The sequence below is a fragment of the Caloenas nicobarica genome, chromosome 1, assembly GCF_036013445.1.
Source record: "Caloenas nicobarica isolate bCalNic1 chromosome 1, bCalNic1.hap1, whole genome shotgun sequence".
NCBI classification, from domain to species: Eukaryota; Metazoa; Chordata; class Aves; order Columbiformes; family Columbidae; genus Caloenas; species Caloenas nicobarica.
In genome coordinates, this window is record NC_088245.1 from 178335496 (window position 1) to 178407584 (window position 72089).

A 72089-nucleotide genomic window follows, 5' to 3' on the forward strand; every position below is an offset into this window, starting at 1 on the left:
TTTCTCCTGGTTAGTTAGGAAGCATCTCACTGGGTGAAGTGAGGCTCCCCACGCTTATGCATCTAATTCCTGAGAATTTCTCAGGCAGCCGTGCAATGTGCCTAAAAGCTACATTTTGCTATCACGAATTCCTCTGGAGATCTTAACCTTAATGCCTGCAGGCACCTCCTTCATGATACGTCTTTGCGGAAGACTCTCTGGGTGTCAGCTGAATTTGCTCCCAGACAGCCTGACAAACCACAGCCTCAGAGAGAAGCTCCATCCTGTGCCTCTCCTCGAGTCTGCAGTATCAAGTTCATAACAAGTGTTCCCAGAATAAAAATTATTCTTATTACATGATGCTTATTATAGACTGAAAACTAAAATGAAAATACCAAATTTTAGCAAAGAGGAGTACAAGTCATGGCCTGCTTCAGTTTGGGAGTACACAAACTATCCATCTGCAGCGGACAAATTGCAAATTTCTGATGCAGTGTCGACTGATATAATTAAGCAGATTTTGTAGGGCTTTCCACCATTTCAGTCACAGCTGAACTTTACTGAATTTTCTTAAGTATTCAAAAAAATTACTGAAAGCCTAAATGAATGCAAAAAAGCACAAGCATTCCTTATCAGATGATTACTAACACCATGACAGATATATTAAGCAAAGATAATTACTGCTGCTAATCCAAGAGACAGGATTTTTTTTTCTGCATGTTTGTACATACCATGATTACCATGTATAAGAAAGAGGATACAAGGGAATAACAGATTTCTTCCCCTTGGGAACATTCGTGAGTCATATTTTAAAAAAAAAAAAAAAAAAAAGAGGTGTTTTTTTTTTTTTACACATGTACATAAAAACACCACTTAGTATATAAATTCAGTCTGCCCAGCATTAACTTACCTCTGTTACTTAAAAACACTTCAACAGAAGCCCCGCAAGTACATGTTGTAGGAGTGCAACTGTAAGACTCTCCTATCACTCATATAAAAATAAGTCATTAATTAAAATGGCAGTGATCACGAAAGAGGAAAATCAAATCTATGAACAAATTACTATTGACATAAACTGTCTTAATATAGCCTTATTTATGCAGAAAGTCTACCTACTTACCATAGCAAATTGAGAATTCTGAGTTGGCACAAACATTCAAAATAAAGCAGAGTGAACATCTAATTAATGTTTAATTGTAGCTACCAGGTACTGTCCATTGTTCCCAAGTCTCTGGGCACATCAGCCTCCATTAAGCCTCTGTTTTTCTTACCCAGACATAAAAGTTCCAAAGTCTTACAAAAGGCTTTTTTTTTTTAAGAACACAAAAGAAGTCAAGCTCAAAGAAAAAGAAAAACCTTCTTTGTTCTGCTAATTCACAATTCAAGGACTTCCCAGATGTTTGGTTTTATCTTGTCTTTGGAGTGGAGCTGTGCTTTTAAATTTTTAAGTTCTCTTCCACAGGATTATTCTGTTCCTTCACTAAGAATTTCAAACTGAATTTTAACCTTTTATATTTATTTGTAGAACATGATGTACTTGTTAACTCTAATTAAAGCAACTTTATACTGCAATATTTTATTTTGCTGCTTTTAAAAGTTCTGTTCTTTTAGCTGTAATTCTATTTCAGAATCCAGCTCTCTGACAGAAGTAATGTTATCAACTTCCATCATTCAAAATTAATGATTTGGAAAACTCAGACCTCAGATCCCCTAAAAAAAAATACACCAGACTTAAAATGTACCAAAAAAAAAAAAGTTTACTTTATAACTGTCCTTAAGTTTCCAGTGTGTTTATATTTTGGATGTTTCTCTGCAACTATAAGGAATACCAAAAATTGCATAAATTTCCTTTATAGAATATAAACTGAGAACATTATAACTCCAGAAGCTAGACCTTCATAACAAACCAAATATCATTAAACAATAAATTAAGCAAGTAAGACCATTTCAAAAAATATTAAATTTCACTGACCTTTTTAGTTTTTTATTGTAATTGTTTACAAATATTTTATAATACAGAATTTGAAAATAATTTCTGTTTAATAAATTATAAAATACATTTAGGTTGTTTTTATTTAATTAGTTAACTAATTATAATTAATAACATCAATGATTGAGTCAAAACTCTTGAGACTAGCAGTAAAAAGAAACTCATCAGACAAAAGTAGAATTCAAGGTTCTATTCCTGGCAAGATCTTGGCTGTCTAATATTAATGCTTCCCAGGTGCACAAAGTCCTATTTCTTATAAATGTCTAGATACAGCTGAGCTGCTGAACAGTTATTTCAGGACTGTACTTTAGGAGGATTCAAAAACTGCATTCTTCTTCCAGCCTGGTCATGCAGAGCAGGTATCCTCTGCACAGATTTGCAGTTAGCACCATAATAAGGACATGGTGGCCATCACTTCATTTCAAAACAGTGCCAAGAGTGCACACACCGGATGAAAGAGGTAAAAGTTTTAAGCACCTTCTCTTTGAGAAGATTCATATCCATAGCTCCATTCTATCAGAAGGAAAGATCAACACATAAGCCCATGAGCTATTCTGAGTTAGGATGTTTTCCATACCCTTCTCATTATGTTCCACCCAGGTACAGCTGCTGGTTGATTTCTAGGGTGTTTGTCCAAAATGACCTCATGTTCCCCACAGTCATATGAATGGCTGCACCAGGTAGATCAAAACTCTATCTAGCAGAGGAGCCTGCTTTCCGTGGTAGCCACAAACTGATGCCCTGGGAAAAGTAACAATAAAAACATATAATACTTCTTTCTAATGCTCCAATTATTTTTGACATTATAAAATGAACATAGGCATTTATCATCTTTTAGATCATGATCAGTACATTCATTCTTGTGGCTCTCTTTAAGAAAAACTACATAATTTAAAAAAAATACGTCTTACAGAACTAAGCCATTGAGACATTTGAAAATAAAACCCCAAGGGCTCAGTGGGCCCTTCTGTACATTTCCACACAGCAATGCAAAATGATTGAAGAATGGAAGCAAGCAGTAGCTGTTGCTCTCATTAAATGAGCAGCCCAGTGTACATTAATAATTACTGGTCCATTTCCTATTTTACCTACAGCAGGTAAATTATGAGAAAGGCGGATTCATAGAATGCCTCCTCTTTAATCAAGAATAATATGATTTGTTGACAGTGTTTATTATTATCAAAACCACCTTCATTGAACAACTGCAGCACTAGTAACAAATTATATTTATATTGGTATTGATCATATTTATTATTAAACATGACATCAGTAATATTATTAGTGTTAATCAGAGCTATTGTTATACATTTACAGGGTGCTTTACAAACACATACTTATATACCTTGGACCAGATTTATTTCTTCCATAAATCCAGTAATACTCAACATAATCGTTCCATATCTACTCCAAAGAACTCACCATCAGATGAAGCAAGACAAAAACTAGGCACAGACTGATGATTCAGACAAATGGTGATCTGAGGAATTAATGTTGAGAATTGGAAATTAGGGAGAAGTCCTGAAAAAATTGTGAGATTTAACAGAGAGCTGGAGAGAGGAGAAAAAAAAAAAAAAAGAAAAAAGAAATAGTAAAAGCAAAAATACCAAAACAGGAAGAAAAGGAGAAAAAAAAAAAAAAAAGATTATGCAAGTGATAATTTGCCATGCCAGCTAGCCAGAAGCTACTTACTGTCACTGTCAGTGTAAACAGCCCCAGCAAATGGTGGGTAATTTTAGTTCATTCATTCCTTGTTGTATTATTTACTATAAGCTGAATACATACACACAGAAAAGTTATTGACATCTAGTAGGTTGGAATTGCTGATTAATTGTCCTGTATCTTGTATGTATATCTGACCTTTCAGATGCTTCATATGACCCTTCATGCTGCATGTAACCCTGCAGCACGAACTGTGTGGCCATACACAACGGGTAGTCAATTCATTGAGCTAACATCTGGCTAAGATACCACCTACTGATTTCTGTACTATGAACAGGTTCTTAAATTGTTTGTATAACCAAGGAACAAACATAGCATTTGTTCAAATAAAACATTTGGGTTTTTTTTCCATTCAGAGCATGTTTTAGAATATAGTACTCCCTATCCAATTTTATATTTCTGCCCTATAGAATCACATAAGTATATTGGAAAGGATCTTCTAGAGGCCATCCTCCTCCTGCTCAAAGTAGGGCAACTTAAGCAGGTGGCTCAGGGCCATGTTCAGTGAGGTTTTGAGTATCTCCGTAGATGGAGAATCCACAACCCCTCTGTGCAACCTGCCCTGGTGTTTGACCACCTTCACAATAAGAAATTTTACTTCTTTCTAGTAAGATTTTTCTGTGTTACAGTTTGTGTCCATTTGCCCTTGTCCTTCTGCTGTGCATCTCTGAGAAGAGCCTGACTCCATATTCTCTGTTCCTCCCTATTAGGAAGTTATAGGTAACAATAAGGTCTTCCCTTGCCCTGTTCTTCTCAAGGCTAAATAGGTCCAGCTCTCAGTTCCTCCTTGTACTTCAAGTGCTGCAGTCATAGAATCACAGATTCATAGAATAGTTTGGGTTGAAAGAGACCTTTTCAGGTCATGTAGTTGGTGACCTCAGTACGTCAATGTCTTTCTCGTACCGGAAAGCCCAAAATTGGACACCATACTGAAATGTAGTTTCACGAGTGTTGAATAGATGAAAATAATCGCTTGCCTTGACCTGCTGCCTACTCTTGCTGCCTGATATGATGTTGTCCTTCTTTGCTGCAAGGGCACACTGCTGACTTATCTTAAACTTCCTGTCTCTTGGGATCCTCAGGTCCCTTTTTACAAAATAGTTTTATTCCCTAGCTACTCAGGTACAGGACTTCACTTGCCTTGCTTGACCTTCATAAAGTTCCCATTGGCTCTTTCCTCTAGCATGTAGGGATCCCTCATCCAGACCATAAGGAAAATTTTGAACAGAAATAAGCCTGGGAAAAATTCCTTCCAAAACAGTCTCAATACACCTTTTCACTTTATTTGGATCCATTACAAATTACACTTCTATTAAACTTTTCTAATCTATTTTGCATGCATCCAGCATGTATGCCAAGAGCACATTTCCCTATGAGAATGTAATGACAGACTCTAGTTCAAAACAGAAGCTGTCCTTTCCCTTTCCCATGTGCACAACACCCATTGCATTACTTTGGAATATTAGTTTGATTTGGAAATATTAACTTTTGACAGATTTCTCCCAGTGTTACTTATCCTTTTAGTTGTGTTCCAGATGTCTTGAAATAATTGATGATTTGTTACAGAATTTTCAACAGCGCAAGTTTAACTGGTATGCTTGTCATTCTTAGCTTCCTTTTTTTGAGCACTGACACTACCTTTACCCCATTTCCTTTCTTTCTCCACAATTTCTCAGGTATCAATGATTTTGAAATTGCTCCAGTGAAAATTTATTTTGGGATAGGGTGCATTCTTAAATGGGTTCTTTATTCAGTGCTTTACAGCTGGTTATGCTTTAATATTATATGTATCAACAATATTCTCTGTTCAGGAAACTTTATACATTTTTCTTCATGTCATATTAATAGCATTACTTTGTTCCAATTTTTATCAATGAAAGCTAGAACCAGACCATCATGGTAAATCAAGAATATTTCTGTTGAAGACAGTGAAATTATACTGACCTGAATAATTGGACTCCTAGACTTTATTTCAATTTTGCAAGCTGACTCTTATCATATGTAGAAAGACATTTCAATGTAAAGCAACCAAAAATGATTTTATTACAGCAGCTTAATTACCTCTATTTAAAAACTGAGTCATGCATAAAAAACATAGTTGATTTACATTTTCTAAAAACTGAAAGTACATTCTATAACAAAAATAAACTTTTCAATTTTTAGGCCTCCTACACAATGTTTAGATAAATTGGTCTCTCAACAGTTAGCAAATGTCTGAGAGAAAATACAAAACAAGTAATCATCCAAACTCAGCACAGAATTGAGTAAGTATTTCTAGGCAGTCAATTCATAGTGTTTTGAATTGAAAACTACACTGTCAGGAGTAGAGTTCATAAGCAGGAAATAAGAAGTATTTCTAAAGTACAGTTTTCATGTCATTAAAAAAAACAGTGGGGTTTTAAGCATGTTTGAGGTAATATGTCAGCTTGTTTTTCGTTTCATTTTAGCACTGTAGTTAGAAATGAAACATCAAAAATAATAAATGACATCATTAGGTCACTGCAGACTGCCATCATTGCCAAGAACTTTCATACCTGTATAAATATAAGTCAAGAAAAACAACAAATTTAGGTGTCTTCAGAACTAAGTCACAAGCAGAAAAAAAAAATCTATCATAGGAAAAAAAAATCCAAGTCTACACTTCACCTTGCACAATACCAAAATTCCCAGGTCTGTCTGAGACCTCTCTCATTTGCTCTGCTCACAAAATTCAAGATTCTAGTTCAACTTCTTGCAAATTATTGAACAGGAAGTGGCATCTACATAGGACAGTAATACCACCTCTCCAGTCTGGTTGTAGAAAAATGGACCAGAAATTATAATATGAGCTCGAACCAATAGACTTCCATGGCACAAATGAAGGCATGGATTTATTCACAGGGAAATCACAGATATGGGTGACTATTTACAATGTACTGAGTAGCATGACCCCTATTATGGGCTTTGGAAGCAAATGGTTTAGCATTTACAATTCACTTAAGGAGATACTTGAATTTAAGAAGCACCACTTAAAGACATGGAAAATCTTGCAGGTGAAGTATCCAGATATAGAATCATAGAATAGTTTGCGTTGGAAGGGACCTTCAAAGATTATCTAGTCCAACCGCTCTTGCAACAAGCAGGAACATCTTCAACTAGATCAGGTTGCTCAGAGCCCCATCCAGCCTGACCGTGAATGTTTCCCGGGATGGGGCATCTAACACTTCTCTGGGCAACCTGTTCCAGTGTTTCATCACCCTCATTGTAAAAAATTTCTTCTTTATATGCAGTCCAAGTCTCCCCTCTTTTAGTTTAAAACTCTTACCCCTTGTCCTATCACTATAGGCTCTGCTAAAAAGTCTGTCCTCATCTTTCTTCTAAGCCCCTTTAAGTACTGAAATCCTGCAATAAGTTCTCCCTGGAGCCTTTTCTTCTCCAGGCTGAACAACCCCAATTCTCTCAGCCTCTCCTAATAGCAGAGGTGTTCCAGCCCTCTGATGATGTTTGTGGCCCTCCGATCATGTTTGTGGCCCTCCTCTGGACCCTCTCCAACAGGTTCATGTCTTTCCTACACTGAGGAACCCAGAGCTGGACACAGTACTCCAGGTGGAACCTCAGTAGAGCAGACAGGCAGAGTCACCTCCCTTGACCTGCTGGCCACGCTTATTTTAATGCAGCCCAGAATACGGTTGGCCTATCTGGGCTGCAAGCATGCATTGCCAGCTCATGTTCAGCTTTTAATGTGTCTGTATCCCCAAGTCCTTCTCCACAGAGACTATCACAATTCCTTCATCCTCCAGCCTGTATTAATAGCAGCAGTTGCCCCAGCCTAGGTAGGACCTTGCACTTGGACTTGTTGAATCTCATGAGGTTCACAGGGGCCCATGTCTCAAGCTCGTCCAGGTCTCAATCAGGTCCCAAGTTCTATATGCAGCAGGGTATGTCCAAAAATACAAATGCATGCTTAGAAATTTTAGAAGCCAAATACTGATTTCAGAAGGTACTCTGAACTCCGTAAGCTTTAAGCTTTTATCTATTTGTAAGGTCACCCAGCCCTGACACTGCAAAGATCAATAGATCTTGACTGAGTTATAAATTCACATAAGTTGTGTACTTACGAGCTATGTAGCTCTTTTATGAGGAGTTAACATGACCTATTGCAACTCGTGAACCAGCAGTATAGTGGAACTAATAATAAATGTGCTTCCAGCTCAGTTTTTTTTCCTTTCTCATTGATATGTATTTATTGTAAAAACTCTTGAAATTCTCTAGCTGGGAACTAATTCCATTCCCCCTCTGCTCCATCAAAATCCCTAGCCTATATCTACACTCTTCAACTTTTTTAACTCTCACACAGCATTTTTGCCTAAACTGTAACAGTATCATAGCTGAAGATTCAACTGAGAGTCAGAGAAAAGCATATCAATTCCTTTGGCAAGCAAAAATAGTTCCTAGAGTGATGTGTATGTCACAAAAGGATGCAAAACTGTATAGCGCTTAAACCTCCCCAGCATCTAAATGCTAAATGTGTTAATGATATCTCCCTTGACTATATGAGATTTTAGATGTATAGCTCACATATAGACATCTTCACTGCAGAGACCTTATAATCAGGAATCTTAACCTGGAACTGAACCCCGTATTTTGTCTTCTCTAGCAAATGTCTTCAAAAAAGAATCAAGCTCCATTTGTTAGCTATCTACTACATTAAAATGCTATAGTATGGAAGCCAATTTACATTGAAGCAACAGATTAGAGCAGGCTTCACCTCACTTAAAATTAAGTTTATACTATTTAGGTGTCAACAGATGAGCTGTTCACCCTAGGCTTACTTGGTATTCTTGTAGAACCATTCCCTTGGTCAGTTTTAGACAGCCACTTTAGGATGAGATGAACTGCGCCCTGGAAATATTTACTTTTTCACATTAACTGTAAGACGGTTAACGTAAATAAGACAGGATACCTAGCTCAAATCTGGCTACCTATAACTACAGTCTGTCAATCACAACTACGAAATGGCAGAGCCATGTTGTAAACATTTCCTCTGTTCTCTAAGAAGCAATGAAGCTTTGAGAGAAAGGTCACATAAAGTTCCTGTGTCTTCTTTTTTAAAACTCACAGAGTTAATTGTAGCATCGTTGTCTGATTCATACTGGCAATCAGCTAATCTGCAGCTCTCTGAGGATTTAACCTAGGAGATAAAATAAGATCAAGTCTTTAATTCCCTAACAGTCCTTAAGTACAGACCAAGTGGAGTAGTACTGTGAAATGTTGAATAGGACATGGTTAGACATGCTTTGTGCCCTTGATGAGACCTTTCAACCACAGTCCTTTAGTTCAGTAGTAAAGCACTTTGAAGCTAAAAACCTTCATTTTAAACTATCACAGCATAAATTCGACTAGGGAAGGGCTATACTCTCACAGATAAGATATAAACTAGAAAGAAAACACAGCAAACTCCCCGTCAAGAAATCTTACCAAGGAAATTCAGCAACCTGGAGTTGCAGAGGAGCCTTACAGAAGCTTACTCCAAATTGCCCTTTGTGAGAGCTGTCACTGTCTGCTGTCAGCTCTAAGCCTCATATAACTGCTTGTGCTAGTCCTGGGAAAAAAAAAATAGGCAAACAGAAAGCAACATTACTTCCAAGTCTCACAACTACTTTATTTTAGACAATCACAGAGAAAAAAATATGTCTCCTTAAAGGCTGAATTGCGGAGTGAATTGCAGGTGTCAGGCAGGCACAGTTTCATCAGGGGGAGACCAGAAAGATATCTGGAAAGCTGATCAGCTACTTGCCTGGAAGTGGAGAAGCTGTTGGACCCTCCTTTGTGGTGTGCCTGCCTTGCAGTGGGCACAGTCAGTAACAGGCATCAAAGACAAACTTCACAGCATCCTGACTCTGCTCCTGGGCTGAGCCCCAAATGGGCCTCATAGTGAAGCCTGGAGGCAATTCTGGCAACAAGCTGAAAATTATCCCAACAGGCTGCCACCAGCTGAGTATTGCCAACCTACGCAGCATGCCTGTTACTTTTTCTTCTCCATTTTTGACATGCACTTTATGCTGAGTACTGCGGAAAGGAACAGGCTTATTCAGCAGCGTCTGGGTTGCAGCCAGAGTTTTTGTAGGGAAGCGAAATGGAGGAAGCATGATGGAAAAACTGCCACAATTCACCATTTATAGTGGACAGGCATGACAGTGCTAAATGCACATTTAATGTCTTATACTCAAAAGGCAAAAGAAGATATATGGATTCCCCATGCACACATGATCAAATCCTACTTTGCTGTGAACATTATGTCCTTGATATGTCTTTGCCTATTATGTCTTTGTTTTATTTATTTCACATGCTGAGGCATGTACAGCATATTGTTTTAAAAGACTTAATGCGTTGTGGGAGACAGGGGAAAAAAAAAAATTGGACTAAGAGTACATGTTTGGAAAGAGCATGAAGATCTGTGAATAAGTGTTATTTTTACCCACATCTTGTGCCTCCTTTTCAGCCATTGAGTTGTGTGCTGCTTAACAAAATGGCAAGACTCCTGGGACCTGAAGCAGCGTCAGTGGCCACAGATTAGTAAAAAAAAAAAACATATAAAGATGAGAAAAAGAACTACACTTCATATGTTACTCTAGGATCTCAAATAAAGATTTACTCCATGCATATTTTCTCCTCTTTCAAGGCTCTTTGTTTGACCTTTTGCTTTTCATAATAAAAGCAGTAAATTCGATCTGAAAGATTCCTAGGTCACTATCTTACAGATACATGCTCTCCTCAGCTAGTACTATCATATTTACTGAGTTACAGGCTTGAGTTTAGTTCTTGACTGATCCAGTCTTTAACTGTGACTTGATTATTTACTCCATTCTGGAAACAGAATAACTAACTATTTTTGCGAGAATGGCAAACTAATGACGAATGGTTGAAACAACCTCAATTTAAATATATTTTAATTTAAATTTGAAATATTTTTAAATAAGTGTACTCACGTGCATTAGTAGCAGCATATTTCTTAGGTCTGACACAGTAGGTTAATAATGAATTTCCCAATGTTTTCAAGAATTTCAGCTCCTTTCTATTTTACCTAAGCAAGTGATTCAGACATATGATCCCTTGTATATTTCCATTCTAATCTGTGTTTAGTTATGTCTTTGAACTCAGGCATTAGTGTCAGGAAAATATAGCTCTAAGTGACCATACCTCTGAAGCCAAAGACATGTAACATTGCTCATTAATGTCACAGGGCTGTCCACTCATTTTTAGATGATTAAAGTAGAAAGAGAATCAGCTAATACAGAGCTTCTTTTTGAATATCTTGAGATAATAGTCACATGTTTTGAAGTCACAGAGTGGAACATTCTTGTGTCAGTACAAATCACTGTGACTTATATAAGGTTTTGCCTGAGAATAATTATGCACAAAAAATCCTTGTCATAGCCTTCTGGAAAATCTAGTTCAATCTCCTGGAGCACTTTTTCCTCTGTTGTATTTATCACCTTGGTTGGTATGAAATAGTATTTCTCAGGAGTACCCTATAGTTACTATTTGGTCCGCTGACACTTTAGAGTGAGTATAAAAGGATACTGTAGATACTGTAAATAATAAATTAAATTCTGTCTTGAAAAATGCAAAATCACACCCATGAGGGAAAAACAATCCTGAATTGCGTGTAGAGTGGTGCGCTATGAACTACTTAATTACCACTGAGGAAAAAAAATATCTTTGAGCTATAATGGATAATCTAAAAAAACTATCAGTAGCTGTCAGACAGGAAAGCAAAATTCTCAAAATAGTTAGGAAAGAAACAGATTAACACAACTGGGGACAAAATTATTCCACCATGCAGCTCTGTGGTGCATTTGCATTTTGAAAACCATGTGCAGTTCTAGTTCTCACATCTCAAAAAGAAGTAGCCCTAGAAGGTTCATGAAGAAAGGTGGCAAACTTCATCAAAGGTAAGCGTGGTGGGTTGCCCCAGCCAGCAGCTAAGCACTCACCACCTCCCAGTGGGATGAGGGAGAAAATCAGAGGAGCAAAAGCTGAAAACTCATGGGACAAGTTAAAGACAGTATAATAAGTGAAGCAAAACTACACACACAAGCAAAGCAAATAAGGAATTTATCCACAGGCAGGCAGGTGTTCAGCCATCTCGAGGAAAGCAGAACTACACACTTAATGGTTACCTGAGAAGAGAAACACCAAAACTATGAACATCCCCCTTTACTCCTTCTTTCCCCAAACTTTTCTTGCTGAATATGACATCATATGGCATGGGATGTCCCTGTGGTCAGTTGAGGTCTGCTGTCCTGGCTATGTCCCTTTCCAACTTTTTTCCTCCCCCTAGACTACTCACTGGTGGGCAGCTTCAGAAACAGAAAGGCCTTGAAGCTGTGCAAGCACTGCTCAGCAATCACTAAAGCCTTGGTGTGTTATCAACACTGTTTTGATTACAAATCCAAACCACAGCAACATACAGGCTGCTATGAAGAAAATTAACCATCCCAATCAGATCCAATTAAAAAAGAAAAGACTTCTATATAAGAAATGACCAACTAACTAGGCCATCAAGTTTAATGATCAAGTAAATGATTCAAAACAAAATAGGAATCCTTTCACACAGTATATAATTAATATGTGGAATTAGTTGCTACAGGTTGTTGTGGATTCCAAACCTTACTTATATTCACAAAATAATTTTAAAAAACCGTAGAAGAAAAATAAATCCAATAGTAGCTACTAAATGCAAAGGCAACTTGACCAGGTACAGATTTCCCTATATTTGCAGATCTGTGGAGGCAAAAGGAATACACCTCGGGAGAAAAATTCCCAGGTAATATTCATATATGGTTACAGAGGTATCTGCTTTTGACTATGTTTTTATACAAGACTCTTTTCACTTTTGGATACTGAAGAGTTTATTTTCCTTTAAAAATGTGAAGGAAGAATAATTTTTAAAAAGAAGTAGTGAGATATCCATTGTAATTACCATTTAAAACAGATGAGTGTTTGTTTCTCACCTGTTTAGCCCATTAGTCAGCAAACTGACCCAGAAACAAGAGCAAACACATTCATGCCATTCCCCTTCTATCTCATTCCTTTTCCTCACCCTTCTTTCTCTGTGGAAATATCACCTTGCTATCACTTTTATTTTCACATAGTTTCAGAGTTACCTGGAGCTAATAGGAATTATGCTCTTGCAAAGCCTAGATGAGAAAGGGCACATGATCTCCCTTTATAGCAGCATATGAGATTGATGCAGTGGACTGCAAATAACATTGAAAAGTTCAAAGTGAATGAACTGAAAAATATCTTAAATTTCTTTCTGATCTAGTGACTTCAGTATTTATATGTAACAGGGAAAAGCCAAACAATAAAGGTCTTGGTCCCACAGCAGTCAATGCTAATTAATTCATGAAAGTTCAATGACTTATATAAACCATGACATCAAACAGTGACTTCTGACCTTAAAATATTTGAAGTTCATGGTCTTTCTTTTATTTTTATAAATTAAATTGATGTGATAGTTTTATCCCACACTCTGTTTCACCATAGATCTAATTACAGCCACATTGCCTAAATACAGTTAATACACTCCCTATCGACTGAATTTTTAACTGCCTGAAGTCTAGCTATACCGACCTTGTTATTGACGGCACAGATTGAACCCAGGTTACTAGGACAAGTTTGGGCGCTGGCTTATATCAATGCCCTTTGTATAATGCAAACCCTGCAACGAACTAAATCTTTCTTCCATACCCAGATTTCTACTGCTCAGTTTGCTACTTGGAATCCATGACTGAATTAACGTGTGCACTGTGCAGATTATAGGCAGAGCTATGTTCCTGAAGTAAAATAAGAAGCAAACCAATTTGACAGTATGTATGCACCTAGTGCAATCCTATTTCTGCCCAGGCTAAAAATGTTGCTATTGATTTTAATAACAGAAATAGGTCAACAGATTGCTAGTGATCGTTTGACAGATCTTAAGAATACTGTCTTTTGAACACTAGCTCATTGATTCAAACATAGTCTTGAGAAATAATTACCAAAAAAGGGTGCATGTATATTATTTTTTTAAACGAATATATTAACTGCAGTGAATAGGGGCTACCAATGCAATTCCATGCAAAGGAACATTCATATGCCATATATCAACATTTCAAAGCATGCCTCATCTACTAGACTCAGCATACAAGCCAAAAATTAAGCACTTAATTCAGCAGTCTCTCATCTCCAGATCAAGCGTAGAATATATGCTAAATAAAATCCAGCTAATCATAGCTTTGACTGTATTTTCAGTGTAGAAAAAATCCTTTTTCATTGCTGTCAAGGCAGTGCTTTCAAAAACATTAAATACCTTTTAAAATAAATCCACACCCAGTGTTTTAAGGAGTACACAGTCATAATGCAAATAACGTATTGTTTATTTTATAAAACTTAGAGCTTCATGTATATAAATCTGTTTCACCTGTATTTAATTGCTATCTAGGAAAATGCAAAGTAAATCTTATAGAATTTATTCACTCCACCTGATAATTTCCAATTAATATTAATGTTTGGGCATATGGATACACAGAAATAAAGGCCAAAAGGGATCTGTTAGGCCATTTAAACAGACTATCTGCATAAAAATGGTGATTAAACTTCAGCTAGTCCTTTCCATAACTGAACAAAAAGCTTGAATATGACTACAGCATATTTTCTTGAAAAGTCTTGATCTGAAGCTACAAAAATGCTGAAAATCCACTACCTCCTCTGGTAGAATATCAATCTACTCCTTGTTTCACCAGCTTACTAGCAATAATCCATGTTTTACTTAAAATCTGAGTTTGTTTGGCTTTACCTCCAGTAACTGGTTCTGCTGTGTCTTTTTTCACTTGTTTGTGAATTCTTTTATACCAGTCTACTTTCTCTGTCTGTGTGTTTATGCATTATATTCACATTATTTTCTCACCCTCCTTTTTGAAAAGCTACCTAAGACAATTTTCTCAAGTGTTCCACTGATTTGTATTATTTCTGGCTCTCCAACTACTTGCCACTTTTTTTGAACTCTCTAGAATTATTCTGCACCTTTTTGAAAATATGTGCACTAAACCAATCTCACTATTCTAACTAAGGTCTCACTTGTAAGGTGCATATATACACTACATTATAGAAAACAGGGCCAAGAAATGAGCTTGAACACGAATCATCCACTCTGATGGCTAATTCCTTTCCTGCCTTTCCTTTCATCTGCTCCAAACAGCTCTTTTCAGGACAAACCTGCTATAGAGGAGGTCCTAAGCATCACAGATGTGAACTCATTAGTCTACCTGTGACCCCAGGGCACAGGTATCATCACTGTCCCTCTTTTATTTATCTGCCTCAGACAGAGGCATTAAAACCACAGACAGAAGTAAAAATCCCTAACTCATAGCATCCCAGGATTATTGGCTTTTCTCTCCACAGCTTCATAATGAGATCTCAAACTCAGCTTTTTATTTATTATGATTACTAGAAGACCTTTTAAAAGGTTATATTGGAAACCTTTCTAAAGTGCAGTTCCCAGACTTTAGATAAACTCTGAATTTGTCATTTTGAAAGGGCTACCTTTGTACGTGGCTGTACCAAGTTATTTAATGTCGGAGACACCACATATAAGAATCCAAAACTGTCAGATTTCTGTGTTTTGAGCACTATTTTCTACTCTGGTAGCTGATTCTGCAAAACATATCAGTGGGACTTTAATATTTCCTTTCAAATTATTGATGGAAATGTTGAAAACACTGGTTCTGTTATTAGTCAGTGAAGTAATTAAAACAGTTCCTTTCAATGATCTTTTCCCACTGACAACTGTATTTATTAAACCTCAGAATCCACATAAGATGTATTTGGTGGTTCTGAATAATTATGTTCATTTAATCAGCATGCCAATAATATTAAGTTAATAGTTTTACAGAGCTCTAACTATATTCTATCTATGTAGCTACAAATTTCAATCCAATACATCCACCTGCTGGAAAACAAGACCTAGTTTCTATGTCATCATTTGGGGCTGGCATTAACAACTATTTCCCCTCTTGAATGTCTCATTAATTGTTTCAGCAGTTAAATATTTAATTCAATAACTGTCCTATGCAGGTATTTCACATGAAAACAGAGCTCATGATCTTTCTCTCTCCTTTGTAGCTAACAATCCTGACCACTAGATGATTGCTATGCTCTTCATCGTGGGGACATTATCCTTACACAGCTTCAGTGCGATGGGTGAAAAGCATCTATAGCGTCCCACCTGAAAGGTAGAAGGGGTTGATTTGATCCCCTCAGATACCACAGAGAAATGAATCAGTCTCCTGTTCCCTTGGTGTGTGTTCTCATCAGATATTTGTTAGAGCAGCAGAATGGTATTGTTCCTGCCACCAAGAAGGTGGGTTTTTTTAAAGAGCTTTTGTCATCATCGTCATCTACCTGCAGACAAAGGTATCTTCCAGCATTGTTACTGAGAGATGTAGTAGGTGGTGTCTGGGGTTTGTCCCTGTGCTTGTTAGTGTTTAGTGTCTCTCTCAGGACAGCTCTCCCATCAGCAAGCTGACTTCAGGCTACTCCCTTTTCAAGGTGCTGGCTGTGTGGATTACCTTTCAAAGTGCCTCAGATTGTATGCACAGGGAGTCACGGTATCGTGGGAAGCAGGACTTCATAGGACCACGTCCATAACATCCAGGCATTCCAGAGGTAAACTTGAAGACCCACAGTCCTCTGCTGGATCTTGCACAGTGAGCTTTAGCAGTTCTGCACTTTGGAAAAACAGAATGTGCACAATGAAAGCTATGCTTGGACTAGGAAAAATTCAGTCCCAATGGCATTCTGTATCATCCTGACAACTCAGTGCCTTCACTAATATGATCTCTTTCAGCCCTTTCACGTAAAATAAGCTAATTCAGCAAAAGCTCAATTTTAACAGTAAAACTGTTTGTATAATGGAAGCTTTTGCTGTCAACCAAAGATCACATTCATGATGATAATCACTGTGCTGGTAGATGCTTTTATAACAGACACAGAATAAATCACATACACTGTGAAGTGCTTTGACAAGCATGAATAGTCTAGGCCTAAATGTCTGTATTGCTATTGAAAGAGTACTTGTGCTTGAAAGGCATTTAAACATTTTCAAAATTTTTACCTGGTATCTCATCACAGAGCAAACAAAGAAAAACTGACAACATTACATTTTCCTTTTAATAACTTGTTAGAGTACTCCAATTGATTTTTCTTGATTGATTTTCAGCGTTAGCTCAACAGACACTCCTACCTAGGTAAAAAAAGCCAAGGTTTCCTTTATCTACTGGCCCACAGCACTAACTGGTGATTTATAGCTGTGCAAAATTTTAGTAAAAAGACAGTCACAACACTGGCTGTTTGCACCTGCCTTAACTACCACAAATAGCAGCACTAAATGGTAAGGATTAAAGAGTCAGAACCCAAGCATCATGTGCCTTCTGAATGGCAGAATAAACATGCTGAGTCTTGGGTGTTCTCTTAAATTCTCTTAAATTTGGGAAATCCGATTATTCTAATTACTCCAAAACTCTCAGGAGCTACACATCATTAGTCCCACGGAATTTTATGATTTTATGTAACACAGAAATTATTGACTGCTTTTCCCTCAAGGTTGTTCTTCTAACTTCTCCTTTTATTACTATTTGATCCTAGTTATTTAATGGATCTAGTATGTGTTACACATAGAGGAACAGGCCTTTAAGATAAAACTTGCTTTACTGATTCTACAAAAGTAAAGGAGGAAAGAAAGTAACTTATCAGACAGGTCCAATAGACAATATAAACACAAGATCACCTCAAGCCAACACATTCTCTTTACTACTGGAAAAAAGCTATAGGCAAGCATCTGGGAGACATTAAACGATAAACAGTTTATTAGTGTATACTGCTATGTATACATTCCACAGCCTTACCACTTCATGATGTGATCAAACAAAACGTCACAAACACAGCAGAGATGAGCTAGTTTGGTACTTGGCCAAAATAACTCGAAGGAGCCCATAACTACTGTGGAAGTGATGTTAGCAGTCCACAACATGGTATTTTTCTTTGAGCAGTCATCCAAATGTAATAAAAGGGGTGACTGCTTGCAAGTTTTCATCAATACATGAAACACAAATTGGTTTCTGAGAACTTGTTCAAAGCAAGAGACTTATCTTAGCACCAGCTTTGCTGATTATACTCTGCCTATGTAAATGATCATGTCTTTTCAAGCAGGCACTAGTCCAAATCAGTTCTGATCAAACTGTTCTTGTGCAATAGCATCAAATGAATCAAAATCACGCAAAAAATTAATGGTAATGCTTTTTGGTGAGCTGAATTTATGAAATATTTTGCTGATGCACAGTAGAATCACTTTTCAAAAGTAATAGAATAAAGAAGAGTTGAGTGGCAAGTTACCATCTACAAAAATTTTGATTACATGGAGGAAAAATGAGCCAATAGGTAGTCTATTCTGAAAAAACATTGCAATATTTCTGACTAATATCAGTTTTTTTCATAATAACCTTTTCTTCAGTCAAAAACTTTTTGCTTGATCATCTAGATATTTGGGGGAAGAAGGCTGGATTTACTGAAAAATGTCAAGAGTTTGGGGTTTTGTTTGTTTGTTTTCCAAATTATATATTTAAAGATACTGATACAGTGGTTCCAGTCTTTTGCATAGTTACCCAATAACAAAAGTATTCACCCAGTATATGCAAGATCAAGGTTCAGGATCTTTCCTTGCTTCATAACATTTCCACCCCCTCTTCAGATAAAGGTTTTTATTCCTGGGTTTTGGAACATTTTGCAAAGGGTCATGTTCAATTTCTATCATGTACAAAAGGAAATTGTGTCAATAGTAATTACATGTAGCCTGAAGCAGGAAAAGTAATGCAATGCTTGTCCTGATAGGGGAATGTCTAGTCTATAGATTCCTTTGATGTGATATCTCACTTAACATCTTGCCATAGAACTAAATGGAGGAACCTCCACAGAGCAATTCATCCCATCTTAAAGTAGAAATGGGATGCAGTTCATCCTACTAGATTTAACTGTGTATGATGAAAATACAGGATACAGTTCACCTATAATTCATTGTCTAAATATATACGTCAATGTATGAACTAGGAACTTAAGTTTCCATTTAAGTCAGAGGAAGTTATAGCCAATATAGAAAATGAACCCATACTGTGGTTCAGAGCTAGTTAAAGTAGACACAGTTTTATTTTATGATGTTTTAAAATAGGTCCTCAATATAATAAGAAAAAAAGGAATCATTGTATTCTACCAGAAATCTGTTAATCTTTACACTTTAGTAAAAAAAAAGAGAGAATCATAGAACCATAGAATGTCCCAAGTTAGAAGAGACCCACAAGTCCAACTCCTGTCCCTGCACAGGACAACCCCACAGTTCACATCATGTGTCTGAGGGGGTTGTCCAATCTCTTCTTGAACACTGTCAGGCTTGGGGCTGTGACACCTCCCTGGAGAGCCTGTTCCAGTGCTCCAGCACCCTCTGAGGGAAGAACTTCGTCCTAATATCCAACCTAAACCTCCCGTGGCACATCTTCCTGCCATTCCCTCAGGTTCTGTCATTGGTCACTAAAGAGAAGAGTTGGGCACCTACCCTTCCTCCTCCCTTTGTGAGGCAGCTGTAGCCACCATGAGGTCTCCCCTCAGTCTCCTCCAGGCTGAACAAACCAAGTGACTTTAGCTGCTCCTCATACAGCTTCCCCTCCAAACCCTTCACCAACTTCATCGTCCTTGAAGAAATTGTTTGCTTCCAATCAGACTAATTCTTTGATTACAAAACTAAAAATCAATTACTGATCACCCACTGTTCTTGACAGTCATTTATCTTCCAAGATCTACCATTATGGTGTTATTTGCACCAATTCACTCGAAAGATTGCTGTAATTCTGTTTCAAGACCTTCAGCTTTGAATCTATTTGCGAAGGTAATTTGGATTAAATTCTTGTACTTCTTTGATGCTTCATTGCTAATTGCTATGGATTCACTTTTCACAATTCACTCAAAAGAATACAGATGAATATAATCTCAACCTTAGAATGAGAGGGTTTTTTTGTTTTAACTTTCAGTTTCTTCTAGAGATCGTAAACAATGAGACTAATTTGATACAGTGCTTTATATGCTTAGTGGAAGTAAATGACAGCTTGTTAACACATTTAATGTTGGATTTGAGCTGCATTTGTATTAGGATTTTTTTATTAGTTTATTCACTGACATATTAACAAAAAGATGAAAAAAAAAAAGAGCTGAGAGATGAAAAACTGACTTAATTCTATGTTATCTGTCAGCTATTTGGAGGATAAACCAGAGCTTTCTCATGACTATTAAATCAAATAAACAGTCTGTTTAAAAGCAACATTACAGAACAAACCTCAGCAATGATGAGCGACACCTTGATCTTAGTGAGCAAATTTCACCTCAGGTTACTTGTGGTTCTGTTAAAGATAATAACAGCTGAGTCTGATGATATCTTTGAATGTCAGTGCTATCAAAAGGAATCCTTTAACACACTTTGATTATACGGTAGCTGAGCAGTCTGTCGATGATAGGTTTAATGGTGCCTTTTGACAGTCTTATGTAACCACCTCATTTGTTCAGGACATACTCCCAAACTAAAACAATTTATAGAAAGACCTTTCCTCCTTGTTCCAGCTTGTTTACTTTCATTTAATCACAGTTTCCTTCTCTTCAAATTACATTTTTCTGTCTTTAGGATGGTTGTCATTTTTATTAAAACTCAGTAAAAGTCTCAGCTCTTTTATTCACTTCTTACAGATACTGCTTTTGACATCATGTCACTGAGTACATTCAAAGTTCTGTTTTCTGTGTCTTTTAGTAACTTGCTTTCTTTCTAATATTCAAATCCTTACTACTAGCATTCTACAGAATTTAGTTCTCCTTGTAGACTGTTTTCTATTTGTATTATGTCATAAGTTGTTATTGTAGGGCATAGCCCCATGTATTTTGTGATGACACTAATTTGTTGTTCTTTTTATGACTTGTTGACAAATGCTATTTCCACTTTATCATAGATGAATGCAAATAGCTTGGCCTTAATGCTTTGAAATAAAAATCATTACAAGTTAGCCATTCATTTGCCCAGAAAAAATTAGGAAGAAAAAAAAAAAGGAAAGAAAAGAAAATAAAAAAGAAAAAAAAAGATGGTAGCATTTCAAGTTTGAATGCTCATGTAAAACTGAAATATTACATTTATTTTGTTTCTTAGTCAGGCTATGTGGCACATATGCATGGTTTCATTTGCTTCTTTGCCACAGCTTATCTCAGAAGTTTGATTCTTTGTTACACTGACTTGGCCAATCCTTTTATCTTGTATATTGACTAGTAAGTCCTTTCTAGTTTGTCTTCCCCATTCTATCATTCAAAGACAGAAGCTTTTTCCATATGCCACCAAATGAGATTGCTAGGAAATTTCAACACTATGGTGGGGGGGGCGGAAAAAGTTACAAAAATATCTAAATACCTATGTTTAAAACTTCTCTTTGTGAACAGTAGTCCACACAAAGCAGAAGAGTCCAAACATACACTTAAGGATTCAGCCTCTCTTTTTTTCTCTAGACACAGGGACCAAAGCAAACTGACATGTGCTGTGGCCTTCTGCTGCCATTAATCTGGACTTTGTTATCGAAACAAGACCCTTGCCCATGGATGGAAGCTTCAGAGATGGTCTTGAATGCCCACAGCCTGGTATCTCCCATGGTCACAGCTGTGAGAGTCAAAAAGGCCATTTCCAAATGGCCGTGACAGGAACCTTAATGTTCAGGCCCTTCTTCAGGGGCAAGATACATGCCATAATGTCACCCAGCCATTCCTAGCGAGAGCAACACAATTTACGGTTAACTCACACCATGCTCCTGTAACTCACCTCACACACAGGGATCCTGTGTGAAAATCAGCACAGCCATGATGCCTTGTGCCTAAAAGCCACTTAGCTGAGGGTTCTCTGTCCCAGTGTTGTTCAGGTAAGTTGAGGCAGGGCACACTAGACTGCCTAGGCACTGATGAAACATCCCTATAAAAGAAAGGCTACATCAAAAAAATTCTTTCATCCATGTCGTTTTTGAGGACAGCATCCCTATGACAACAACATTTGTCCTTAATCAAGACAGAAACATCACTATTCTCCCTCAAAATGAATGTGCACTGATGTAGTTGTGAGAGCTGAGAAGAGTCTTCAAGAAGCTATAGAAGATGACTGTGAAGCATTCAGTGTTTCAAATACATCTGCACCATATATTGTCCCTTTTCATGACTAGTTAACCTCAAGAACCGATACATTGTAATTTTGCATTTAGAAAATTCAGTGCTTTCTTGTGTTTAAGTGAAATTTGAGTGACGAGTTTCATTCGACAATTTACAGAGAACTTTCCAGCCAAATCCGGTCTACTAATTGTCAGCTATACCAGGGATATTAATAGTGGTCTGGTAAACAATGCGAATAAGGAGGAAGTGAAAAATACACTAGTTTGTGCAGGAATTATGTATCAGCCTCACAGTTGGCACCATTACACCATTCACAAACTTATTGTAAAATAGCTGTCTGTATTTTTAATCATTCAGAAAGCATGAGATGAATCACGGTCTGGCAGGGTTTATCTTCTTCCTTTGGGTGCAGAAGATCAAAGAGTAATGATGCTCCCACCTAGCTGTTAGGTAGTCAAAAGCAGCCGGGATGAGCACGGACTTAGTAAAAGTTACTCTAGATTAAAAAAAAAAAAAGTCAAACCCAGTGTCATTGCTTTTTATCATATTCTGTTCACTTTTCTTTAAAAACCATTGGCTTTACTCCTTTAATTTTACAAATGCTACACTCCAGAAGAGTTCATTATCTGCTGACTATTCTTTTCAGCTGTTTGCGGGAAGATTTATCTCACCTAACCTTTGCTGTCTAGACAGTATAATCTGGTATAAATGATCATTTAAGCAATAGGGAAGAGACAGATATCTTCAGACTATGATTCATCTCCATGATGGGCAGAACAGACACTTAGCTCTGCCCATGTGCTATAGGAAGAACCTTATGTAGATTAATTCATGACTTGCAAATGACTCTATATCTCAGCAATCACATCATGGCTGTACCTTTGTCACCTGTGTCTCTAGCACATAGATACCAGGTATACTTATTACACATTCCTACAAGCAAACCACTTCTGAGGGGGGGAAACGAAGAAACAACTAAACCCCCAAAACCCCAATATTAGATTGCTGTAAAGATATTTTTTTTTCTCACTGATGAGCTTCTTAAACCATTCATATCAATCAATTATTTTAAAATGAAAAAGATTTGAAAAATAAGCCACCACAATCTGCTGTCTGTTACTGTCTGTTTTTAAAAGGATTGGCTTAGATTTTGTGTGACAGAGGGAGCTAAGCATTTTTTCTGCTGAATATAATTGAATAGAAATCATAGCTACATCTGCCTACTGCAAAGTCTCTTTAATACAAAGGAGACAATCCTGTTTAAGATTCACTTTTAAGTATTTTTCAAAAGTATGCCTTTAAATAATGATGGACTCTTTCAGTGGTATGTATTTAAGAACAAATTTGCAAACATGACTGACTGTATCTTTATACAAACATGCTTAAGTGCATCTTAATTTCAAATAGCTTTCACCTGCCAGTGCCAGTTTCCACTTGGAATTCAGTTACTGGAGATTTTCATCTGGTTGTCCACACAACTGAGAGATTTCAGCAACCAATAGATGCTTCTGCAGCTTTCAATGTATAACACTGATTTTGCAGAAGTGACCCTTGCAATTTCTCTGACTTCTAAAAGATTGTTTCTCAGAGTTTTGCAGAATGACAGCCATTCACCAGCGTCCCTCATGCCTCTGGAGATCTCTGTGGTATGATAAATCATGTCAATTTTTAGTGGTATATTACTTTGTATTCTTTTTTTTTATGTGGAGACAACTGATTAAAACTACTGATAGACATAGGGTCAACACCAGATGCAAAAAGACATACAGAATAAAAAGCAGAACTAGCAGCTCCACTTGTAAACTTCTGTAAAACACTTTCCACCTGTTTGTCACACCCTTTTTGACTTAAACAAACAAAAGTTTTCACCTTTTTTTCCACTCAGGGATTTTTTTCTTCCCAAATTCATGAACAAACATTAATGAACAAATCAGTCAAGATTTCCAGTCACAGAATACTTATAGTACTGTAACTGAAAAATATGCTGCAATGACAGATTAGTGTAAATAAACTCACACACATTTATTAAAAAAAAAAATAGTCATTGAATTTTGTATTTTTTTTCCATTCATACAATACAGACCTCTATCTCCGATTTTTGACCCTAAAGCTTAGAGGATTAAAAATAGCAAGGGAAAATGCCTTTATCTTTGTGCCTCTGAGATTCAGTAAAGATAATGGAACTATTTCTTCCACAGAGGTTACTCTCCATAGTTCCGTTCTCACCAATTGTGAGTGCTGCAGTATATTGTATGAGATTTTCAAGGAATTATTCAAAAATCTTATCTAAATACACTAGTCTGTCAGTCCAAAAAGTCTAGAAAATAACTGGTGACTACTGAAAATATTTAGATCAATTATTACAAGCTTTATATCATCCAAATGTTTAAACCCTAAAGCCAGCATCCTGTTTTACTCAAACTTCCACTGAAGCCAGCTAGTTGCACCTAAAGTGCAGTAGAAGGTTTCCATAGAAGTACAATGAAGAGCTGGAACAGAAGAAAAAGATTTACTCATTCACCTGAAATTATTTCTCATGCTATGTGGCAATCAAGTGCTCAGTGATAACTCTTAAAATGTGGAGCAGTCTTGAGGAACAGTTAAAATATTAGTTAGTTGAAAGCTGTTAACATGTTTTCCTGAAAGGCCAAACTTGATAACAAAGGTAAGTTCATAGTAGCTTTAAAACAAGTGATTCTGTGAGAACTAAAATATTAATAGTTAATCCTGGTTTCTGTGTGTGACTGTAGAATATATCAATAGGATCAAAGATCTCAATAGGATCAAATGTTTAAGGGTCGAAATTAAAAAAAAAAAGTATTTTAAGACACCTATCTCTGTCAAATAAATGAATTAACCAGCAGATTCACACAATGAACATGCATACCTACCACAAAACTGAAGCATGAGCTTTATTTCTTAGAAAGAGCAACTTCTCTTAAAATTGTAGAAAACAGGTTTGATAAACCATCAGTTGAACAAAAAATACATACATATATCAGAGTTCAACTACTGCCAAAAAATTTTCTATTTAAAAAAGAAAATAGCAAAACTTTTCTTTCATTCTTCTTTTCCTATAGATGTTGATTACATTGCATAACAGTGTCATGGTTTAACCCCAGCCCACAACTAGGACCACAGCAGCCACTTGCTAACTCCTCCTTACCCCCCAAGTGAGACAGAGCAGAGAACCAAAATGGAAGGGAGAAACTCATGGGTTGAAATAAGAACAGTTTAATAAGACCACAACAACAACAACTAATAATAATGAACACTCCTGGTGATACATGAGCATTTGTCAAAGATCTTTGCAAGAAAAATCTTGTAATGCAGGACATTTTTTTTACCATTTCATAATGAAGTGCAACTTGGCCATCAAAATACTAACATTTAACTTTTGTGTGTGCATTGCAAGGTACTTACTTGCAATAACTGAATTTTTCACCCGCTAGCTAGAAACTGTCAGTCATTTTTATTTCAAAAGATAGGTGATTCACTCAACAAATTATTATTCCTGTCTAGATTATATGAAATATCTTTGAAGGACAATTTTCCTGCCAGACACTTACTGACAAAACACGGTTTTTCAGTTTTTCTAGAACTAGTGCTCTAGTCCCTCTCCAGAAAGCCAGAAACAGCACCTACATTGTCCGACCACCCAGTAAACAATATTTTTTGTACTTCACAAACAATAAGCTAAAGAAGTCCTAAACAAACAAACAAAAATATTTAAATACATATGTTTTATTGAAGGGGGGAATAAAGCACAACGATATGACATTTTGGGAAATAATAATATTCTCTGAAAAGCAAAATACTTTCAGAATACAGGGAGAAAACTCTCAAACAACCCCTTCTCCTTTAGCTGTATGTAACTGCTCTAGTAGTGACCCACTGGTGCATCTCAGGCTCTCAGGATCCTGAATGACACTGTGTTAATGACATTAAACATAATATACTCTGGGTTCATGCTATCAAGTTAAGAGGTCCCACCAGGGTCTGCTCAGTTCAATTGTGTGTTGTAGCACCTGTTCTTCCTCACTGACCAGGCTGAATAACTCACCCGTGTTTGTTGTATATCAGCTGTGACTTCAATTAGCCAGGAAATCCCTCACCATCTCGGCTTTCTGCTAGCTCTTGCTACCAACTACTTTCCTTGCAGCTAGATTGTCTGCATTTCTCCAACATAATTATAAGTCTCGTATTTTCTCCAACTTTTTAACTAATTGGCTTTAACAGAAATGCCTCCAGATGTTTCGAGGCCCATAAATCAACCTGTTTCAGTGTGCCTTTTGGACTGTTCTGGCCTGTTTTCCTAGCAGATCCTCAAAGCCCTTACCGGCTTCCATCCCACTGGAGATCAGGGAAAGATCAGCCTTTCTCCTCAGGCTTCAAGCTGCCAGGTTTACCTAGGATTATTCTTGCACCCTGCGGGAAAAAATAAACACTTCAAAACTGGTACTTTCTATAGAGTGAAATTAAGAGGTATTAGAAGGCGTTCAGCCAATTTCAGCCTTATCAGTTGGCTGGAGATATGAAAGTACCATCCTGATTCACAACTTGGGATGCATCTCACCACGGAAAAGCACTTGGAAGTACAGTTATGATGAAAGCTACCCTGAATTTTAATTTATATCAACTGAGACAAGTAATAGATTCACAAGCTGTGTGCTGTGAGACAAGTCTTTTTAGGTTGCTGCTCTTTTCTCACTGCCATCTTAAGAAAAAGCAGGTGAATTTAAAGACAAGCCAAATTAGTCTTGCAAAAACCAACTAAGGCTATTTAAAGCAATATAAAAAAATGTACACAAAATAAGAAATCAATTTCTTGCATGAAAGACAATTTACCTCACCAAACATGTAACCCAGTGACTGAAGCAATGAAGCCATACACTGTTGCTGAATGATGGCAATGGCAGAAGAATTAACTTCATCATACAGTGTCATACTACCCAGATGGCACAGCAGAAAATATTCTTCTCATCTTGCACTGAATCTAGACATTCCATGAACATAGTTGATGTGTTTTTCTCTTGGCTTATGTGCATTTTTCTCTTGGCTTATGTTCATTATGTGTACAAATATATCGTGCATAATTTTTTTTTCTTTTTCTCATCTCTTCTCTATCTGAACAGCTGTGAAAAAGTAGATTTTACTGCTTGATAGGTTCATGAGTAAGTATATCATTGACTACTCCTGCTGCACAGTAATTTGTACTGAGGAGGTAAAATAAATAACAGGAAAAAAAGTGGATCATGGCGTGAAGCATGCATTTAGGTCATAGCAAGAGAAGCTAACAGAGGACCCTGCAGCATCCACTCTGATTCCCAGAACAGACTTAGGCATTTTAGACAGTTTCAGTTAAAATGATTATCAATAGGGCATGGCCTCTAAACTGAAGAATTGTTTTTGTCCTGTATGGTAAAACAGGAAAAGGGTACATGCTCTGCTGCTGTGCTTTGAGGATGTCTGTTGCGTGGTGGGAAAACATCCTCTGAATTCTCTATGATCTCACACTTTTTCACACAGACCATGCCTCTAAATTTCACGTGTCTTGAAAGTCATTCCCTGCCCTCAACAATTACCCGACTCACTTTCATTTTGGGTTGTGCTTTGTGAAGTTTTTCAGGGCCAGGAAAGGATGGGTTGCTTAAATTAGTTGAAGTTAGAACCTGATGTCTCTCTTTTTTTTCCTTTTTTTTTTTTTTCAAGTCAGTTGCCCAATGGAAACATGTTTGGCTATTTTTCAACACTACAAGAAATCCTTACTGCAAAGACTATGCAGCTGGTTGAAGACTCAAGCTGACATGAAGAAGCTTTTGAGTTAATTTAGTCATCAGCTTTGGGAATACTATCCCAAAATGGGTGAGACAAATACTTGGCTGCATATTTGGTCTGCAGCTTTCCCTCTCTCTATCCTGTCAAAGCACAAGCAGGCAAATCTTTTGAAAACTCTCTGCTGAAAGCTTAAATAAGTGCTTTACCCAAGCCTTTGGCAATCTTTCTATAAACTGGACAGAGGAGAACCTGCACAGGTTTTGTTGTCCTTTTCCACAACGTACCTAAAAGATGACTCCATCAACGATACTCCCAGCACTGAAATGTGCTCTAAAAGCATGTTGTCACACTGGCTAACACCAGCTGAGAGAACTGTATTTATTGACCAGTACAGGAAAACTGACATGTAGCCATGTGGCTCCCAATCAGGTATTGAATTGGCTCAAGTCTATTTACTGCATAAGATATAGAACACCACCAAGACAAGTTTAGGAAAGTTTAAATTTTAGCATTCCATATCAAGCTATGGTCTCTCTTCTGATACTGGGTAAAATGTGTTTGGTTCCCAGTTAATCCTTCAGTGACATCTGTATGTCACACAGCTCTGTGTGATGAACTAATCATCGCTTCTAAGCCTTTGAACTGCAAGCTTCATTCTAGAGAATCAAGCATGTCTTACATTCAAAAATTAGAAGAAACATAAAATGAACCTGCAGCTGCAACTTTTCCATGTCTTTTCCTCAGTTGTCTCAGGTTTTAAATAAAATAATGGGGCGGGGAGAGTTTCCTTTGACTGAGTTTTGCCATTGCAGTTGAGAATGTTTAAGAAAGTCCGGGAAGAAAAGAAAAACATAATGTTCACAGCTCATAAAAGAAAATAATTACAATTCCTTTCTGCTACTTTAAAATATGCACACCTCCTACTTCATGGCTGCAGATCAGATGCAGAAATGGGCATATTTGAAAGTGACAGGGCTGGAAAATGGTCTGGTTTCATACATGTTTGCTTTCATCCTTGCCTGTTGATTGTCACTCTCGCTGGGAACACTAAACCAGTCAGGAGATTGTAGCTTGTTTGCCCAAGAGCTTGAAGCTTTTTTTTTTTTTTTCTCTTGAGTTTTACTTTTAATTTAATATGAGATATGTTTAATACTTCTTCACCTCCCCCTATTTTGTTATATACAACTTAGATTCTCAATAGTTTCTTAGTTACTTCAAGTTTTTTAAACAACTGTATCCAAAGAGCCCCACAGAGTGGCAAACCCTTTATAGTTTATGCAAAGTTATCTCCAAGAACAGAGGAACTTTTATGTTATTTTAATGCATTGGCTCAGCAGTATCCTCTGTTGCTGAACAGCAAAACAACTTTCTTGAATCTCTTACCCTGAGGCAAGGACAAAAAAGCTAGTTAGAGTTAGGCTATGGGATTCAGGTGTCACTGTGCCAGCAGAGCTTAGCAGAGCAGACAGTGGCTGATGAAATGCTCCTTTATGCAAGGAGGATTTCAAGCCACATGAAACATTTGTTCTTCTGTTACAAAAGCTTATCAGGTTCCAGAGGCTTTAAAAAGTCTGCATGGGAAATACAATTTATATAGAGGGTTTTAATCAATTACATTAAAAAAGATTCCAAAACAGTGAAAACATATCCAAGTGAACAATATCCTGCACAGAACAATGAAGGAAACTAAGTATCCGTGGAGCTGCTGGGTCAGAGCTGAAGGTCAAGACTCTTTTGCTATTGCAGGAATTTACACAGTTTACATAACGCAGTGATCAATGCAGTCATCCAGGCATGATTTCCCAATTAACAGTAAAGAAAATTGGGGGCTAATTGAACGTTAGATGTTTGAAACATAGTGATAAAAGATAATCATTACATTAAAAAGCTAGATCATAATTAATCCATCGTAAGCGATACTCCAGAAAACAAGTTGTAGAGAAACTACACATAACACAAAAGAATTTGGACAATAACAATGAAGTTAACACCAGGAGAAAAACAAAACAAACAAAACCAAAACCCAAACAACAACAACAAAACACACACACACACACAAAACTGAATCTGGTGCAGTAATGCAGTAATTTTCTATTAATTGATTAACTGTTAAAATAAATATATATTTATGAATTATTGCTAAAGAGAATATAAAGAATTGTGAGAGGATTTCATGCCATAATAAGAATTGCAAATGGAGAGGAGACACAGCATTTTGTCTTATGTGGAGGCCAGAAGACAGTATTGATAGTTGTTTAAATCATCTCCAAAGAGATCAATACATATTATGAGAGATGCATAGTTCATCATTCCTCTTGACCAACAGGAGTAATGAAACAGAATAGATAGGTGTAAACATTGAAATACTACTCTTTGAGGGCATAAATATGTCCCCTGGAAAGGAAGAGGTTCCTATTTTAACAAATGGAGTATCAGAAGTAAATCCATTCACTACAGTGAGTCCATTCTAAATAAATGACGTATGTTAATTGGGGAGAGGAAAATAGTAGGCCACATCTAAACAGATATTTGAACTTGTATAGGCCACCAAAAGACAGTCTAGATCTGCCATGGAAGTCTGCATATATGATATTACACCTAGTTAATATAAACCTGAACCAAACACCAATCTCTGGTATAAAATGGCACATTGGATTGACACTTCAGTCTCCTATAGTTATTCTGTGCCTCACCTTCAGAAGAAACACCTCCACTGCATCACGCATAACCTTATCTCCAAAGCCTTACAAATGCATAAGAGCATTTACAAGCATGAAACAAGGATTTGTGCAAACAAATTATTCAGAGTTTGTGTAAATTTTTGAAATCGTGGCAATCATTCTGGTTCCTGCTTTTGACCATTACATACAGATTTAAACAATAAAAGGCAACCAAACAAAAAAAAAACAAACCATAAAATCCTGGTATGGGAGCCAGTTACGTGTTTTAGCTAAGTATGCAATGAGTTTTCTCAAATTTAATATCTGGTTTTAATATCTTTTCAATCTCATAAATTAATAGCACAAAAGATCATAAAGCCAAATTGATGCTGTCTTGGTGAGGTTGTCACTGAATTAACAGGGCAAACTGGCATAAAGTGTCTGAATAGAGATGGGCTTAGTCAAGGACCTAAAGAAGTCCATGCCACCTTCCACATCTGTTTTTCCAGTGTTGAGAGGGACATTGTCTATAAGGTCTATATGACAGTGTGGAGTATGTGCCAACAGAAGCTTCAGGCTCCTAGGAAAGTTCTCCTAGCGCTGGAAGGTGGTGAGGCAGAGTGGTACAGGGCTGTGGCTGACCTAGCAGACTTGCTGGCAAGAGAGTTGTCGTAACCCATGCTCAGAGCTGCCTTGACACATGCAGGTATTTCACCCAATGACATGGTGCAGACACACTATTACAACACTTGTGTCCTGAGCTCTTTTGGTACAGAGACTCAGAAACAGAGTCTTCATCCTGTTTCATTTCCAGTATCTAAAGCACATAAAGTAGGAGCTATAACCATTCCAGCCAACTTTGACACAACTTCTTTGACCCATGGAGGACAACGAGCATCTCCAGGAAACAAATCACTCACATGTAAGACCTGAACTGCCCTCTGAAGTCATGTCTCTCACTCTCTTTTTTCTCCCTCCTCAGCCTCTGGGAGACACAATCTCACTTCTAACAAAGATGCCAAGCTGTGGTGGGATAAATGTGCAACTCAGATTTTTATTATCAAGATTGGGAAAAAACCTCCAGATTGTTAAATTCCAATCACGGAGTGAGGAGGCAATTCTTCATACTTTTCAAAAAATCCTGTGCTGTTGACTGAAAGTTAACCCTGAGCAAAGCTTGTTCAGCAAGGCAGCAAGCAAACTGCCCTAAACTGGCTGTCAAGCAGCAGCTACTGCCAACATGCATTAAAAAAGAAAAAAAAAAAGAAAAAAAAAATCCTAATGTGTTTGTTATTTCATCAGGAGCCACACATCTTGTGTTGACTGTGTATCACCAATCAACAAATGAATGTTAGTTTTGCCTTGAAGAAAGCAATAAAGTGGGACATAAAATTATTAATGAATGTTAATGCATATGAGTAATAAATAGATTTTAATGTTTTCAGCTCCTTAGAGGGGAAAAAAAAAAATCAATTTCTGTGTAAAACTTTGATACTTTTACACAAAGCTCATTGCCACAAAAAACACCCAAATATTTTAATCTGAAAACAAACAACAGCAACAACTTTTTCATCTAAATTGACCTAAAATCTTACTATAGACTTTTTTCTGAATTCTTTATTATAACTTTAGTTTAGCAAGGAACTAACAGCCCTGTGATCCAATGACTTATAAATAAATTAATTAATAATGTGTAATATTTTATTTCCTCAGTGTACTGCCTAAGTACAAAAGATGCAGGTGTGGGTTTAGGGTTGACTTGAATTGAAAATCTTACTACATATGGAGCCAATGTACACTTGGAAAATAAATGTCTGGGCAGATGAGAGTGTGCCCTGGCAGCACAGCCTTCCATCATGGCCCCCATCCCTCTGCTTCATCTTTTGTTTGCACTGCATCTATCCAATTTTGATACGTCCTGCTCTCTAGCTTAGGTATTCACAACACACCCACCATCTTAATCTCTAACTCCTCTGATCACGAATTTTGTCCCACAAGGCATCTAATCAAGCTAAGTCATACAGTATGCCACTTCTGAATGACTGTAATTAAACAAAGGCATCTGTTGACTGTGACCACTGGCATTAAGAGAATAGCAAATAGATGTAAGGCAACAGAGATGTACAAGGGGAACTGAACAGAAAAGATAAGGAGGCAAGTGAAATCCACCTCCCAGAAACAGAAGGAGGGAGACACCAGAACCTGGAGGCCAAAGTGTTCAGTTCTGAAGTTATAAAGCCAGAGCCAAAGTGCACTTTTCAGAGATGTTGCCTTGGGAAATCTGTGTAAGCCAGGTGTTTAATCTGGTCAAAAAAGGGCTTTGATAATTGAAGAAAAAGTTTTAAACTTTTATTATTTTCCTCATTTAACAGCTGCCAATTGTTGTCAACAAAAGCTTTCCAGATCCATTTCTGTCCAATTCCTGTTAAGCCTCATGTTGCATCAGGACTTAAGAACAAAATGAATTATTCTTGTCCTCTTTCTTTCTTTCCTAATTATAAACAAGGATGAAAAATCGCTAGGAAAATACATGTATAATTAACATATTTGATGGATGTGTTACTCTGTGGTTCTTGATTATCTGTCCAAGAACACTGATCGCTTATCATCCTGTTCAGCAGTTAAAAAATGTAGGGAGGGCTGAAACAAAGACCTTGTAGGAAGAAAATAGAGGAAATGCACAGGAGATTTTAAAAAACAAGGTAACAATCTCACACATGATGCAAAATCTGTTCAACTGTGATGTCAAAATATGTGTCTTTCAAAATTTTTTTTTGAGTGCTATGGTTTCACAAACTCTTTACAGAACAATGTGACATGACTTACCAAGCAGGGCTGCTCCAACCCCAACTTTCACAAAAACAGCTGCTTAGAACACACTTTCAAGGAAGGATCTTATTTGACCTCTTCCCATTTGATTACAGAATTCAAATGTGCCATTTAAAGTGTTCTTTTTTTCTCTTCTTTATAAGGCTTTTCAGTAGTAACTTGTTTTACAGAACACTTTTTTTCCTGAAAAATCTCAGAGTCCTTCCTCACCTCTGCTTCTTCCCCCAAATTCTTCCACCTAAAAATAGCTAAATAACTCTTCTGTACAGCTACAACATTCATAGACATCCAGGAAAACAGAACCTACAATAGAAGGAATGGCTTGTAATTCCTACAAGTTCAAGCTTAATGTATCCAGCAGGTTGAACGGGTAGCAAAGGAGGAGATTGTATTTATAGTAATGGAGCTGTCCATCACATATTAGATTGAAACCAATTATTACTCATCCATTTGAGTCAGTTCACTGTTCACTTCTAGTCCTTGGATCTCTAAATACATGAGAATTCTTTCCTGGTAAGACAGAAATGAGTACAGTGACAGTTACAAGCCCCATGACCAATCTAAATTTAATCAAAACCTTGCCCTCAGCAATCAAAGTTGTAGGAAATAAGAGAACAAGCCACATGCTTCATCAATGAGTGGTAGTGACCAACATCTCTCTTACTGGATGAAATGTCGTCATAAGATGACAAAATCTCAGTGCATACAATTAGTAGCAAACACAGCAAGAACTCGACAGTACTTTTTTCTTTTTTTTAATGAAACTTATAGAAAAATACTAATAGTTGAGTATGTAAACAATAAAAGTTTTCTCATAGAGCCGATCCCCCGAATTTCTGAATACACTCACAGAATTGATTTAACCTGATACTACTCTCATTTTGTGTGTGTTGGAAGCAAAAAGTCAACGTTCATAAGCTGTATTTCTAATGCAGTTCTATACGAATATTTCCTTGATTTAATGCTATTGAAACTGTGATGAACTAGGTAAGATTCCTATGGAGAGGGTCACTGGGTGTCCCATCCCAACAGGTGGGATGAGGGATGAGTTAACTCTGAACGCGACACACGCCCTGACTCAACAGATGAGATCAGGTGTGAGTTAACTCTGGGTTAATTCTGCACGGTTATGCAAAGTGAATGACAGACAATCACTCCAGGGGTTCAATGCAATTATGAGTTTTACTAAAAGTACGTGTTGGAATACTAGTTACAGTGAATGCTGGCTTGGCAAAAGTATTTTATGATATCACAGAATGTATCAACACTTTAACAGCAAAAGGTCCTTCTACGAGTAATGTATTGGCAACCATTAGTAGCTATAATACAAAACTTAACAAGAATCCAACTGCACAGCTTAAGATGATGTTACTCTTATATGTTCAAAAGGAAAAAGAGAGAAAGAGAGTGGTAGGGAGGGAAGGAAAACTAAGGTATAAGAGATAGGGAAAGAGAATAATCTATCACTTGTGGAAGAAGAGACAAAGAAATAGGGATATAGAAAAAAAGGAGAGAAGGAAAGAGCAGAGAGAAAGGAAGAAAGAAAAGAGTGAGGGATCCAACCACTCTTACGACTCCGCAGCGTGGTGTATGATGATGTGTGGCCTCCAGTGTCCCACAGCGAGGATGCTGGGGTTTGTTGTTCAGGAGCGCAGTGTCTTCCGGTTTCTGGTCCAGTTCCTGCGGCGAGGCTGGTGCGTGGAGGGTCCTCAGGGTGGTGGGTTCCCTACTGGTGCTGTTTTGGGTGAGCTTTTTTTTATAGCTCTCCAAGTAAAGGAAAGTCCGGGGGGAAGGGGTGATTGTGAAACATCGAGAAGTCTGGACAAGTCCTGGGCCACATTGAAGGGTCTCAGCTTTTCCCTTTTGTGCCATGCAGAAGTCCGGGGGGAAGGGGTGATTGCAAAAGATCAACAAGTCTCGGGCCACACTGAAGGGTCTCAGCTTTTCCCCTTTGTGTGCCATGCTGGGCATATCAGAAGATGGAGCTATGTGCCCTCCAGCACATCCCCCACCTCCGGTATTGCAATATAGTAAAAAAAAAGTTTCTGACAGATTCTATTTTCAAGAGAAAATTTTAAAAAATCTATTCCAAAGAATATCATAGCTCAATCACATATTTTCTTCAAACAATTTCTGATTTACATATTCACTCAGGACATAGCTCTTAGAGGACATAAAGAAAAAAGAAAAAAAACCAAACCTAAAAAACACTAAAAAAAAAAGAATGACTACGCTTTTTGCTCATTTGAAATGCATTACCTTTACTAAAAAGATACCAAATTAATTATTACATGAAATTTAGAAGGTACTGACTTCTGCTGAAATTTAGGAATGTTGAGTCTGAGTAAAATTATTACATATTTTTTATAAATTAAACAGTGCTCAACCAGTACTGGACTGATGCATCTGTTACAAATTATAGTTATACTGATGCCTCACTGTAGATTATAGGGCCAAGTAATCTAGGATGACACATCTACGTAGTGTCCTTCCATTCCACACTTTGATCTCTGCAGTAGCTGGCAGTTATGCAAGATACAGACAGCTGAAAAATTCTGTTAAATCCTCAGGGCCACAGATACTTGAGTGCACAATTAATTCTACTCAAAGCTGAAACTTGCGTGTTAAATCTGCCATGTTTTTTTCTGATTCAGTTAACATTTTCCACAGTTTTTACCTAGTTTGAGCCAAATGCCCCTTCCCTGAAGTGCTTAATGCAGGATAGTTCTGCAGACCCCTCAATATGGGAAGACAACTTTTAATTAGAGGCATCCTCAGCCAGACCCAGTGCTGGCCTTTTAGCATAGAGATGACCCTGTTTGCACATTCCACAAGATCACTCTACCATTATCACTAGGTGCCTGTATTTTGGTACCGTACTCATCATACAGGATTTTTGTTCCCTGTGAGTTAATGAGAATGACCGCAGAAAAAAAGATCATCCATGTATTTATTCAGGTCAGATACATTTCAATAACTATCTTCTCTTTTTTTTATGATTTTTCAAGAGAACATTTTAATAAAGAGTTTGCCTGTGAACTAAACAGGAAAAAAAATTCCTAACATACTGAAAATCTGTAGAGAGAGGGGCAGGGTGACTTGCTAGCTCTTCCCATCTGCCCATTGGACTGATAATGTATTACACAAATTTCTGTGCAAGTGGATCTTCAAATATTAGTCCACGGGCACTCCTCCATTCCATGTTGATTGCATTTGATTGGTTTTACATGCTTTAGGCCAAAACCACAAACTTCTTCCCTACTAAGCCCTGTGTAGCTCTGAGCAGATGTTGCTTTGACCCTGTTTCTAATGTAGAAACTAACAGAAACTTCCCAGAATTCCTAGGGTTTGCCTTATGGCTAACTTAAATGACTGCAATATAAATCTCCATGTAAGCTTTTTCCTGAGCTTAGCTATTCATTATTGTTTTTCTTACAGGAACCTTCTTTTCCCTTTCCCAACTCCCTTTACTAAACAGTAACACTCCAAATCCTCTTCTATATCTGCTAGTAAACCCCACATGACTACACATCAAGCTGAGTCAGAAAGATTTCTGCTATTCTAGCATCTTGCAACAAACTAAAATCCTATCATCCTATTATATAGCTCATTAACTCACATTTCTCGCTCTTCAACTATATAAATCTGGTATTATTAAAATTTGGCATTACCAGGTGCAATCACCATTCTGATAATTACATAGTATCTTCAGTGACTGAAGATACCTATGTGGAAGAACAGGAATCATATATCTGTAGACACCCTACCAACTAGCAACATCTTCAGAGTCTTCAGTTTCATATTTTTTTTCCCCTTTTTCCAGCTCATAATGCTAGCCAAGGAAAGTGGTGATGGAAGTAACTTCCAGAGAGGTATTTGATAAAAGAATGAGTGGCTCATTAAGAAAGCATGCAATTCAGAGTTGTACAGAAATGTTATATTTCTACCTTCAACAAGGTTTACAATCCATCTAATCTCTTTTGGTAGTTAAATTCCAAACAACTATTAAGTGAGGATTCAAATATTTAATATTCAATCTAATTTTTCCTTTAAGAGGTGAACCATACTCTGACAGGGAGTCGTGACTATTGACAACACTCAACATCGTCAGCACAGCAGTGCTGACAATGATGCTTGCAGGGGTCAACTGACGTGAAGAATGCAGGTAGACCTTGACTTCATTTATGAAATGTGCAAAAGCAATTCGATTACTTTTGTTTTCCTTACATATGATTTATAGGGGGGATTATTTTCTGCTATCGAAAATTCAAAAAAGAAAAGTCACATCATGCATATAGGTTGAGGATAGGGCTTACAGAGTTCCTAAGACTGCTTAAGGATCAATGCTTCAAAAGAGAATCACAATATAAGTAAATTTTAGTGTAAGGTCTTCAATCAAGTTAGTGCAATGGATCAATATACTGACCTCTTTTAATAGTACCTAATCTACAATGTCAGACAAAAGTCATACTGACTGATTGGATAGCAAAAATAATTGACAGGGAAATAACATAACCAGAAAAGATAACATAGTGGATAGGATATAATCACATATGCAATGTTATGATTTTAGCTAAGTTAAAGCCATCTGTCATTTGCCCTCCCAGCTACAAAATCCAGCATCCCATAAAGTGAGAAACAAGATGTATTTAATAGTCCAGAACCCCTTAATGATTGACTCAGCAAGCCACAATGCAATTCACCCATAAGAAAGGCAGAACAATTTGAAATGAGCTGTTAATTAAAAGCAAAGCACCTGAAGATATGTGCATTGAATCTCACCAGTACTTAGTGCTAAGAAAACTCTGAAAAGATGCTACTCAATTGAAAATATGGGAACTAAATTTACAAATAAACCCTCAGTACAATCAAATTGTGAGAGAGAGAATAATTTTTCCAAAAAAGCTGGAAACTGCAGTAGCCAATGTGAATGGAAACTGAAAATAAATTAAGATAACTTAATAGGGTATGTTCCCAATTAGTCAAAGAAAGAAGCTAGTGGTTTGGATGTAGGATTGATCTAATGAATACTCAGACTCCCATGTAAATATGGAAACAGTCAGACAAGGTTTGAATGTGCCTTTTCTCAGAAGTACCACTAATATTTAAACATGGCACATTCAACCTTTATCTGTCTGATGTCTCCATATGTATCGTCTCTCACTCCTGTAATTTCCCTGTTTCATTGCAAGTAATCTATTCATAGACCTGCCCCAACTACTGTTTTGTTTTGAGAAGATTCAGAAGCCTCAGTCCAAACAGCTTAACCAGAGTACAGTGCACTAAGTGTCCAAAGTGTTCTTTCATGTCCAAGGAAGAACAACAAAGCTGGTGAAGAGTCTAGAGAACAACTCTTATGAGGAGTGGCTGAGGGATCTGGGATTGTTTATTCTGGAGAAAAGGAGGCTGAGGGCACACCTTATTGCTCTCTACAATTGTCTGAAAGGAGGTTGTAGCAATTTGGGTGCCAGTCACTTCTCCCAAGTAACAAGTGATAAGACGAGAGGAAATGGCCTCAAGTTGCACCAGGGAAGGTTTAGATTAGATATCAGGAAAAATTTCTTCACCAGAAGGGATATCAAGCATTGGAACAGGCTGCCCAGGGAAGTGGTTGAGTCACCATCCCTGAAGGTATTTAAAAGATGCATAGATGTGGCACTCAGGGACATGGTTTAGTGGTGGACTTGACAGTGTTAGGTTTACAGATGGACTCGATGATCCTAAAGGTCTTTTCCAACCTAAACGATTCTATGATTCTAAGTAATGAAAAAAGGCATGCTAGGTTATTACAGATAGTAAGATCAGAGAAGGCAACAGGCAAGCACTGGAACAGGTTGCCCAGGGAGGTCATGGAGTCTCCATCCTTAGAGATATTCAAAAGCCGTCTGGACACAGTCCTGGGATACCAGATCTAGGTGGTGTTGCTTGAGCAGAAGGGCTGGACAAAATGACTTCCAGAGGTCCCTTTCAACCTCAAACATTCTGTGATTGTATGAAATGAGGACATACAATTACCCTGAAAAAAAAAAACCAAAACAAAATAAAACCCAAAACCTGAAGAAGGTAAATGAAGCTTACTAATAGCAGAGCAATAAATACTTGCATTAATATTTGGCTATCATGATAAAAGTCCCTGCAAGCTGTATGTTTGTTTCATCTCTACCTTACTAAATTTAGTAAGCCTCTTTACATACATAAAGCTGTCCTATAGAAAACACATTACTGCTAACTTTAACACATTGTACTTCTCAAGGCTGCATCACCATGTTCATGTAGCCTTGGTATCATTTTTTCAGGTGAATTGCAGGGATCTTTTCAACACCTCTCCCCGCTCCAAGTCATTTACTGTAGTGACTGTTGCTGAAGATTTCCCAAGTGATGAGGTCAGTTCCAGAGTGAATGGGACCTCGTGCTCAAATGGTCAATCTGTCTACTGAGGCAGACATAGATAAATCAAGAAGACTCAACGTCAATATCAATAAACTTATGTAAACTAAAAAAAAAGTGCTAGAGCCTGATAGGTATGTCTCAGGTTAGCTATACATTCATTTTCATTACAAGCTGAGGAACATTGAGTAGAAACTCACCAAGAACAACATGACAGATAATAGCTCATCACAATTAGCAAAGTACGAGGAGGGGAAATAGAACACCATTCCAGTGTCATGAGAAGAAACTGCTAGCACATTACATGTTTATGGCCATTTTTCCAATGAAATCTAATTTGATTCAATATCCTGGTGAAATGCTATACAGGATATATAAACATTTATTTAATTACTGGACCTCAGACTGATCTCCAGAAGGAGGACACTACCACTTCTTTTCCTGCAGTTAATAAACTAGCTAGAGAGTAATCAACTTGTTGTCACACAGGCTTCCTAGGACACTTCTTGTTTTGAGGTTAATGAAATTGGTCATAAATTCTTTCCAAAACCAGAGACACCACAAACACTACTTGGTTACCACTCCAAATGCTAATTTTCTTTTTTTGGGTATGTTGTTAGTTTTTTTCTTAGAAGTGAATGGCAGAAATGAAGCTGGTTCAAAACAAGAGAGTATTTTTCGCTTTTTAAAATCAGTAATATAACTTTGAAATAAATAGTATTCAAAGACAGTTCACAAATATTAGACATATTTTCACTTGTTATTGTCATTATTCATGTATTTCACAATAATCAAGTGCCATCATAGCTTTTGGACACTGCTACTCAATTTTCATATATATTTCCCATTCAGAAGACAACTCACTAAACTACCAAACTCACACTTGGTAGTCAATATAACACCTTCTCTGGCCACAGTTCATTTAACTGAGGAAGATCCGTATCCATAACCAATCAGTAATGTGGGCTCAGTTTCAAACCTGAATATAGCAAAGTATATAGCACCTATCTCATCAGGAACTAGAATCGTTTTGCTGTTGTTTAGTCAGTGTGTTTCAAAGAACATTGCATTTTAAACTGCAGTCTCATAAGTATTGCATAATTACTTTTACTATAAACCAAAGAGCATTAAGACAGAGGCTTTGCAGATCAGGGAGATCTGTAAGCAAGGAGCACAACAGAAGATTTGATTTTTGCATAATCACACAGAACCAGCACAAAGTGGGGGAAGGTCCCCTTACAACTGAGCATACAACCTGCGGAACCATTCTGGTGAGGAAGCTCTTCAGGTAGACATAGCAACCAAAGCAAGCTCTCCCATTTCTGGGATGGGTGAGGTAATCACTAGACTGTTATAGGAAAGACTGATGACTTCTTTCTCCTTTCCAAAATAAGGAGTGAATGTCTGATTTTTGCAAAGAAAAAAAATAGTGTCAGGCATCCTCAAGATAAGAGTAGTAGGTCTAGCCCTTTGGAGGACATAACAGGAATGTCTAGTTTCTGGATCTAAGGTAGGAGCTATATAACAAAATGTTATAAATAGAGCATGGTGATTAAATTTTAAGAAAGGATGTCATATAATGACTATGTATATTGTGAGGTAGTACCTGACAACAGGGTGTAAAGTAGATAGAAACTGTGAGTCTCTGGTAAACAATTTTACATCTGTGCTCCTTCATTCCAACAGCCTTGCTTTAGCCACCAGTCCTTTTCTGGATCTACCCTAACACCAATGCAACAGAGGAAGCAGGAAAAAGTAGAAAAAAAATGCTTTGTTTGCCAGGAATAGAACTTAAATATATTCATCATCTAGATTCAGATTATGTCTTTCCTTCCACCATTCTGTCCTTTAACAAGAATGGTCTACAGTTCATATAAATCAACAACGTGAGCACCATCTGAATTAGGTAACAATATACTGTGTCTTTCACTGTCATCTGATAATACCACAATTAATAAGCTATGCATGGTAAATGCAATTAAAGACAGCAGCAGTCACAATGACCATGACCACCATAAATCTGATTTGACTGAACTAAATGAGTTAAAAATTCACACAAATAATTCTGTTCTAACCTAAACTCACCAAGTAATGAAATCCCGTTCAGTAAATATGTTCTCTCTTTTACCCTTATGGCACTGTATCTAGAAACTATGCTATCTTTTAATACAAAATGGGTAAATAGACTGGGCTTTCCTGGAAGATTAGAAGTAGTAATAGCAGAAATTGTAATCTCCTTTATGCTTTAGAAGAATCTGCTATTGCTCTTTCTCCGGTTCTTTCTTCCAGGTTCCCAGGGCACAATTGAGAGTCATGCACATTAGCACATTATGCTCAATAGCACAAGAGAACTCCACTATTAATGACAGGTGTCACCTGCAGATAAATTATAACAACTTACTACAGACAAAAACTGCCACAAGCAAGACATGTAGGACTACTGGGTTGAGCCCACCAGAAAAATCCTACAGTGTCCCATGGTGTGGGACAAGAAATAGTAATGGACTCACAGAGACCAGAAATAAAGGAATGGCAGGAGGTGAGAAACTGAAAAACTAAAATTAGCCAAGCAGAATAGTGAAAATTCAGTCAAAACAAGGTATCTAGACTCATCAGCATTGGGCAGGGAATTCAAACTTACTCCCAGCTCTCAAGTGACATAAAGTGCATGAGTGGAAGAGATGGGGGAAAAAGTCCCCAAGGCCTCAGAGAGCTGCTGTTCTAGCTTCATCCTCTTGGACTGACTATCATCTTTATCAGCACTAACAGGATGGAGGGACCTTAGGACTTGTGTGGAGTTCACAGAATATCATACCCATGCGGAAAGCAGATTCGGCCTCTGTAAAAGATTACAGAGGAATGGGAAAGTTACATTTAAGAAGAGTGTAATTGAAGTGCCAGTGGCTTTTTGTTTGTTTTTAACCAGTAATGCTTGGTTTCTGGACACACAGCTGTGTGCCACAAGAAAGCACATATGCCTTCTGCTCAGGGCTAGCCTATCTCCCCACCTTCTCAAAAGTAGATTTGACATGGACAAAGGTGGCCAAGGGAATCCACAGCAAAGTGAGGGAATGCACAGCATGGACAATCACAAATGAGCAGCATGGACAATCGGGATCCAAGCACTTGAGCATGTTCCCAGCATCTCTTGTTTTATCAAAATGGATGTACTCAACTGTGTGGATTGGTAACTGCAGAAAGAGGCTCAGACAAGTACAGGGGGGTGAACGCTCCTCCGCTTTTCTTCAATGCGTCTCAAATCTGATATAATGGGACCACTTCCAGGAGGATGTTGAAGCCATTCGCTTTCAGAGTTGCTCACAGAATATCACCTTTCTCAATGCTACACATGCAAGAACTTCAATAAACACACCCAGTAACAACTGTGGAGGCAGTTTTAGGATGTGGATATCTGTCTCCTCAGAACAGGACTGAAGCTACCAACCCAATTTGCACGGACTACCATGTGGTCTTCAGATGGCAATAAATTAAGGCAACTACTGCCAGCTGAAGGCTTGGTATTCTTGTTACAAAACCCTTGAGCAACACGGACAGTATATAGCTTTGCAGACTCTACATCAGACCTGTAACATTTTGTGAACATAGGTTGTGGCATTTTCTACCTTGTGTTGGAGAAAGAAAAGCCAGCAGCTTTTAGAAGGTGTTTGAGGGTGGGGAACGCATCACCAGTATGTAAAATATTAGCTGAGCATAACACATTTTTATTATGCTTTCACAACACACATTGTAATGACTGAGAATGCTGCAAATACTGAATGTAAACTATTGCTAATGCATCTTACAGACCCACACCACAGAGCACATTCAGTCATGTTTCAAGTTTCAGCTGACAGATTGACAGATACTAATTGACAGAATACACTGTAGTGGAATTCTTGACATTGCTTTATCACAGAGTATAGATGCATGATCACAGTAGGACACATTTCCATGTGAAAGATCAATCATAGGAAGCGGTACGTTACTATTTCAGTAACACTGACTGTATGGAAAATTAAGGATGATGAAGGTACAGTGACAGTTTTCACTGCTGTTTCATAAAATGTTGCTTTAAATGTTGCAAGGAGTAATTAAAAGAAACATACTGATATGAACTAATAAACCGAAATACTTGATTTACATAATCAATTTCTATCTGGAAAATCAATGGGAAGATAGCAGAAAAGTCAAAGGTATGTTTATACCTCAGCTCTTAAAAGTAGGTGGTTCATTTTAAATTGCGAGGAAGTCACTCTGAGACCCTATGGCTCCTCCTGCTGAAACATAATTACAAAATAAAATTTCATCATTAATTTGAGTAAGAATAAGACAGTCCTTTAAAATTATTTTCCTTTAAGATATACTGATACATACATTTATCTATGTATATATTCTTCACTATGAGGGTGGTGAGGCACTGGAACAGGTTGCCCAGAGAAGTTGTGGGATGCCCCATCCCTAGAAGTGTTCAAAGGCCAGGTTGGATGGTGCTTTGAGCAACCTGGTCTAGTGGAAGGGAAGGTGTCCCTACCCACGGCAGGGGGGTTGGAACTGGACAATCTTTAAGGTCCATTCCAACCCAAAACATTACATTATTCTATGATGTATGTATGTATATATATCTGATCAAAATGTCCTGAAAATAGAAGTTTACAACGTTATCTTAACCATGGCTTAGGTTAGTGCTCTCACCAAAACCTAAGACAAAATTCTTAACTATTTGATTGAAAATAACATTCAACAGGCAGTATGACAGCATAAGGTGCTAAAATATGCCTGTAAGAGTTATTCCTCTCTTTGCATATTTTACATGTCGTGTGGATTTTTCTTCTTTTCTAGATGACTCATATTCATATTTGTTAACAAATTTTCAAAAACAAATGCCACAGGAATGAATCAAAAGACTATGTCATGAAGGATAATGTTACAAGCAAAATAAATAGATTCAGGCATGCACAGAACATGCAGTTTTCAAGAACTTTCCCATAGGAATGTCACAAATGCAGAGAAACCACAGGCTTTTTGATTTCTAGGAGAATGAACCTCTAACAGTGGGAAATTCAGATAGAGCTAAATACATATAAACTGCTTTAATAGATATTTCAGAAGTCATAAATCTGAATTAGTGGACAAAAAATTTTTGAAATTTGAATTAAAGTTGCATTGCATTATCAATAGAATGATATTACTATAATGTAAGTCAATCAAAACAAACCACAGATTTCTTGTTAATTGCCACATTAATTAAAAATCATTCTGTGATCCATACTTGTATAATTTCTTGGGCCTCCTGTGGCTGACGGTGACAGCCTACAGCTTCAACAGGGAATCAGTTCATACAACAATGCATACTAATGAAACAACTGATACAGCATTCTCTGTCAGCACAGGAAAAAATACAAAAATGTTGTTGCCTTAATTGTGCAGATCACTGGGAATTATAAGAGGATTTTTTTTTCTATACTATTAATATATACTTTACTGTTCAGTTGCACAGTGTGCTACATTCATGTGTTAGTTTATTGATGCAAGTTTAATATCTCCTCACTGACAGAAAGCCAAAGGCTTCTAAGTTGCTTGCACTGCTATAATACTGATTATCTTTTTCATAAACTCTAAACCTCTGCCAGTTATCGGGGAACTGTAAGTCAAGCAGGACCTGCCTTTCAAAAACCCATGCTGACTGGGCCTGATCGCATAGTTGTCCTGCAAGTGCCACGTGATGGCACTCAAGATGATCTGCTCCATAACCTTCTTCAGCACTGAGGTCAGACTGACAGGCCTGTAGTTCCTCAGATCCTCCTTCCAGCCCTTCTTGTAGATGGGCATCACATTTGCCAAATTCCAGTCATCTGGGACCTCCCCGGTTAGCCAGGACAGCTGATAAATGACTGAAAGTGGCTTGTTTAGCACTTCCGCCAGCTCGCTCAGAACCTTTGGGTGGATTCCACCTGGCTCCATAGACTTGTGGGTGTCTAAGTGGTGTAACAGGTCACTAACCATTTCCCCTTGGATTATGGGGCTTCATTCTGCATCCCATCCCTGTCTTCCAGCTCAGGGGGCTGGGTACCCAGAGAACAACTGGTCTTACTATTAAAGACTGAGGCAAAGAAGGTATTAAGTATCTCAGCCATTTCCTCAGCCTTTGTCACTTTGTCGCCGCCCACATATAGTAGAAGGTGGAGATTCTCCTTAGCCTTCTGTCCTGGATTTGTTTAAAACAAGACCAGTTCTCTTTCAGTGAATTTTCCTTTCAGTTAAGTTTCTCTAAGTAACTGCACTTTTCTGAATTTGGCTGCATGTTTTTTCAGACACTCTTCACTTCAGAGCTGATAATGGTAGTAATGGCATGCAGAAGAGGTCCAGGTTTAGACTTATTGGTACGGCAGCCAAGGTTACTGATAAATTTTGCACGTCCCAGAAGTGAGAGGGGCATATTTGCAAGGAGGGGCAGACAGGTCAGGCAACTAAAATTGACCAGCCAAGTATTACATCCCATGCAAGTCATACACCCTATAAAACTGGGAGATCACGAGGGTCTCGCTCTCTTTGACTATGGCCAGCATCTGAAGAGGACCCTGCCAGTTCTGCTTGTGATCCTAGGCCTAGTTCCAGGCCCTGCACCCCTGAGTCCAGTTCCAGTTTACTGTTGAGTCCAGCCCAGGACTTGTGGGTACTTGCCCTGCAGATCCTTGAGCAAGGCCAGCTCCGCCACAGGGCCGCCACTGTGCTGTGCCAAGAAATTCAAGACTGGTTTTGTATATTTTGTATTATTTTCTGTATTTATTAGTAACATTAGTAAAGCATTTTAATTTTTTTTCCTATTTGTAATTTTCTCTCCCTTTTCCTCCTGTTACCTTTCCTTAGTGAGGAGGGCGGGGGGTTAACAGAGAGCATCTGCCACGGTTTGTTGTAGTCCTATAATAAATGGTGACATCCTCTTTTTGTTCATTTATTTCCAGAAACACTATTATCTTTTACAGTGGTAGCCAGATTAAGTTCTAGTTGGGCTTTGGCCATTCTGATTTTCTCCCTGCATAATATGATGACATCCTTGTAGTCTTCCTGAGTTGCCTGTCCCTTCTTCCAAAGGTCATAAACTCTCCTTGTTTCCCTGAGTTCCATCCAAAGCTCCCTGTTTAAAGAGGCTGGTCATCTTCCCCTCCAGCTCATCTTTCGGCACATAGGGATGGCCTGCTCTTGCACCTTCAAGATTTCGTTCTTGAGAAATGTCCAGCCTACCTGGAATCCTTTGCCCTTCAGGACTGTCTCCCAAGGGACTCTGTCAACCAATTTCCTAAACAGGCCAAAATCTGCCCTTCAAAGTCCAAGGTGGCAGTTATGCTAATCCCCCTCCTTACTTTCACAAGCATAAAAAACCCTCTATTTCATGATCACTATGCCCAAGATGGCCTCTAACCATCATATCATCCACAAGTCCTTCTCTGACCACAAATAACAGGTCCAGTGGGGTCCCCTGTCTAGTTGGCTCCCTCACCAGCTGCATCAAGAAGTTGTCTTCCACATGCTCCAGAAACCTCCTAGACTCTTTCCTCTCTGCTGTGTTGTATTTCTGGCAGACATCTGGTAAGTCGAAGTCCCCCGTTAGAACAAGGTCTAGTAATTGTGAGGCTTCTCCCAGCTGCTTATAGAATACTCCATCTGCCTCCTCATCCTGGTTGGGTGATCTATAACAGACTCCCACCATGATATCTGCCTTTTTGGCCTTCCCCCTGATTCTTACCCATAAATACTCAACCCTGTTGTCACCACCATCAACCTCGAGACAGTCAAATTTTTCCCTAACCTGCACGGCTGCCCTGCCACCTCTCCTTCCTTGCCTGTCCCTTCTAAAGAAAGACCCTGGAAACATTCAAGGTCAGTTTGGATGGGGCTCTGAGCAACCTGATCTACTTGAAGATGTCTCTGCTCATTGCAGGAGCTTTGGACTAGATGACCTGTAAAGGTTACTTCCAACCCAAACCATTCTATGATTCTATGACATTGACACAGCAGTGACCAGAAACACCAGAGTCAAACAGGACTAGTACAGCAATAAGCAAAAAAAGTTGAAGGCCTTAGTATCACAAAGATAATGGTTTGCATAACTTGCTAAAGAAATCAAAAGAATCTATACCTTGCTGCTGAAAGGCCTTCAGTGCTATTTTTAACTACTAGTCTCCATATATTACAAAATTACAAAGTTCTTCTTGTCTGTTTTCCAAGTATTCTTTTTCTTGACAGGAGAGGTTTTTCAGTGGGACACTTCTAGATGAACAGTATTAATTTTTTAACTTTTTAGTGAAAAGGTATAACTACCAAAGAAATACATTGTATGTATATTGTCCTGCCAACATCATGAGGCAATTGCAGAAATACTGTCTTCTCAATTTGAGGCATTTCAAAGTTTTATTTCTCAGTGACTTTGATCAGCTCATCCAGATAAAAATATATCCCATTAAAAAAAAGTCTGTCTGTGGAATTGAATGTTCTTTTTCATTTCCTAGAAATTGTCCAGTGATTATAAAGAGAAATAAGAAAATTAAAGCTAAAGAGTAAAAATGTGACAGTAAAAATAGCATATATACCATCTGCAGCATCAAACAGCACAGTTAATTTATGGCATGATGTTGAAAGTTGTAACAAGGCTCAACTGTAGTTGCCTAAACTTTTTCTCCTACACAGATTAATAGAGAACAATCAATCCAGTGTACTGCTCTTTCAGTAGACTTAATGTACAGTGAATGGATAGTAGTTGAACTCCAAGTTTCTAAATTGTCATTGTGCTATGATCTCACTTTTTTTTTTGGTACCACCTATAAATTACACCATACTATATTATTAAAAGAATAAAGGAGGCAGTATTGAGATTAGAATATCAAAGTACCACGGCAGCAAATAAGTAGGGCTCTGCTTTCAAAGAAATTTTTATCCTACAAGTGCAGTAAAAAAGAGCACACGATGTTTTTCTGGGAGCAGAGAAGAAAGTTATACATGATGCAAGTGTTTCAAATGCATACTAATAAGACAGATCCCCTTCTGGACAGCACAGTAGAACCAGATGAAAGGACTTCAGACATGAAGTCATGAGTTTCTACAGAAGAAGCTAAAAGCCAGTTATGGTCATTAACATACTAGTAGACTCACATGCCATAACTAGCAGCCTATCTCAGATAACAGATTTGATAGCTTCCCAGTGACTGTCACGGTCAATATCCCATGTCCTCCCTTGTCCACACTTATTTATTACTAATTTTAGCTAACAGACTTTAATGTTCAAGTTAGTTGTACAGTTTCCTCACACTCTCTTTATCATCAGTGAGAAAAGGCAAGCTTCTACAGAGTAATTTGAAATATGAGTCTAAATGGAAGAGGTCCAGATTTCCTTTGAGCAGATTATGTCACTGCTGACTGCTGAGAGGCCAGTGACAATGCTCCTTGTTTAAGTATCTAAAACTCAGCAGTTCAATCCAAGTCAGTGCAGCCTAACACACTTGTACACTGCTTATTTTTTAAATAAGAAAAGGCAAATTCCACTTTCACTTTCTCTGCTCACAGAGACAATTTTGCACTGGGAAGGAAGTAATTGGCTTCGAATCACAGTGAAATAACCTGGTCTCTAACAGGGTAAGGCCAGCAGCTGGCTCATTTCTCCTTCAGCTGCCCAGGAGAATTCATCCAGCAGCTGATAGACCAAGGCTTGCAATCTGAGATGAACTGATTTGGACAGACAGAGCTGATTGAAATTGATTGCTGGCCACCAAAGCATGGTGAGTTTTGTGCGAATAGTCCATGGGGAAATGATGTGTGAGAGTGTGTGTTTATACAAGGACTGAAGCAGCAGAACAGTGTTAAAATTGTACCGAAAGATGACATGCTAACCTCTTTGAGAGGAACTCAAGATGTCTGTCAAGAAAGAGAAGAGTTTAAACTGGAGGTGTCAGAACGAATAAACCACCTTCCTATATCTCATGTATGTGACCCCATAGTGTAGAATTCTGTATTACTGAGGATCAACAATGCTAAAAGTCTAGGTAGGTTCAAAACTGACAGGATGATGTCACAGAAGAAAAAAGAAAAAAAAAATCCACTGAGGGCTGTTAAATGCAAATATACTGCTCGATTCATAAGTCTGTCAGTCAGAAACAACTAGAGGCTGGGAGAATATTCTGTAAAATACCAAATGCTGACTTTCTTCATGTACTCTTCCTTAGGCTATTGTTGGCTAGCAGATATTCATTCTGACACAGGAGGGAATATTTTATGTTTCTTGTCATATTCTTAAATACTCTTACCAGACTGGGGGCTCTCCCTCACTTCATAGAAAATCTGTCTCCCTCTAGAATGAGCCTAGATGATAATAGCAGGAAAACAGGAATTGCAGAACAAAAAGTGTCACTTGATCAAGGTGCTCTGAAGAGAACAGAAGATGAAGCATTCATTTCCTTCCGTAAGCACAGAGGAGATGAAAAGAAAATTCCCCAAGTAGCAAGCAAACAGTCCAGCAGAAAGAAATTTAGCCTGTGTCTCTTACACTGACTTTTATAATCTGAGTGGAGACACAAATGCAAATCTCTGGACTCAGGACTAGCTATCTAACCTGTTCAGTTCCCCATTAAGCCCTGTTCTTCATCTGGTCATCTAAAATATTTTAAGAAGTAAGAGTTTAGACATTCCAAAGAACTACCAAAAATACCAAGAGATTCCCGCATCTGTTAACCTTTGGCTATTCTAACCTTTCTTATACAACAGCTCAGTAGAACATAAGCACATTCTTTCATCCTTCTCTATTCAGCAAGTATTCCACTATACACACATGCTTTAGAGATTCGTAAAGTAAGGACGGTTGGTTGAATCTCGGTTCAAACAGCCACACTTCTTAATAAGTCAGAGTTTTACATAAGCTCTGAGATTCAGAGAGGGTAAGAAAAGGCACCATTACTATAACAAAGTCTATTCTACCATGTAAAGAAGGCCACAGATATTAAATCCTGCTTTGGGTCCAATAATGGTGGTTGAGCCAGAGCGTATTAAAAGGTTTCAGCAAGAATGAATTAGAAGGAAGATAGATACGGCCAAAATACTAAAAACTTTTCAAAGCTGCTCGGAAAGGACAGTTTCTAGAGACACAGAAGACCAGATAACTCAAAAAGAAGCCTATAACATGAGAGAAACCAAAATTGGAGAGTTGTATATACAATTCAGTCTTACGTGTTCAATCAGACAGAAAGCAAAGTACTTACCAAGAAAATGATCAGAGGTATGCAATACAGCCTGGAGAAGAAAAGGTTCCAAGGGGACCTTATTGCAGCCTTTCAATATTTAAAGGGCGCTTATAATAAAGATGAGGAAAGGCTTTTTAGTAGAGTCTGTAGCAATAGGACAAGGCGAAATTGTTTTAAACTGAAAGAGTGGAGATTCAGGCTAGACATGAGGAAGAAAATTTTTTTACAATGAGGGTGGTGAAACACTGGAACAGGTTGCCCAGAGGGGTGGTAGATGCCCCATCCCTTGAAACATTCAAGGCCAGGTTGGACAGGATTCTAAGCAACCTAATCTAGTTGAAGATGTTCCTGCTCATTCCGGGCATGGTTGGACTACACGACCTGTAAAGGTCCCTTTAACCCAAACCATTATATGATTCTACGATATACCTCAACAAAGAAGTGTGGAACATGAGAGAAATGTAAACTGAAGAGTTGCAAAGATAATTAGGTCTTATGTGTTCAATCAGATAGAAAGCAATAAAGTACACTAACTATGCTAGACCTAGATATTTCAGTTTAAATTATAATGCTAAACTGGAAATGTTAGTTTCCTTCTAAAGGCAACCAGAATACCCAAAGCATCTGGCTGCTTTGAATAATGCATGTAGAGGGGGAAAAAAAATTTAACTTCCTTAAAAAAACAAGCAGAATTTTTGCTAGAATTCTAAACTTTACAGTCTCATTTCAGAAAAATAAAAATACTTTGAGAGGCATAAAATATTCTTAGACTAAAATAATGTATATTAATTTAAATAATTCATTCTAGTTTTATTGAGAAATTATTGATACATGGTATTTTACTAAGATAAATTGTAAACACCTGTTCAAAGGGTTAAGAGATTTAACAGTTGATATTATAACATCACTTTTAATCAAGATTAATTTTATTAAAGGCTTTATATCACAAAGATATGTATGTGTGCTTCAAGTTTTGCACTCTGAATAGTCCTATCTGCTTTAATAGGAATAGTCACAAAGGATAGAACTGAGCAGTTGCATAAGTCTCTGTGTAGGATTGGAGTTTAATACAACTGGGAAAAAATAATTTAACTATTAGCCTCTGGGTGAGAAGAACCTGAAAGGCACTGATCCCAAAAGAGATCTAGAGATTTTAATTGGGAATGAATTAGATTACTATGTAATATGACAGGAAAACAAAAAAGGCAATGCAATTTCGATTGAGGTATCACGTCACAGAAGTGGGGAGAAAATAATCCTCTCTGTTTTAGTCAGATAAGAAAAATAGTAGCATAATGAGAAAAAAATACATATAATTACATTACTGAAAATGAAAACATTGAATAATTATTAGAAAAAATATTCTGATAAGTGGAACTATTAAACTGTGGCATAATCATCTGGAGGAAAAAAAAAAAAAGTAGAGCAGCACTTAAGAATTTTAAATTCCACCAGACATAATGTTAGAAAAAGTACTCCCAAGACAAGCTTTCATAGGCTGGAAGGCAAGTAGCTTCCTTTTTTGTATTTCTATGACTTGTCACTCCATCACCTTCCAGCTGTGTGAATAGCGCTGGTGATTCTGCGCCAGTTTTATATGCCGTGGTTCACTCAAGATATAGACACACTATGTCTGAGAGTGTTCCCTCTCTGTGGGCAGGACAGCAAACATGACTCATGACTGAATCTAACTGTGCTGAATTATGCCATAATTAAATAATTATAATTACTTACATTAACCATAATTTAACATAATTACCTAAGTGATCACTGTAAATTTGTCTCTCAAATTAGCAACTTTTTCTCCCAAAGACAGATGTCTTTTGTGGTAACTGTCAGTGCTATTTTCTCAGTTTGTTACAAACTGTCTTCCCTTGTCAGTTTAATTCAAACACAGGTACCCGCTCCTTGGAAAATTTACCTCATTAGCTAAAAATTTAGAATCCAACTGAGTCTTAGACTTGGAATTTCAGCTCCTGCGTGACTGTGACAGCATGAAGGACTCAGGTTTGGAACACTTTCTATTATAAAAATGTGAGGTTTATTTTTTTATGATTTCAACAAATTTAACAATTCAAGTCAAAATTTTCTATGTGCTATGATTTCAATTTTAATGTGCAAACCATGAAATACTCTATAAGCACTGAGAAAACCTTGCACAGTCTCTAAGATCAAACAGACTTTGCATTTGCCATATCAGTGTCTGGGTGCAAGTAGAGAAAGGGATGTATAATTATACTTCAAACAGAAAAGCCATTTATTATTTTTCTGTTTCAAAGGAACATACTCTGTCTTTTAGCCTCTGGAAGAAAGTAAACTAGATCCTATGATTTAGCACACAGTCTTCCCACACCATCCCCACACCCTAAAGGATGAACCTCAGCCAGTCATTTCCTGAACTGCAGTATTAATTTGTAAATAGCGAGGTGACCATTGTTGCGATATCACACATAAAGGAGCAAAAGTTTTGCTTGTGCTGTTGTTCAAAAAAGGCAGTTTAATAAAATGAGTTCCCCTATACTTTATGTTTTATGATTTGTGATTCTTCTTGTCAGCTCATTTTCAAGTGTCCTTATTCTATGAAAATAGCTTGTGATACAATCTTAAGAAAAGAAAGTTTCTAAGGATTACAGAACAATGTTAGTGGATATATGAATGAACCACCATCTACATGCAGGAGGTTTAAACCTGCGTGGCAGTAATAGATCCATCTCCAAAAATATGCTTGCACATGAGGATATTTTTCTTTTTTAAAAGAGCCTTGCTTACTCAGACTGAAGTTCTTTCTCTCTTAGAAGCTGTCGAATCTCATAGCTCGAGAGATGCAAGGTTGCTGCACTTCTGTGACCCCATCTCCAGCCAGTAGTGAGCTTGAGCATTCATTCCCAATAAGCACACATGCACATTATATAGTGTATGTATATAGGCATATTCACAGTCACGCACATCAGGCAGATCAACACAGACAGAAACACTCACACAAATAGGCAGCCTGATCCCTATTCTTCCTCTCCAGCTGATAAGGACTGAAGTCTGTCAGTAGAATGTAACACTGTGGGTGTCCATATACACAGTTATAAATATGTACATATGTTATATGTGCATGTGTGATGCTGATCCCTCTAGCAGCTGGCATAGACAATGAGTCTACCCAGTAGATGGTCCAGATCCTCTGGTCTGAAATGTGCGCACACAGACCTGTGAGCCCCTGGAGGTTCATGGTCCCATTCCAGTTGCTGGTACTAAGACCTCTTCTCCTACTCACTGGCTAGTCCAGTTTAAAATTCATTACCATTCACACATGCACGAACACTCAGGATAGAGCGCTCACACAGACAATAAAAATTAGTTTAACAAGAAGATATGTCAAAGTGTGGTAATTAAGCATGGGACTCAGACAAGTGTACTGACCTGCCACCTGATTACACTCAACCAGGTCCTTTAACCCCTTCTTCTATTTCCCCACACTATTCTTCCCCAATCCACCTTTTCCTGCCCTTGTTAATCTCCCTAACATGCCATAGTAAATGTCACATGTTGCCACAATCCCCCTAATATAATCCATAATAACTTTTACACAATTACCAAAACACTCTTTTGCCTGCATCCCACAATGAGTTCTATTAGCCCTGTAGGCAGTAACATACAATTAAAGAGTAAAGGACAACATGTCCTCGACCTTATATAACCTCCAGATGACATTTGTGCAGCTGACATATAATCAATCACTTTTTTTAAAGAAACATGAAGCCTAACATAATATAGTAACTAGTACCATCAAAAAAAAAATGCTTTGGGATTTGCTTATGCACAAACAATTTTATTAATATTAGCAATTCTTTAGTCTGTGGGATGGATGAAACATTGGCTGAAAAGCATGCATTAAAGTATCTGATGCAAGGAATTAAACAATGAAAGCATTTCCCCACTGAAGGCTAATTACAGACACTTCACCATGAAGCCACGAGGATTAAATGTTCACAAGAGCCACAGAGTAATTAGTGGAGAAACTAAACTGTCTGTACTGAACCATAATCTTCCTACATATTTGCAAAAAGTATCGTGAAAATCTGGAATAATCATTAAGGATCCTCTTGTGAGCAGCATGTTTAACTATACTAAAGCAGTATGTCATCAATTGCTATATGAGGAGCTAATTCTTTACACCCAAATGGTGGAATGGATAAGATCATGTTTTTCTCCTGGAAAGAAGAGTATCCAGGCCTTTCCAAACAGAATTTTATTTGCCTCAAAACGTGAGGCTAGTCTGAACCTACAGATTGTACAGATTACTGCAGTTTGTTTTAAGCGAATTTACTGCTTAGGAGCTCTGCTTCCCAAATCGTTTCTCAGTAAACCTGCTGGACTTTGATGTAAGATTTTTACTTTAATCTAGAAGACTCTAAGTGATTACTTTCAAGTGATGACAGGAAAGAGCTTATAGCCACAGCAGAGAGTAACAAAAGGTCTTTATCTGGACCTCCCTTGCTGTTGTCAAGACTTTCTCTGGAACAGTCTTGGTTTTTTGAACTCGTTCACCTTTAATCTCTCCTTTCTCCAGCACGCAGATTTGTTTCTCTTTTCAGACATGTAGCAAAGCCCACTAATTCTCAGGCTATTTCTCTGGAGGAGATTGTAGTGATTAACTTCACAGACCCTGCTTTTCTCTCTCCTTAACCCATGAGATTGAATACATTAGATAAATAATAACCAAACTTCATGTAGGCAAGGCAACCAGGCATAGAGAGATTTCATACCCATTGCTACCTGAACCATTCATGCTGGGAACTCAGGGAAATGAGGCTGTTTAGCTTTGAATGGAAAGAGAGAGATGCACTATGAGCAAAAACTATTAGTGCTTGATCTTTTCCTTTTTTTTTTTTTAAAGCTGGGTTTTCTAAGCATATATCATACTCATAATATTGAAGAGGAAGGAGAGATAAAGGCTCCTTGGTCCATCATCTGAGATCCCTTAGGAAATAATCTTTCAAGTCTGTCAGGTAAAATGCATCACACACATACTAGACTCTTGATCCTGAGAGCAGCTTACAATTCCAAAATATTTTCGGGATCTACTACAGATGCATAAAGCAAAAACAGAGAATAAGTTTAAAAAAGTTACTAAAAGTTAACATTAAAGAAAACATTCCATACTAGAATTTTAGGATTAAATCATAATAGCTCACATACAGTCCTCAAATGTAAGCCTACCAAATACTGTATTATTGTATATGTACAGTAAAAGTCAAAGTATCTCTTTCTTTTGAGGTGATAGAAGTCACATCTCTCGAGTATTTTCCAAGAAATGCTGCTTCTCAAATAGTAAATATATTCTTAGGTTTTGGGTTAAGTTTTTATAGCTTCAATTTTGAAAGATTGAAATTTAGCTTATTAAAAGATTTGCAAAAGATTTTTTCAGGATAACAACTTTGACCATAATATGAAAGGGGAGAATATACACTTCTATATATTAATATAAGAGTGTGTGTATAAATACACACCGGTATTTAGAAAATACACATGTATGTGTGTGAATAGATATGTATACACACTTACATGTGTGTATACAAACATATATACGTATATACAAGCATCTCTGTATTTCACATAATTTATAATTTCCTCTTCCTTTACAGAAAGAATCTATCAAAGATCCATGAAGCTGGATTGTGAGAAAATGTTTTTAAGGTAAACAAGTGAACCCTCAATTATTAAAACAATAATTGTTAATTGTTTCCAAGAAAAATGATAAATCACTTTCATTAGCACAATGGAAGTTTTAATATACTATGGTTTTCTATGCATTTGCAATAAAGCAGTACATAGCACTGTTTTTTCCAAAGGCAGCTAACAAAACCTATCATCTGGAGTATTCATGGTTTTAACATTCTTTTCCAGACATTGTGGATAGAAGATGGCATCCATGGAAGAGCTGCATCTGTTATTACACCATAGATGATAGCTTCAAGCAACATGCACCATGGCTCTGTAACTCCAGAAAGGAACACATAAGAGAAAACGGCTTGTCTTTTAGCCCAGCAAACCTCTCAACAGTTCATTCTGCAGACGACTTCAGAGAAAATCATAGAGATCCCTCCTAGCACCCTCAGTCATTATTTTAATTCTTTTTCAATTCTTAAGACATCATGTTAATGTAACTTCAGGAGAGCCTTTAGAGACCTTTGATATTTCCAGAATTAAAGCTTGAGAATCCAACCACCGTTCTCTCCTTGGCACTATGCTCCCATAATGTTCTGAAGTGCATTGTGTCATTTGAAGGACAAAGCACAAAACTGAGTGACAAAAAGTATTAGGAAAAAAAAAAGAGGAGATGTGACCTTGAGGTGGGAGGCTGAAGTAAGAGGGACAGACAGATAGAAGAGCCCTGAGTCCAGTAGGAGAGGAAATATTATCTGTTCAGATGGGCTGTTGCCTAATAGCTAAGGCAATTTGTGGAAGGTGCAAATATGATTCCCGTAAGTGGAGGAGGGACTTTCAGGTTAACTGTGAATCCTCTCACATCGTCACCACCTTCTCCTGCTTCTGTTCTGCTATGTTTTAAAAGGGAAATATAAGCAGAAGGAAAGTTAAGTCCTCCTTCAGCAAGTGGTAGGTACTAGTGTGGAAACCAAGACTAAGACATTTCTGGATTTTTTTTTTTTAAATTTAGGCACTGGCCAAAAAACAAAGCCCCTTCACATCAGGCAGTAGACTAATAGATTACAAGTTTGCACTTCAGTGCTGAAAATTCACTGTACCTTTAGCATGAAGGATCAAGATTTCCTTTCACATCTCAGCCTTTGGGACTCTCACATTAGAAAAATACAGCATTCATCAGAACTCTACATTGAAATGCACAGCTCCAGGACAGGGCACCAGGACAGATAAAAGCTAACCATGTTGTTGGCAAGTTTATGTGGTGACTTTTTAAGTCATTACCTGTCAGGGACATCATGTATTAAACATCTGAGTATCCGTGGAAACTGCCTAGAGTTTCTTCACAACACTTAGGTGTATCACATGTGTTGGCAACCCATCTGCTCTGTGGCCCCTGACCAGAGTTTTGCCATTCTGCTGCTATGACAGTGCTGGCATTAAAATGTAATCAATACGGTTCTGTATGTGAACCTGATCTAGCCTCCAAAAGGCATATAATTGGATTACCTAATGAATTGTAACATCATAACAACTGCAGATGGGGTTTCTTTTATCTTATTCAGTCAAGGACAGGTGAAGTATGAGACTATGTTATTAAAAACAGGAAATCCTATTAATAAGTCTATGCAGTATGATCTGAATCTACCCAAGTCTGGAATCTTAATCTTTCCTTTCTAATTTACTAGCAGAGTAGCTTTGAGTATATGAATAAAGAAGAACAGAGAGAATACAGTCTAGGAATAGTCCTCTTTTCCTACTCTCCCATCCCTATTCTTCAGGAATTTGAGGTTTTCCCTCCATCCATCCTACAAAGAACTGAAGAGCTCATTAATTATTGGATAATAAAACCCAAACATTTAGCCTTTAGCACATAAATAAAAATTAGGAACGATGTTAGCATACAGATTTCAAACTGGCTTTTGTGCATTTCATGGATTAGTAGCAGCCAGCAAAGCACCTAAACTTTACCTGAAGCTTATCTTACAAGCTTGCCAGTCAAATTATTTATGAACTATTCCTGGCTCCTGGGCTGAGTACAATACCTAAAGTGTGAGCCATGACTAAAACCTTGTGTCTTTATTCAGTGTGTTGCTACTCTTGTTTAGGACTGGGGCAAAACAGAGATCTATTCTCTTTTGAAGGGCAATAGGACCTGCCATGCTATTCCACAGGGACACTGCTTTTAATAGTATATGTACTTGAACTAAATGAAAAGGACTGGACTTTCCCCAAGTGCTTTAACTAATGTGTTTCCAACTAGGAGAAAGGCAAAAGCAGTGGAACTACTACAAATATTTTAAAAGAAACGCTACACTCAAAGCATTATCCTCTCCTAACCTCAAGCAGGTGAGATAGAAAAAAAGGGTTCAGAGTCCTTGATCTGAAGGGGAAGATGGAGAAAAGGAAGGAGAGAAGGAAGGAGAGACTTTTCATAGACCAGAAGAAGACATCTAAATACAAAACAACTTCTCTCCTGCATCTTTGTTGTCCTCTAAAAACCTGCTTAAGCTTTAAGAACCTGTCTTAGGGGGTTGCCTGCACAACGTGTGGTACAGGGAAGCCCAGATACTTGTTTTGGGACTAAGACTGTCTTTGAGTAGTTACGTGTACATCCAGTCCAGTGTCCTTTCATTTCAAATAAGACATGGGGTTGAGGAGGAGGAGAAGAAAGGGAATTTAAGGTTCACACCATGACTCATCAGCACATGGCTAGGCACTGTCACAGCACCTCATGCTGATAAGCCTCAGCATTGCAGCACTTCATAACCAGAGAATTACCTGGTTAGGCTTAATTTAACTCTCCCATATATTTAACTATATCCCGTAGTCAGCTTGGGTTTACTACATATATTCTGTTATAAAAGCAAGAACAGTTAACATCCCAATGTACATTTTATTGCCAGGTTATGGCAGGAGCCTGTATATGAATAACCATATCTTTTGGAATACCCCAGGAAGTATTGCTGTGAAATAGTCAGGCAGGCACTTGGAAATGCAACAATAGGCTGGAATTCCAGGATGACATTCAAATCTAATGTTACTAAGTTGTTTGTACCAAAGCCCATGGCTCTGCTGTTGATAAGGGTCTTGTCAGCTTTTCCATTATATGTTCTGGTTTTCAGGGATTTGTTGGTCATACTCCAGGCAGAGTGAAAACACTAGGAGACTAAAATTTGGCCAAAGGTAACAAGCATTATTTACAGCTGATAGATTCACAGCTGGACCAAATCTCTACTTTAACAATGTCAAAAACAAATGGAGAAGTAAGCATGTCTTTCTATGAAATGAAACACTAAGAGGAGCAAAAATCTCTAACTTGTTTTTTATAACATCAGAACCTATTAAGAACTAAAACACTGGTGAACAAGATAAACTCAAGGGAGAGCTTTTCAACATGGTCACATGCATTTTCGTAGTCATCTTCAACTCAGAATTACAGGCAAGTGTACTTTGATATCTGTATCCGCATGGTAAGACTCTGCTGGCACACACCAGTTGGATTCAGTTACAGACCTGAAAGTACACTATGACCACCTCTAAGAATCTGTTTCCAGGTCCTCTGAAGCAGCAACAATCTATGCAAAATGGATGGTCCTCAGCTGTAAACAGAGATCCAAATACCCAAAAGCTTTGGATGTGGTCACGCTTCAGTTCACATATCGTAACTGATATGTATGAAATCAGAAACACCTACAAAGCACCTCCAAGGAAAGAGAGGCATGATTTAAGCATCACCTAGGTATACCTGATGATAATGATTCTTTACATTTTTAAACTGTATTATCTAATTAAAAGATGAGTATTAAAGCATCTTATAAACACAGATGTGTTTTATCTGATTTTTACCCACCAATGAAGAAAAATTTCAAAGAAAATTTAGATTTTCACTTTTTCATAGAAACTCTTCCACTCTCACTGTCTCATTTATATCTAGAAAAATGTGGAAATATTGATTCATATATTCAACATTTAATTCAATTTTATTTGAAAATTAAAAATGTGAAATTAAGATATATAAAGCACACATAGCTTATGAAACAGTGCACATTTCTGAATAACTTATTAATTTCAGAGAAGTATATAAAAAAATTAAAAGTCACAGATATTTGGATTTAAGTAGTTTACCAAGACATCTTTACTTACTCATATCAGCAGTACCCTCAGCGCGCCAGCAGGGAAAAATAATGCAACAATGGGGTGGGAGTGAGGATGCCAGGTTTGGTTTCTGGCTGTGCTGTTCACTGCCTTTGTGACCCCAGAGAAGGTGCTCTGCTGTCCTCCTGTGTCATGAGATGTTTAGAGACAACAGGCAACAAACTCATCATGTTAGAGAAAAGATGGAGCAAGGCTAGCTTCTAACATGAAAATAATTTTACCCTACTATATTCTGTAAATTAAGTGACATCATCGACTTTTGGGGATATACACAGAACTGTTGGAGCACTGGAAAGAACATGTCTTCAGTCTGTACACACATTAACAACCATTTGCCTGAATATTTTGATTACAGTCCATTCCTGCAATACTTACAATGACAAGCCGTCCCAAAGTGTTGATAGAGAGTGGAAAATCCTCTTGGACAAGAGCAGCAGTATTAGAGCACAACAGTCGTCCTGTTAAAGTTGAAACCTGTGCAGTTATATACATCTTTCCAGCTCATCTCCAAATTCTAGACCTTAAATCTCTGGTTACTGCAGAGATCTGCTAACAGTGGGAGGTCTCATGTATAATGTTAATACTTTTGGCACAGCAGCAGGAGACACCATAATTGCCTCAGCAAAATTCCTTCATTTATGTGTCTGCAACACTGAAGAATTTGTAATTATTTTTAAATGTTTGCTGGTGGGTCTTTTAAAATACAATTATAGAGCTAATATTTTGTGTAGCTTAGAACCTATAAACCGTACAGTCCGTTCATTATTGTTTTGTATGTTACATTTCACTGACACCACAATGTCTGTAAAGGAAAGGAATCCTAATACTTTTATTGCCACGAGAATTTTAACAGGGTTTCTAGACCACACATGTACTCTTCTCCAGCTCTGTAAAGGGTCAACATGACCTGATGCTTTTCTCGTGGCCTATTAGGATGAAACAGAAATTACAAAGCACATAGGGTATATAAATCAAAAAAAGTGCTCCAGCCTCCTCAGATGATACTTACCAGACAAGCCACTGTGCTACAGTCTCCTTCTATTTAATACATCAACTTAATATCTCCATAGTCTGAATAATTAGATGTGGTTTACACTGTTGCCTCTTTCTTAGTAGAGAACATTATACATTTTGATAGTTTTTACTGTACCTTGCTATGCATATTTTCCATTGTCAGGGCAGATTGGAAGTAAAAAATAACAGTAGAGCATTAAGGATGAACAAAAATTCATTCACATCAACTCACAAAATAGCCCTTGGCGAAGAACTTGCCTGAATGGGGAAGTTTCACCAACAGTAACAACTTTCCTCACAGCTGAACGACTCCCGGTACAGGTGGAGATTTTTGAAAGGGGCTTCAAACCATAATTTAAAGTAACACACAATGAACTTAAAAAGGATAATTCTTTTTAAATCCCAGAATAAGCCTCAACATTTGCAGTGGGTTGAGAAGAGGCAAAGGCTGCAGAAAGTTGCTTTGGGAAGCAAGAAGAGAGATGTACCATTTATGGTTTAAAAGAAATTGTCAGAGTGGATAAAAAGATGCATTTGAAAGCTTATTTCTGGATACCTGCAGGCAAGTTGTAGTAGTGGATTTGTATAAGAAACAATCGTGATTTAGAGTCAACAGCCCCAGGAGAAGTCCTTTTCCATCACTTACTGACAGTCACTAAGAATGTACTGGGCTCAGGTGATTATTGCTGTCTTAAAGACAAGACCCAAGACGATCTAGCATGCTGCACCAAGTAAAGGGACTCCCTTGAAGAAGTTGATATTTGCATCCAACTTCAAATATGAGACTTTGAAAACACTACGCAACTGATGTAGGAAAAAAACAATCATGAATACAAAAGTAACTAGCTACATTAACTAAATTGCAAGGTAAACTAGTATAAAATCCAGCCTGAAAACAGAAAATGTATTTATAAAGAAAATATAGAAGTTGTCAAGAATATTTTTAAGAGCAGCTGAAAAGTTCAAATAGATACAAAAGCTCATTTTCAATTACTGAAATTTTCCAGCATGTCCTGCCACATCTAACTCATACGAGATTAAATGGAGGGCTGTAGAAAGCTATCCTGTTGCTACACACAAAAGGGACCACTAACTTGCCTTCGTACACTTTCCTGCAAAATCACTTGAGCTTTCCAGTCAGGGTATCCTTCTAAAGCACTTGACTCCTCAAAACCCAGCCGCATGAAATCTCAAAAGAGAACTGTTCCTGAATTAAATTGAGCAACGATTATTTAAACTCTAAATGAAATTAAAAGCAACACAACTGAGAAAGAACAAGGCGGCCAGCTTCAAGTGCAGTCACTTTCCCTTTAGAGCACTTCTAAGTAGTTGGATTGTACTGAAGGCATCTATTAAAAATTAAACTACGATAAAGGGAATAATTCCAGAATAATTGCTGATACCTTTCTAAAGCTGTAAGCAGTTAAGAAGCAGTGAAGCCAGCCTCACCCAGAAATCAACACAAAATTGAGCAACATTATATTCAGAGTTGCATTTAGCACGTTTGATAACAATATTAAGGGTGGTAATTAAAGATATACACCGGGGAGTGCAGCAACGAGTCTTGTATTCCTCACATCTCGAAACTCGTTTCTTCTGCTGCAAGGAAGCAACTCTGCATTGCACTGCAGGCGAGAGACAGCCCTAAAACTGAGATAGCCGTTAAGAAGGATTATTTCAGTCCTGGAGAGCCCTCCAGTGGGGCAGAGTTATTATAGCGATTTCTCTACTGCCTCTGGCTCCAACTTGCAGCGACGTTCATTGATGTTTGCTGCACAGATGAACTCCCTGGGGAGTCACTCTCTTCTGGAGAAATAAACACGTTGTTCCAAATCACACGGGAAATTGTCTAGTACATGTAGAAACCAGCATTAAAACAAAAAAAAAAAAACAACAACAAAAAAGAATCAAAAAAAAACCCCCCACAAAATGAAACCACCCATTTACTTTAAAGCTGTGAGCCTCTCCACGAAGAAGGCAAACTCTTCTGTTAAAGCATGTCTTTGTGTTCATGAAAGCCAAGCTCAAGTTCTTGATCTACCGTGACGTCAGGTAAATCATTGTGTGATCTACTGCAGGGTTAGGCCAGAACCCCTCCTCTCTGCTGAAGGATGGAGATCTGGCTGATTTATTTTTTAAATAAATACATTCAAAGCAGTTGAAGCCAGACTGCATACATGTGTAACTATGTAAATACCACAGAAGTTTCAAAAGACAGAGAGACATCTCTTCTCTGGTTCAACTGCGAGTCTTTTCCTTCTCAGTTACTCCTGCTCTGTTTCTCAGTTAAAGACCATTAAGTGTAAGGACCCAGAACATTGTCATGGAAGACAGAAGCATTTTGTTATAAGCACCTGTGGATTAATGACGAAACTGATCAGCACTGATGAACACATGGATCAGCCACTATCCCTCTTTTGGTGGGGCACTTTATGGAGCATAAGCTGAGGTCCTAAGCCACAAGAGAGGTCTCCAGCAACAAGTGAGATCTCCACAACAGATACCAAGAGACCATACCAGTCAGCTGGCATTGCCAGCTAAATTTACGCTGTTCACAGCCCAAGGGAAGAGTGCTCCTATGAAGATATTCCATCAAAAAGTAAATTTGATACATCTGGTTGTTCAGTCTGGTCCCATTCACATTTGATTTTTCTTCATACTGACTTCAAAGGATCTGTGTCTAAATATCGAAGGACAAACTAGGTCAAAGAAATAGAATTTGAGATTGTTTGCTTTTTATGTGTTTGGAAGTATGCTATTTTCATAAAATAGCCCATGCAGTAGCATCAAGCTACATTTTTTTTTGTGCTCTGTTTCTTCTGTAGTTCCATAGATTTCAGTTTGACCTCCAAGTTCTTTAGACACTTCAGAATATAAACCCTTCCACTAGTGTAAATCACACAGCTTTCAGTCCTCACACAGACATCCTCTTGACTTCAGTGTAAGGTATGAGTATATTCAAGTGGCAACAGAAGTGAATCTCTGTTGTTGCAGTTTAAAATTGTACAGTGTACAAAGCAGAAAAACATATTAAATTATTCCTGAATGCTATATTTATAAAATGCGCAAATTACAAGGAAAAAAAGGCCTGGCTCAATCATTTCTGATTTTTTGTAATGCACTGAAAATGTTGTTAAATTCTAAGAGCAAAGTAGCAGAACATTGGCATTTCAAAAAGAATGCAAAGACTAATTACTAAGAAGTCAAAGGAAAAATATGGTTCTGTTCTGCACCTTTATTTTCTTCTGTTCAGCAAGAACTAGAGCTGATTGTATTAAAAGATTTCATTAAGCCTCACATTTTCAAAGGTTGTAACAAGCTGTTCAGTGTTTAAATGTTCACAATACGGGAAAAATAAAAAGTAGTGTAATCAGTATAGTTACAGAGAAAAAAAAAAAAGTTTTTCTTTCACTGTTGCCAAACAATGCCTAACTCATTCAAAATAAAACTGTTGCATCATATGTATCAGTTTACTAATATTAAACTAGAATACATTTTAAAACCCGATATTGCTATAATTGGTCTCTTCCAAACAAAACCAAATCCCAAGGAAATATAAAAAATGTCATTTATAGGGAGCTAAAAGAGCCTTATTTCACCATAAGATGAACTTTCTATTTCTTCTCATATTCTCACCACATGCATGCTACAACATGCCTGCCCATAGCTTTAATCTAGAGAATAATTAATAACTATTAATGGATGGTTATGTTGCATAGCTTCTCACTGTTACTCTAACAGAAGGGTATTCATACAGAGTAGAATCTCATATTAGATTATACTCTAATAGAAGAGAATTTAAAACAGATATTATGGTAAATATATGCACTATTGAAAGATAAGATATGAACATACTGATTAGTTAATTTTTAAATTAATCTCACAATAAGTTTCTGATTAGTCCTAAAGAGTGACCTCTCTGAGGAGGAAGGGAACTAGGGCAGCCAGGTTCTGCTATCAGGCCCAGCAGGAAAGGAGCATCCATACACATGTAGATTCTGTTGCCCTGGGGCAAAAAAGCACCATTGAACCATGGATAAAATATCAAAAACATTTAACTTCTTTAAGCTACTGAACACACCTGTCATGTGGGTAGAGATCAAGGAAGGGAGATGTGGCATAGACTGGTTTGGTCCCTGGAGGACCAACCTGGCATTTCAGCATCTTTTCTTCCAAAATTCAGCATCACCTGGTGAAACCATGTTGTGACATGTTTCTGAACGATATTTTGGCATTAACTGTTGTGGGGTCTGTACACAGAGATGTCCTGCCCCTAAGAAATGTAGTTACCAGAAGGATGTACTTCACCACATACTTAAGGTTCACACTCTTTGCCTGCAGCAAATGTAGGAAACAATCCACAGTGAAACATTTCCTGTACTAAGTGGAGGAAACATGGACCTAATTCACATAGGTATTTAAGTTTTATAAACTATTTACATGAAAATAATCATTAAAGTAAGAACTTGCTTTGAAAAAAATGTTTCTAATTCTGATTATGCAAAAACCACTACTCTTTTGGCAAATAGAACAGTTTTGACAGACTTCATATCAGTAAGATTTAAATTTAAATGGAAGTTTGTAGAATTTTTTTTTTCCAGGTAGCAAAGAGAAAGTAATATTTTGCATTTTATTTTTGTTTTTAACATTTTTGTGTTTAAACTAAAACAGAGTATGCCACAAAACCCACAATGTTGGGTTGAACACTGAGGATGGCAGTCATCTGACAAACCACAGCATTCCTCACTGGAAAATCTGATCAGGACTGTTAGTAGGAGCTGACTCATTTGCAGACTGAACAGGTACATCGTATGTTGGCTTAATACTTCATCAATTTATTAATATTAAATTGCAATCCTGTTAGTAGGAGTATTTTGGAGATGTTGGTGCTTTTACTATATGAACTGCTCTCTGAAAGTGCTTTAAGGTTGATGAGATGATTCCTAGTATGGAATATGCCAAGTTTCAAACTTTTATTTGCTATACACAGTAATACAATATACGCTACAGTGACTCTGATAACAATTTAATTCCAGATCAGGGTCAGGCAGGAGCAGGAAAGAGGCTGCAGGGAATCGAGTTCTGGGAGTGCATGAGGCCATGATTAGGGTATAACTCATGTGGAAAGAGCTCAGAGTTGATCTGTACTCTTATTTTATTCATGACCTGCTCTGACCCCTAACAGAATAATTTGGTCAAAAAGTTCACTTGGAGTCCTCTCATTTCAAAATCAGCAACAAAACAAAAAAAATGCATAACCTGAGGGACTGTCAGTTCGTTAAAGTGGTTTTGCTATACTCACTACAGTGGAGTGATGCTAATTTACACCAGCTGAGAATCTCCCCTGACGTGTTTCATTTACTCTAGAAGTCCTTTAAAAAACATACCAAGTTCACCCGGTAATTTTTCCCCAAACTTTTGAAGTCAGTCACCCCTATCTACTTCTGAACATCTCTTTGAATAAGAATGGGAATAGTACAGTTTCTCTGCATGGAAAGAGATCAGTTCTTCCTAATTTACAAAAACTGCAGTGAACAAAGTGACGATTCCATCTACTGTGATATCTAAGTAAATATAACAGCAGAATCAGTGCTACTGGCAGCTATTTCACAGGAAGCTATCATCCTTACTAACAATATGTCAATATGCTTAATTAAGGACTAGAAAGCAGATGAAAGCTTGAGTTCACATCAGGTTTTCAACCTAAAGACCACAAATGCATATTTGCCTCCCAGGAGACAAAGAATTTAATCAAAAGATAGCAAGCCGCACACCAAGAAAAACTACTATAAGACAAATAGTGATACGATCCGTGCAAAACCAGCTTAAAAATAGTAAGAAATCATTCTACTAGTACCTCCATGGAAAATATATTTTCCTATTGAAGGGCAAGGAGGCAAGAAGAAAAAGAGGATAATAAAAAAACTATAAGCTTAGAAACTTAAACACGCTTAATCTCAGTGAGACTGACAAATATAATTCTCTCTGTGCTACACAAATACCTTTAAGTATTTTGATTTTTTTTCAGGAAAAATGGGAAATTATCTTAGGCCTAGGAGTAATGACTAATTTAGTTGAATGGGCATACTGAAAAGCTTTCTGCCAAAATGAAATACAATTTTGCATTTTGTATCACCTGTGGTGAATGGCATTTTACTGTTTAAATCACATCCCCCGTAAAACAAATAATCATCAGCACGTCAAAGGCAGGAAAAGTCTCTCATATAGACTGAAACTTCTTTAAACTGCAAAAGATTCTAGAGACAGGTAAGAAATGCCACACAGTGCTCCATGCCGTTCTGTTATTCCCCTGGATATGGATTAGAAGGACCTCTTGAATCAAGGCCAATGTCTCCTAATGGAATCAATCAAGTTATTTCACCGTTGGTAAATGTATCCAAAACCTACGCCCTTCTAAAGGTTAGTAACCTTCTTCTAGTTTCTAACCTAACTTTATCCATGGAAAAATCAATAAATCTGGCTAGTCTTCTACCATTTTGCTTTAACACTTGTTTCCTAGCGTTTACCCTGGATGTGTTTCTACTAGGCACTCAGACCTTCACTTGCTAGACTGCACAAGCCTGTTTCTTTTAACTTGTGCTGGAAAGACTGGCTCTCAATTTCCTGATCATCTTAGTACCGCTTTGCTGGAGCTTTTGCATTTTGAAATCATTTGAAGTCAAGGAAGTCATACGAGAGTAAATATGTAGTAGAACTAAATAGGAGATGGTCTATGGCATAGACTTAGTGGTACCTGTGTGCCTATTTGTTGCTTATAAGGGGGGAAATAGCACCGGGTTAATAACTTGGCCTCTCTAGTCTCATTGCTTTCCTTCTCTTCCTCTCAAACTGTTTTATTATTAATTACAAACAGAAAATCATAACAACATTGGGATGCAGAAACTCAGCTGTGCCAAAAAAACTCTCCCTAACCTCAAGGATATTTTGCCTTTAGCAAATGCCTCATCTAAAACTAAAAATAAATGCACGGACTCAGCTTACAAGATTTTCTTTCTACAGCTTCTCCACACTGCCAAACCACAAAAACCAGACAAGGGCAATAGAGCCTTGGGTGCTGCATTTCCTCCCCCTGCAGGTTATAATTGTTTATACATTAGCTTATGCTTCAACAATTTACAGTGTAGAGTGATAAACTCATTATTGCATTATTTCTGCCTAGCTTCTTCATTTTTCCAATTATTCTTAGATTTAAACGGAAATGTATACCAACACATATAATTTTATGTTTTGTTGGACTGATCCCTGAACACTTACAATTTTGTATGTCAAAATATGTGTCTGAAATAGCCTCAAATGTCACAGCCAAGGTCTCATGTCTCTTTATTTTTCTTGTGGTTTAGACAACTGAACTAAATTTTGCAGAAAATGCCAAAAAGACCTGAATCAATGCTGTTGCTAACTTGGGTTCCACTGCTAGATCAAAATTTACCACAAGTGAAAGGCAATTTCAATAGCAGAGGCAAAATATGGCAAGACGACTTTATGGAATTCTTTAGTATTTTCATAGACTAAATGACTCAGATTTTAACTAGATGCAGGCTGAATCTTTCCTGCTTGTTTCCACCAATGTGTGATAGTACAGCCTAGATTCATCCAGTTGAAAAAATTACCACCTTTATCAGTTCCCTCACCACATAGTTGCAAAAAACAGATGTGGTAGGACAAAAACTAATTTGCACATTAGTGGCAATGACCACAGAGACAGGAACCACTTATATCAACATAGACAGCCTTACTATTCAACAGGTAACAGCCCCAGACTTAGAAAAATCTTGCACAATTTTTCAGTTACAGTCATTTGCTGGCTGAAATAGTGGCAGTACAGCCTGAAGAGGACAGCTCTCAGTCAGCACAGGCATATTGATTATTTCTTGGTGAGCATTTTGGAATCATATACTAATTGAAGTTGAAAGGGACCTCAGGAGGTCATCTGGTCTGACCACGCAACAGGGGAAGCTTTGCCATTAGGTTAGTAGGTCAGGGCCTTATCCAATTGATTTCAGAGTATTCTCAGGCATCTTCCACAACTTTTTGAGGCAACTTGTTCCAATATCTGATTGCCTTTATTATGATTTTTTTTTTCTTAATGTCTAATTAGGATTTTCCCTGAGGCAGCTTGTGTCCATTCCTCCATTCTTTACCTGTGTGCTACTTACAAAAGACTGGGTCCATCTTTTCTATAGAAGGAGAAAATCCTTCTCCCATTAGATAGCTGAAGACATACGTCTATACACAGGAAACAGATGGGGAGAAAGGTAAACAACACTATTTTAACAGTCGTGACACTTCAGAATATTGAAAGATTTGATTATACAAGAACTGAAAAAGCCAGGTTCAACCCATTAATAAAAGCATGTGTTGGTGATTGCTAAGTTAACATAAGTAAGATTAACCTTCTCAAGAATGGGAAAATACTTTATTGAGATAGTAAGCCCTGTAAAATGTATTTTATAAATGGGTTTTCTGGTCTAGTCCTATTACCTTACTCTCTGTCAACTCCAAAATGATATTTCCATCACATGGGAAGTGGAAAACAATGAAAAAGATTTAAAAGATTCAGTGAACTTTGGCATGCACATTATTGAGATAAAACTCATACTCTTCTTTCAGGCAAGCCTTAATAAATAGAAAATTTTTCCCTTGAAGGAACAGCGATTGCATATTGATTTAGAAAAGGTAAAGGAATGTGATTAAAAACCAAACTACAACGGAATCAAATTACAACAATGTGGAATCTCATCGTATGATGAAATGTAACCACCCTATATACACTACCCAGCATGGGAAGAAAAAATATTTGCACAGTACTTTATCTCAGAGGAAGCAAAGCAGAGGTAGGAAAGTCATCATGCATTGCAGAACTGGCAACATCCATCCCTAGAGTGAACTATCTGAGTTCTTTCTCAGTCTTCATATGAATTTTATTAAGCCTTCTATTTCATTCTTTCAAACTTGTCTTCATTTTTCTCTTGCTCAAATGATGCAGGAAAAACTTATTTTTTATTCTTTTCAGAACAAACATTATTCTAGAGCGTCCACTGTACAAAGAGTAATGAGTTTCGGTGTGTGTTATGTGGGTGGCTTGAATATCACCTCTACGTCTATATTTACAGATGGCAAATGCACAGAGGCTGTTAACTGGAAAATACCCTTAAATTATGGTGACAATTTGGTTTTAAGGAAATAGGTAAATTTAGCTGAAGTGACATATGCGAATCTAGAATAAATTAACTTCATTTTCCTATTTGATTTCAGCTCACCTGTCTCTTTCATGTCCCCTTATGCCTCGGGTTACCTCAGTATTTCAGGAGACATGAGTTTTTCCGCCATATTGTCCCCATCCCAAACCTACATCCTAGAGCTAACTCTGCCCTACCAGAATATGACTCCACCTTAACCCTGCAAAGCTCATAGAATCCACCCATAAATCAAAGCTCTTCAGATTCTGGTATCTCAATTCCAGCCTTGACTGTTAAACTATTACACTGGCTCCTGTCCAGCCCAGGCCTAGTCAGATGTCTTATCCCTCCTATCCTAGAATTCTGAGTAAACCAAACTTCCAGGCCATCATGACCCCAGGAGAGACTGAACGTCTCAGTTGGCCTAGTCCTCTCCTACTCTTCAGGTAATAGCCGCATTTTCCCCTTCCTTCACCCTACAGAGAAGAGTCACGCCTTCCACTAAAAAAAAAAAACACACACAAAAACAAACAAAAAAACCCTACCAAACAAACAAAAAAACCAAACAGACAAACAAAAAAACCCAAACAAAAAAAGAAAAAAAAAAAGTGTACAAAAAGTGTACATATATACGTCTATCTGTTACAGAAGCTGAAATTTGTGTGCACATGTAAACATATATATGAAGGTGAAACCTACATTGCTGTGGAGAAAAGAGGTCAGTCTGGGGACTGATCTATAGCTCTAAAGTTGAATGGCACTGACTGCCTGATGCCTACACAGTGCTTGTGAAAGAAAGGATCTGCACCTCTCTTTCTTGGACCCATCCCTCTTGTTATTGTTCCCATCATAAAACCCTATTTTAAGTCACTTGCTAGCTCTCCTCCTATACACTTTTCCTTCTCCTATATTCTATAAGTTCACTTCTGCTATCCACCTTCCTCTGTTCACTGTCCTGTGCTGTTTTTCAAATGGTTTCCCTTCACCTACCCTAATCAGAGCTGACCTACTGACTTTAAATGTTTGACACATCCCCTTGGTTCCTCTTTTGCTGATTCTACCTCGTTATCTCACTAGGTATCCTAGTCCAACTTATCCTCCTGCAGTGCAGCCAGAGGAGCCAGTATCCATTTTCCTTCTCCCTATGCCTTCATGGTTATAATTACCTTAAATAATTCTTCAGCATCAGACTGAATTATCTCACTGTCATCCTTTTTTTTCCAGATTATTTATGGCTATGTTAAAC